The sequence below is a fragment of the Pectinophora gossypiella genome, unplaced genomic scaffold (genome assembly GCF_024362695.1).
Source record: "Pectinophora gossypiella unplaced genomic scaffold, ilPecGoss1.1 Pgos_55, whole genome shotgun sequence".
NCBI classification, from domain to species: domain Eukaryota; kingdom Metazoa; phylum Arthropoda; class Insecta; order Lepidoptera; family Gelechiidae; genus Pectinophora; species Pectinophora gossypiella.
The window spans coordinates 269,733-336,857 of NW_026063265.1; the positions used below are offsets into that span (position 1 = coordinate 269,733).

The following is a 67,125-nucleotide window of genomic DNA, read 5'->3' on the forward strand; positions in this document are numbered from 1 at the left end:
AGCAGGCCACGTATACACCACGTGCGCTCCCCCACCACAAGACAGCGCCGTTGACTGCCGCCACACTTCGGCGAATGTGCGCGACGACGAACGACGACCGACGGCAATGGCGGCGATGCAGAGTATTCGTTAAAAGGAACTTTATCTACAAAAGCCAAATTTTTTTAACTTGATACACCCAAAACTACTAAATATCATGTTCCTAGGTTCAGTGGTTAATATTTTGTATACAAAAAGTTTGGCTTCGTAGTTCCCGTTCCGAATCCGTTCCGTTCCGTTCGAATTTCGGAAAATCCGTTTGTTGAAAAACTCTGCACATCCTAAGAGACCTACGTACCAAGTTTCATGGTTTTATCTTCAAAAATGACGAATACCCATACAAACATTCAACCCGTATTTCACCCCCATACTGGTAAAAATTTCAAAATGCTTGAACAAACGATTTTTTGTTTGTTATTTAGTGCCTAAACACAAAATTTAATATTTTTATCTTGAAAAATGACGAACCTCATAAAAAATTTCAACACCTATTTCATCCCCTCAAAGATCGAATTTTCAAAAACGCTTTAACAAATTGTTTTTTTATTTCTTATCAAGTTCCTAAATATAAAGTTTCGTGGTTTTATCCCCAAAAATGACGAACTCCCATACAAACTTTCAACCCTCATTTCACCCCCTCACTGGTCGAAATTTCAGCAACGCTAGAACAAATGTTTAATTATTTTTTATCAAGTGCTTAAATATAAAGTTTCATGGATTTATATTTTAAAATTAAAATATCCCATACAAACTTTCAACCCCTATTTCAATCTCTTCGTCCCTTCTTTTCGCAATAAAAGGTATCCTATTTTCTTTCTCAGGGTCTAAAGATTGTCTGTGCCAAATTTAATCAAAATCGGTTGAGAGGTTTAAGCGGGAAAGCGTAACAGACAGACAGACAGACAGACAGAGTTACTTTCGCATTTATAATATTAGTAAGGATTATTTTCCCTCGTTAAATAGTAAACAAACTAAGTGTAGGTGTTATAATTTCGTTGACGAACTGATTACCTATCCGTTTCTTTGTCTAAAATGAGTATTACCTTATTACTATGATTGATTACTGGGCTTAAAGTTCGTATAAATGTCTATCGAATTACCTCCTCAAGTTTAAAGCGTAGCTAGTCATGTAGTACTATATTAATTATGTGGTGTAAGTAATTAGATTTTATCTGTATGTAATGTAACAGTCAGTTGAATAAAGAAACTTATACAAATCAGATCAATTAATTGGCGTAATGTGATTCTAGAAAGAGTTTTAATGTTAATAGATAGCTAGCTATAGCTATGTGTAAGTTCCTGTAGGAATGAGATATAACTGTTTAATAAAGACAGTTGCGTCAAAATTTTATCATAAATTCCCTAAATTATGGCGCCTACCTACCCTCTAAGTTAGAAAAGTGATCAAATACTAACTTGAGGTCACTCAATTTAAAAAAAAACATCGAAATCATTCCAGTAGCTATGGCGTCATGCGCTTGTTGACACGATCACGAAATCTAGATTTCCGCGGGAATGAGGTATTTTCCCGCCATAAAAAGTAGCCTGTGTCCGTGCCTAAGATCCTATCTTTAAATTAACCAAGTCTTATAAAATTCCGTTCAGACGTTAAGGCGTGAATGAGGCAAACTTTTAAAACAAACAATTAAAAATCACTAACCTAGTTTTCTGTCTACTGCCTACGCCTTAAGTACGATAGCATAAATATTAATAGGCCATATCCTTTTCTAGATTACTATCTATCAGCTAACTAAATTTCATCAAAATCCGTTGAGCCGTTTAGGCATGATAGACAAAACTCCCAGCAAAATCCATAAAAAAATCACTAACTCAATTCAGTTTTCTGCCTACTTCCTACCCCCTAAGTACGATGACGTGATCAATTTGATCGTACAACCGTTTTTAGATAACCAACTATTACCTTACTAAATTTCATTAAAATCTGTTCAGCCGTTTAGACGTGAAAGAGCAAAAGTCCCAACAAAAACGACTACAAATCACTAAATCAATTTAGTTATCTGCCAACTGCCTACCCCCTAAGAACGATGGCGTGATTATTTATAGCCTATGACCATTTCTAGGTTATCATCTATCACCATACCAAATTTCATCAAAATCCGTTGAGCCGTTTAGGCGTGAAAGAGTAACAGACAGACAGACAGACAGACAGACAGACAGAGTTACTTTCGCATTTATAATATTAGTATGGATTATGTGTTTGTTTGTCAAAGTCTTGTAAGAGCTGGTTGGCCTGGAAGGATCGTAAGTAATAAAATTTATTGAATGTAATTGATTTTAATTGAGTGCGACACACAATGTGCGGGTTCGTTTACCTACACGGTCATCCGCGACCTTTGTCCCAGTCGTACAATATAATCTGACGACTAAAAGGTTTATTTGCGTCTAAACACAATGAGATACATTTACTGTTTCAATAAACAAGACTAATCGAAATTGGAATTTGTATTATGGTTTCACTTTAATAAGCAGTGCTTGAAACTATGCTAGTTGAACCGTTATTCACATATCCACAAATAAAACAATAAAATCGCAATAAATATTCTTTAATTGAACGGTTTTCTTAATATAATAGACGGCTACAATAGAGAAAATATTTCCCAGGAAGTAATTTTCTTTATAGGTAAACGCATTACAGCGAATAGTTAAATCAAGTTACTGTGCGGTATTGTCATGCTTTGTAAGGAAAATACACGTGCACCGTGCCCTCCAGCACCCGGCGCAGTCGACAGTTAATACACTTAAATAATTCAATTGTCGCAATATACCTACCGCCTCAAGATGTGCACCAAATACACTAACTAGACAGATATCTTTAATTTGCTTACGTCTCATCGGTCTTTGGAACGTGTCAGTATTGTTTAAATTGCAAAGGGAAATACAGACTACAAGTGCTAAATGGAAATAGTGGTTTCTGCTACGGTTATTACCCACCTACATGCTGAATTAGAAATGCACGGTTACGCGAATAGATACTACGAATGACGGCTTTTAATGACGGCTGTTCAAGAAAGGCGAATCGAACAGCATAGCCTGAAAGAATAAAATTATCAGTTGAAATAAACCCTACAATTTGCAAAGGAAATTACAGTAGTCACATTTAAAAATAATAATCGAGGAAATTAGTGTCAAGTTGCAGTAAGTTTTCTTTTAACAAAATAGAACATCGCGCTTGTATCCCCGAAGGGGTAGGCAGAGGTGTATAGTAATACACCCACTCCTCGCCAGATTTTGTTTATATTAAGTTTAAGTATGTGGGGAACATTTGTTAAGTTTATACTTGATGGAGAGGTTGAGGGTTGTTTTCTTGACATTTGCTTCGACACAAGGTTATATGAAGTTTTGACGTATGTAATACTCGTAATATAATATGTAGCAACGGAGTGAACCTAATAATATTATCGCAAGTCGGTGGCTGGACCGCGCCGCGCCGCGTACATAAATCTATTTTATCGTACTCGAGCAATAAATTTTATTTCGGGATCTTTAATTCTTTGTTATTGAATGGATTTTAGTGTTTTATTCGAGTAAACAAACAATACACACACGTTTCGGTACTTAGGGCACGTGCGCGTTTCATAAACACATACAGCACTGTGCCCAGGCGTCGCTCGACTTAATAAAAGATTTTATTTGTAGATTGGACTGTGAGTTATTACACCTATTTAACGGCTCGGCTTTTGTCTGCGTTCAGAATTAAAACTTCGATAAAGTTTAGTTGTAGTTAAAGCACAAAGAAATGCCGCTCTTTGCTGTATAATTACGCGTCGAACGTAAATAAACGCACTCGCGCACCGGTGCCTTCGACGCGTGGAATACAGTAGTGATCGATAAAATGTGCAACTGTAAACTTCCTCCTAGATGGGAAATGTAAATTAACTGAAGAATTGCTCTTTTTCATGTGACCGCCTCAATTTAGAAGGCTAATTAAGCGTGCCCACGCTGGGGCAGTAGAGCACCTCGCGTGACGGCTACAGCCGGCCACTCGTTGCGTCAGCGCACCTACCTACACTATCTACACGACCACCACATCACACGTACTTTTAACAGAACATTACGATTTTATGAATATACTTATGAAATATTTTTCTAATCCGCATCTAACTCGTGATAGTCACTTCACATCACCACAAGATTTAAGTTATCCACAAATCAAATGCTCGCTCTATGAAATGTGTTTATTAAAAGCATTTGTAAAGATATTCTACGAATTTTAATAATTTTCAGCTAGCAAGCGTCTGACGCAAGATGGCGCCGGTACCTGGGACGTTCACTTTTTGTCGAGCCCAAATGACAAGCCGACATATTTAAAAAAATGTACTGCGGTTTTTGTACCAGCCACAGAATTTTTAACTTCAATATTACAAAACGACACCCACTTTTGTTTCCGACGTGTCTGTTTGTAAAGTTTCGTTTAATATGACACAATATAATGTTTGTGTTTTTGTTCACAGGCAAAGCTGCTAGAAAACTCCCACGCATGGCTCGGAGCATCCACGTCCTCTATTGCAGGTCAGTTGAAGTTACATATCCGTAGCTTGTAACAGTTTCTTACACAAAGCTATTCGTGAATTTTAAAGACACATACAATTATAATAAAGCACATTATTTTGACCATTTAAGTTATGCAATAGTTATTTATGTTTTCAGTTAACTTAAGTCACAGTTCACAGTAGAGTACCTAGAAGTGTTTGTGTGTTTTTGTGTAACCTGCATGGCTGTCTGTCACGGTGTAATCCGCACCAATAATGATGCAGTACGTAACATTATTCATATTCCGACACGATAAGTATTGTAATACATAGTTGTCGGTTGTTGTCGCTGCTCCGCGCGGCGGCGGCGGGGCGGCGGCGTGGGAACATTCCGCCACCAGGGAAACTCTGTTCGACCTCCATTACGGGTTGCAGCACCACGTTACGTATACGGCTAAAATATTATTATGAATGGTTTCGTAGAATCGAATGGAATTATAATACTTAGCGTACAAGATATCATCGCATAATTAGCATTCTTGTATTGTTCACTTTTTTATGGTTCAATCCAACCTGTAAATCTTGTTCCACGCTACTTACTCTCAGTGTGTCGATCGACAAACGGCTGGTAACGTTTGTCATAGTATTGCATCATCGTGCGGAGTACTCTGCTAGGCTACTATTGAGAAGTTTTGCTTTTATCTGTCAATCAGACTACCACGGTCATACCCTCAAACTGAAGGCGCCAACGTGGACGCAGAGCCAGCTGCAGAACGCCATCCAAGCCGTCGTTACTCAACGCATGCGATTCACTCAAGCCGCCACACATTACGGAATACCCAAAGGAACACTTTACGACAACATACTGGGGAAATCGAAGCGGATGGCCGTCCTAGATGAGGCGGGGCTGTCGGCCAGTGAGGAGAGGACCGTGCTCGACTTTTGTTGTGAAACTAGTCTATCACCATACAATAGAAGGACTAAAAAATCTCTAGCAGAAGTTTTGGCATTTGTTGAGAAATTACGAAGGAACCGCGACCCTGGGTTCGCTTTCATAGGATTAACCGGCTTCAGGTGGTGGTGGGCATTTTGCAAGAAACACTCAATAGTATCACTATATTACGAAGGCGCAACTAAAGATAAAAATTCTAAAGTGAAAACGGAACACACGACTGATGATGAATCTTAGAATTAAAATTCCTAATATTGGCTGGCTTAGATAAATTAAAACCAGTATACCTAGCCGTGTGGGTGATAAGATAAGCTGTAACATCATAGAGTTCATCGTATACTTAGGATACTTTTATACCAGATATAGTTGTATAATAATTATCTGATTACTAGTGGCTGTGCCTACCTCTATAGATATTGCAGACGTACTTTTTTTTTTAGACCCTCAGACGGCATTAACTACTTGGACGAAGTACAGTCGTATGGTAAAAACCATGTTAAATGGTTTAAACTTGTCTTCAACCCGCAATGGAGCAGCGTGGTGGAGTATGCTGCATATCATATGGGCTTGATTGTTTATAAAAATAAATAGTTAATGCCAGATGAAAAATTTGAAGTAAGTACTAAAATTAAAATTGTATTTCAGAATTATGAAGCTAATTTCTTGAAAACAGAAAAGCCTTCGTCAAATAATCTAATAAGGATTCTTGGGAAACTACTAGATTATATGCCGAAGGCTTTTCTGTTTTCAAGAAATGAGCTTAATAGTTCTGGAATACAATTTTATTTTTAGTGTATACTTCAGTAATTGAATATTTTCTCAGTTCCTTCTATCTTTGCGGAGACGTTTGACGAATAGAATAGATTTAAGTAGGTACAGCTAACTCAACTGGTACGGATAAAACAGTCTCTGCCTATCGTTTTAATCTCTATGTCTGTCATGTCATGAATATCAGGCTAATTGGACGAATTAAGTGAACGTGGTAATGCAACTTGATTTTGACATAGATCACGTAATAAATGGAAATGTATTGAAGGTATACAATACAATAACTTGGAATCCGTGATAGGTAGCCCTGTTCGGAGAACGTGTAACTTACATCTTAGTGTGACAGGTTCGAATCCCGACTCGGGCTGTAAACCACGAACATTGTGAGTTTATCGTAGATAATTGATATCACGTGGTTTCCAAGATTTGTGCCCGTTTAATGGCAATAGGCTCGCCCCGTATTACACAGGAATTACACATAGCGTTGAAAGGAGGGACGGAAGTGATACCTGAAGTTGCATTATTACCATAAAGTAGATGTATTTCATATGTGTTTTAGGTACATAATTATTATAGAAAAACCTCAATAATAAATAAGTTTTATTGATATATACAAAAGTAGATACCGATTTTGTGACACATAGTTATAGCGAAGAACTGTAAAGTTGAAAGTAAAAAGCTAATTTTTTATTGGTGCTTGCGTTAAAGCACCAAAAAAGGGAAAAGTAACCCTCAGGGGGACGAATCAGGACAATACAGATTTCACGCAGAACAAGTCGTGGACAACAGCTAGTCTAGTGTAATTAGCTTTAGGCTTTGACGTGATCTGGTTTAAAGTTCGGTTGAGAGATTAAATGTGTGACATACGGCAGCATGCGGCGTATGACTGAGTAATTGAGTTGCCTGTAAAGTATAACTCTTTTAGCTGCTAGAAGGGGACGCCAGACAACTGGTGTCGCAGGCTCACTGCAAAATGAATGCGGTTAAAATGTCATTCATAATGTCGGTTGTAATCTGTAGGCCTTAACTTATAAGTGCAAAGTTTTGTATGATTCGAGCGACTGGTCAGGCGGATTTATCTACCTGCATACTAGCTTCTGCTGTGTAGATTATGATTTGTTATATTAACGCGATTTTTGTAGACTGTTGTTTCGTTCAGAGCTTTTAAAAATACATGCATCGCATCGTGTCGTAATCGTAATGAAGTGCATAAAGGGAGCAAACAAGTAATTCATTGAGATTCTTTCAAAATGTTTCATAGTCAACCTCATTTCTTCTCTTTTTCACGTAACAATTTCATACAACTAGGAGTGTATTCCTTTAGGAAATATTAATGCTTTAACGGCCTCCTTGGTCCAGTGGTTGAGCGTTAGACTCACGATCCGGAGGTCCCGGGTTCGAATCCCAGTGGGAAAATATCACAAAAATTACTTTGTGATCCCTAGTTTGGTTAGGACATTACAGGCTGATCACCTGATTATACTCGCTCCTTGTTCGAGAAGTTTTAAACAGTGTAGTCTACGTCTTATGCTCCAGCATCGTCACAATTTTCAAAGCTCATATCCAAAGCTAAAAAAAAAAAAGTTAGTTTCCCGCTTCCTGAACGCAGCTGTCAACTAATGTCATTACGGTTTTTGTGCACCGGCGCGTCACTTCGCCTCCGTAAATAAACTAATTGAAAACTAATATTTAATACAAAAACATGATTGATATAGTGCGAAAAATCTGTTACTTACATAATCAAGTGCTTTTTTCTCTAAAAAAGCTAGAAACAGTACCAAAGAAAAAATGTGGATGACGACGAGCGTAAGTTCTTTTTGATAAAACAAAACGTGGATTATACTGGTAAGTCTTAACATTATCCATCTACTAAAACAAGAGAAGATATAATTATGATCAATTCAATTTAATTCCTTTTATTGTCGAAAACAAATTACTTTTTTTTGAGGTTATAATTTTATAATCCTAACATTCGAAGAAGTAACTTAAGTTGGTACTTATTACTAATAAAAGTAACTAGTTTTATTAACAGAAATAATAATAATATTAAAATTGTATCGTGTTCGTGTTATAACAGTGATTTAAAAGTTATACTTTATTCCGATGTTGATGTTGTTTAAATTCGCCTTATATAAGGCAGGCAAAGATCTGAGGACTATACAGTCTTGACTTTAGTAATTTAATATTCGAAAATCACGATCAAAATAGGCCTAAGCCTTGTCTTCAGTCCCTGATTGCCGCGTTCTTATTTTCATCTGTCAAAAAAAAAAAAAAATTTTGTTTCTTTTTGTAATTGTGTTCTTGGCTTATGTTGCGGTTGATAACTTACTATCAGCGAATGAAATGAGCAGTTTTATTATAAAACAAAGAGAACCAGTGAAATATAACCGCAGAATGGCATAGAAAAGTAAATAATTAACTCGGAAATAATTTGACAAGTTCAGATAATTAGATGACAGAAGCACTTCATGTTTACCCTGTTCATCAAGAAGTACCTATGACACAGTAGTACTCAATATCACAGAGGTCATCTACACCATTGGTAGACAAGATACATAACTTATTCAAGATAACACTTAAAACATTTAGAGGATTATAATTGGTTTACTACAAGATAACCATACTTAAAAATGATATTATATATATTATAACAGTACATAATCCCTTCTCACAGTCTCTGTTAAGTGGTGTTAATAATGTTATCTTCTCCGAATGATACTTACAATATAAGATGATGATAATATACCCTAACAATAAAAACAGAAAGAGTGTTAAGAGAGTACAGGCAAAAGATAGCCTTATTATAGTAAGCAATTTCTTCCAAATTACTCTAATCTTATTATAATTCAAGCTTCCAACGTATGGGTGATGATTATTGGTACCTACCTAACCAACAAGAGAACACCACTTGGAGAGTCACCTAGTTAAACACTAGTAGTGAACTGTCTGACTAGAGAATAGACAGACTATTTGTTTCCCTTTAGAGCTATCACAATAGAGGATAGACAATGGACTTGATGTATCAACCCTATTAACATAAAAATCAACCACTAAGACTGTTGCAAAGCGCAAATATACCTATGCCTTATTTTAATACCTAGAGCTATCATTTAGCGGATGGACAGGGGACTTGATGGTACCAACTTAATGTACATAAAAGCTATCACTAGGAAGTTTGCCATTGCTAAGCTCTAATATACCTATTTTACATTTCCATACCTAGAGCTATCACTTAGAGGATAGACAATGGACTTAAAGGCACAATGCACATAAGAGCTACCATTAGGAAGGTCGCCATTGATAAGCGATAATATACCTATTTGTCATTTCCATACCTAGAGCTATCACTTAGAGGATAGACAATAGACTTGAAGGTATCAATGCAATGAACATAAGAGCTACCACTAGGAAGGTCGCCACTGACAAGCGCTAACATACCTATTTCACATTTCCATACTTAGAGCTATCACTTAGAGGATAGACAATGGACTTGATGGTATCAACCTAATTAACAAAAGATCTACCACCAGGAAGGTCGCCATTGCCAAGCGCTAATATACCTATTTATCATTTCCATGCCTAGAGCTATCACTTAGAGGATAGACAATGGACTTGAAGGTATCAACACAATGAATGTAAGAGCTACCACTAAGAAAGTCGCCATTGACAAGCGCTAACATACCTATTTCTCATTTCCATACTTAGAGCTATCACTTAGAGGATAGACAATGGACTTGATGGTATGAACCATATTAACATAAGAGCTACCACGATTATGGTCGGCATTGGCAAGCGCTATATACCTATTTCTCATTTCCATACTTAGAGCTATCACTTAGAGGATAGACAATGGACTTTATGGTATGAACCCTATTAATATAAGAGCTACCACGATTATGGTCGGCATTAGCAAGCGCTATATACCTATTTCTCATTTCCATACCTAGAGCTATCACTTAGAGGATAGACAATGGACTTGATGGTATCAACTCAAATAACATAAAGCTACCACTACAAGTATCGCCTTTTGCTAAACGCTAGTAGATAGCTAGAACATAGACCAACTATTTTTTATACTTTTATTTCCATGTTTGGTTTGTCACTTGAGGAATCGAAGATAAACCATTGAATTGTCGGGGCTTACCTACCCATGTTGAAACTCAAGATTAGACTAATGCTGAGAAACAATAGACTATTATGTCAAATTGATTATTATAAAATAATGAGAGTACAAATTCTGAAGAAATAACCGACAATTCAAAACCTAAAAGCCTCTGTTCTATTAATCAACCTCAACTGTGCTAGAAATCAAAGTATGTAATGTCAGAGATTACTTTCAAAAGAGATAACTGTACACAAGACATGGTTAGAGAATACTGCTATTAAATTCTTTCAACCAACATCATAAAATTCAAATAGCACATAAATAATAATGAATAACATTGCCCGAAGAGTGAGTAAACGAGATAGCAACAGGATCTGTGGAACAGAGACAACAGTATCAGCAGGCAGCCCCACAGCCAACAGCATGAACAGAAAGCCCACAAGGAACAGTATCAGCAGGCCGCCCCACAGCCAGCAATAAAAGCAGTGATGCAACCAGTCATGATCAGCAGTGCTATAACCAGCAGTACCAGCAGCCCTACAGCCAGCAGTAGTAGCAGAGCTACAACCAGATGTATTAGCAGTCTCACAGCCATTAGTATCAACAGTGGCCCAGGCAGCAAGGCCGTTTAAGAATAGTACCTCATGAGGAGGAAGAATTCCCTATAAAGTTATAATGGGAAAATTTGCACAAGCAAATATATTTTTCAAAATTCTGGTAAAATTAATTCCGAATGTCTTATCACTAAAAGTTTTAGCATTATCATTAAGACATGGGATTCAAATCCTGTCTTTGTTAATCAGGAATAACAATACTAATCTCAGTATAAATTGGGGTACCTACCTGATAATATTATAACTTCAATGACCTTCAAGTATTACATTCGAAATTGTAAAATATTGATACCTAGTTCGGTTAGATAGAATAGTTGCCCTTTTTATTATTAACTCATAGGTGAAAAGGAAGGAAAAATAGTTCATTAGTAACATATAACTTACATCACCATTAGCGTTTTCTCTAAATTATGTTGTTGTAGATTTATTATGTTGTTGCTGATCAGCCCAAAACACAGTTTACAATTAATATAAAAATTACAACAATAATGTCCCTCCACTTAATCAATCGGAACCAAACTGCAGTGGAGAAGTAACAATAATATTTTCATGATAAATATATGTTTATCTTATTTTTCGGTTAGTGTTGTAACGTAAATCAGGCAGGTCCCTTCACTAAATAACCTGACATATTAAATCTTCAGGATGGGTACGAGAAGTGAATCCCTGTGCAAACAACAGGATCATGTTAAGTTAGGTTAAAGGAAAAGATGATTTTTACGAACGATGATAATATACCTATACGACCGATAATTAATAAATTAATGTTATCCTTATATGTAACTGCATACCTAAGGGTAAAATATGTTTTATTCATTTATTTATTTTTTCCAGTAAATAATAGGACGTCACTATTACTGTCCTAAAAACAAATTCAATAATTATTACACTAAAGAGATAGCTGCGTAAACAATGTTACGTGTGTTAATGTGTTGTGTGTACGTTGTTCTATCATCTGATTGGTGGGTGAAAGGTTGCATAGAGGAATAGGAAAAAAATCCACAACAAGTTATATTTATTATTACCACATAAAAAAATATACTAAATATTATTACCAAGCCCATACGGTCGATATTAGGTAATACACAATAACTTGGGCTCAGGTAATCTATTTTAATAAAAACAAAATCTTAATTATTACGAAGATAATTATCACACAAGTACATAATGTAAATGCACTTCCCCTCTTTATACTTTCAGCCTCATTTAACAATATCTTATAATAAAGAGGAAAGTTTAGTTCAGTGGTTCTGAATATTTTAATGAAAAAGGTCATTTGAATAAATGTATCGAAATTCTTACTTGCACTTATATTTGTATTTTCTCTAATCAATTTGACATGTTGTCTTAGGATTCATTTAACTACTCAATGTCGACAACAATTGCCAACTTAGCACAGGATGTTACAATCAATCTTGTGTCTGGGTGCCCTCGTCATTACCCGTTCTTCTTTATGTATTTCTTCTTCTTTTATGTATGTAAACAAATAATGTGTAACTTTGATAATTATTGTAGCCCTTGGTATGCCAATGAAAAATGAGTGTTATACTATATGATGAAGTCTCACAGTCCTTTCGACTATAACTATCGTTGTTGTTCAAGAGCTTCGGAAATGTGCTCTATGGTGAGGTCCCTGTGAGGCTCTTATAGCCAATCTTGATGTTGAGCTCATTCAGAAATTTGTTCTTGTGTAGTTCTTTTGTTGTGAAATTGATAGTAATGTGAAATAGGTATTTAATGTACTTGCTCAACTTCAACTTAATTATTTAGAACTATGTATCTATTCTAGTACAGTATAGTATAACCAATTAACCATATATTATATAACATACATAATATCGATTCCATTCTTGAGAACTGGTGAAACTTGTTTAGCGAACAGTTATTATTCTTATTGTTTTTTACATGATAATATCAAAACGTTTGGTGGAACGCCGCGCTGAGTTTATCAGGCGACGGCTGTGCCTCTCACTGCCTTTATTGGGATTAAAGTCATGGGCAGCTTAATTAGCTTTCGTGATAACAATGTACTTTATTCATTAATTAATAATCATATTATTGGTACTCGCTTCAATTTAAATGTTTCATTCCCAACTAAACTTTGAACATCTACACTGTTTAAAACCTCTCGAACAAGGAGCGAGTATAATTATGAGATTAAACGAACTTACCTGTAAGTGAAGTTCTATCTCAATTATACGAAGCTCCTTGTTCGAGAGGACTCCCTCCCTTCAATTTTAATATCCCGCCCTAAAGCTTCCACAGGTGATGGAGTTGTCCATGAAACATGCTTTAAACATAATGACATTAGTTGACAGCTGCGTTCAGGAAGCGGGAAACTAACTTTTTTTTTTTTAGCTTTGGATATGAGCTTTGAAAATTGTGACGATGCTGGAGCATAAGACGTAGACTACACTGTTTAAAACCTCTCGAACAAGGAGCTTCGTATAATTGAGATAGAACTTCACTTACAGGTAAGTTCGTTTAATCTCATAATTATCCGAAAGTAAGATGATACGTGCTTCGGAAGGCACGTTAAGCCGTTGGTCCCGGTTAGTACTTACCGATGTAAGTAAGTAGTCGTCACATGAGTCACGTCAGGGGCCTTTGGCAGCTGAATAGTAACCCCAGGGTTAATGATGTTGGTAATCCACCTCTCAACCCACACAAGAGAAGAAGAATGTTTTTAAGAACATATTAAGCTTAATGTATATACACTACACGTTAACGCTAAATATAAATTTAAATCCGTCCACTTATTGTTGTTACTAGTGCGTATACTCCATGTATATACTCGCCTCGCTTCATAAATATTTGATGTAATTAATGTCTTGGTAATGAATTATAAGAATTATGTGTTTAAATAATTAGTTTTTAATATTACTAATCTATAAATTATGAATGAATAAAAAAATCAATTATAGAATATTAATATAGAAATCTGCAATATTGCAGAGCTACATTAGGAAATAAATGATCAGCCAATAAATAGATTGAAGTGCGATGTGTTTGAGAAATATATTTTTTTATTTTAATACTAGCTTTTGCCCGCGACTTCGTCCGCGTGGCGTGTTATATAAGAGAGAGATCTTTGTGTGTGTGGGAGTGCATATCAAATTTCAAGCATCTAACTTATGCAGTTTAGATTTTTTCATACAATTTTTTTCCCAATAACTCCCATTTTTCAAAATACAGCCAAAAATAAACTTTATATTTACTAAGGTATGCATGCATGCTAGATTGAATCAATTGATTGAATTGTTTTTTTTTAATTGATTGTTCATTGAGTTTTAATTTTAATACACACTTCCTCTCTTCCCTTCAACGTTGCTGTGCCCTACAGGGTCCATGTTTTAGTTCCTATGCCTATGTAACACCCCATTGTACTACATGGAATGCAATAAATAATTTAATTGAATTGAATTGAAAATATCTATCTTACGCGGTTTCGATTTTTTCATACAAATGTTTTTTTCCCACTAACTCCCGTTTCCGTGGGAATTTTGCAATATCCTGTTGCAACTAAGCTTTAAGTTAACTAAGGTACCTGCATGCCAAATTTCAAGCGTCTAACTTAAGCGGTTTAGATTTTTCATACAAAAAGATTTTCCCGCTAATTTCCGTTCCCGTGGGAATTCCGAGAATTCCTTTCTTAGTGCACCTCTACGGTACCTAAGCTATGTCCCTTCCAAATTTCAAATGCCTACGTTTAGCCGTTCAGGCTATGCGTTGATATGTCAGTCACTGAGTCAGTCAGTTTCTCCTTTTATTTAGATTTGATTTTTTCATACAAATGTTTTTTCCCGCTAACTACCGTTCCCGTGGGAATTTTGTAATATCCTGTTGCAACTAAGCTTTAAGTTTACTAAAGTACCTGCATGCCAAATTTCAAACGTCTAACTTGAGTGGTTTAGATTTTTCATACAAAAGGATTTTCCCGCTAATTCCCGTTCCCGTGGGAATTTCGGGAATTCCTTTCTTAGTACACCTCTACGGTATCTAAGGTACCTGCATGCCAAATTTCAAACGTCTAACTTGAGTGGTTTAGATTTTTCATACAAAAGGATTTTCCCGCTAATTCCCGTTCTCGTGGGAATTTCGGGAATTCCTTTCTTAATGCACCTCTACGGTACCTAGGGTACCTGCATGACAAATTTCAAACGTCTAACTTGAGTGGTTTAGATTTTTCATACAAAAGGATTTTCCCGCTAATTCCCGTTCCCGTAGGAATTTCGGAAATTCCTTTCTTAGTACACCTCTACGGTATCTAAGGTATCTGCATGCCAAATTTCAAACGTCTAACTTGAGTGGTTTAGATTTTTCATACAAAAGGATTTTCCCGCTAATTCCCGTTCCCGTAGGATTTTCGGGAATTCCTTTCTTAGTACACCTCTACGGTATCTAAGGTACCTGCATGACAAATTTCAAACATCTAACTTGAATGGTTTAGATTTTTCATACAAAAGGATTTTCTTGCTAATTCCCGTTCTCGTGGGAATTTCGGGAATTCCTTTCTTAGTGCACCTCTACGGTACTTAAGGTATCTGCATGCCAAATTTCAAACGTCTAGCTTGAGTGGTTTAGATTTTTCATACAAAAGGATTTTCCCGCTAATTCCCGTTCCCGTAAGAATTTCGGAAATTCCTTTCTTAGTACACCTCTACGGTATCTAAGGTACCTGCATGCCAAATTTCAAACGTCTAACTTGAGTGGTTTAGATTTTTCATACAAAAGGATTTTCCCGCTAATTCCCGTTCCCGTAAGAATTTCGGAAATTCCTTTCTTAGTACACCTCTACGGTATCTAAGGTACCTGCATGCCAAATTTCAAACGTCTAACTTGAGTGGTTTAGATTTTTCATACAAAAGGATTTTCCCGCTAATTCCCGTTCTCGTGGGAATTTCGGGAATTCCTTTCTTAATGCACCTCTACGGTACCTAAGGTACCTGCATGACAAATTTCAAACGTCTAACTTGAGTGGTTTAGATTTTTCATACAAAAGGATTTTCCCGCTAATTCCCGTTCCCGTAGGAATTTCGGAAATTCCTTTCTTAGTACACCTCTACGGTATCTAAGGTATCTGCATGCCAAATTTCAAACGTCTAACTTGAGTGGTTTAGATTTTTCATACAAAAGGATTTTCCCGCTAATTCCCGTTCCCGTAGGATTTTCGGGAATTCCTTTCTTAGAACACCTCTACGATATCTAAGGTATCTGCATGCCAAATTTCAAACGTCTAACTTGAGTGGTTTAGATTTTTCATACAAAAGGATTTTCCCGCTAATTCCCGTTCTCGTTAGAATTTCGGAAATTCCTTTCTTAGTACACCTCTACGGTATCTAAGGTACCTGCATGCCAAATTTCAAACGTCTAACTTGAGTGGTTTAGATTTTTCATACAAAAGGATTTTCCCGCTAATTCCCGTTCCCGTGGGAATTTCGGGAATTCCTTTCTTAGTACACCTCTACGGTATCTAAGGTACCTGCATGACAAATTTCAAACATCTAACTTGAATGGTTTAGATTTTCCATACAAAAGGATTTTCCCGCTAATTCCCGTTCTCGTGGGAATTTCGGAAATTCCTTTCTTATTGCACCTCTACGGTACCTAAGGTACCTGCATGACAAATTTCAAACGTCTAACTTGAGTGGTTTAGATTTTTCATACAAAAGGATTTTCCCGCTAATTCCCGTTCCCGTAGGAATTTCGGGAATTCCTTTCTTAGTGCACCTCTACGGTATCTAAGGTACCTGCTTGCCAAATTTCAAACGTCTAACTTGAGTGGTTTAGATTTTTCATACAAAAGGATTTCCCTTCACTACTCTGCTCCTATTGATTGTAGCGTGATGAAAAGTATACTATAACCTGTCCAGGAGTGTGAAGAATAATTGTACCAAGTTTCATTAAAATCCGTCCAGTAGTTTTTGTTTCTATAAGGAACATACAGACAGACAGACAGACAGACAGACAGACAGACAGACAGACAGACAGACAGACAAAAATTTAACTGATTGCATTTTTGGCATCAGTATCGACCACTTATCACCCCCTGATAGTTATTTTGAAAAAATATTTAATGTACAGAATTGACCTCTCTACAGATTTATTATAAGTATAGATAAGTACAATTGAATAATGTATAAAGATAGATAAAATAAATGAGATCTAAAAACGATGTGATATTTTTGTTTTGTACTTAGTAAAGGACTTTATTATATAAGACTGGCATTGTGAAACATAAATGTATTTATAAGTCGGAAAATATCTGGAGTCTTGCAGTTACTTAAGAGACTCGAAAAATCCAAGTGTTCGAGTTTCTAAGCTGCTCTGTTCCTACTTAAACTTAGTTTTGTAAATGTGCTTACTGGTGCCATAATGACAGCATTTTGTGATAATATTAGAAAGTGAATGGAGGTTATTGCGTAACAGTAGAGTGTTCATTCGGACATATAGTCTAGGTTATAATAAGGGCTTACCATTAATCCTATTAATTATGTAGTGTTAAATCATACATCATGCATAAATCCACTCTCGTAATCCTTACCGGTGTAGACAGATCCAAAAGGTTATACATAAGTCCATTCGGGATGGCACCTAATCAAAATCTGCCATGTTTGTGCGTTCATGTAATGCTTGTCTATTCTCGAGGCATTCCTTGGGGGTTAAAATGGCCACATCGAAGCAATTCATCTAAGAAAGCAATGTTGCAATTTGACATTTGCGCATATAAAAGTAAGTGCGCAATGCAAACAAAATGTCACATAGCAATATTGCTTTCTTGGATGAATTGCTGCAACGTGGCCGTTTTAGACCCCCTTGTATCATCTTTTTAAGCACTTGAGCACTTGCCTTCTTATTAATCGGCGCTTTTAACATAGAATCCTACCGACGAGCCACGTACGAACTAGAAATATAAACATTCAAGTTTTCCGAGGTGTTCTTACAGCGCCCACTCATTGCTCATTCGTACATGTTTAACACCAAAGCCTGATTTGCACAACACCGCTATGAATGAGAGGTTGTGCCCAGCGGTAGGATCTTACGGGCAACATTAAAATGATTAATACAAATCTGCCGAATTTAATGCAGCATTCTTTAGTTTTACTTAACTTATATTAAAAATATCACTCATTGAAATGAATATATCCTTGACAGAGGGATGTGTCGAGAACTGCAGGCTCACAGTATAGCGCACAGTTATGCATCTCATTTACTTGTAGCGTGCGCAGACGGCTATCAACATTGTAAACACATTAATTAACAGTTTTATTTGTACACAAAGTAATTTCTCTCGAAAGTAGAGCACAATCCGCGCGCTATTACGGCCGCTGATCACGAATGTACAATTTATTTTCTGACACTTTTTGTCACTTTTCACTTCTGCAACTAAAATGATTCATTTATTTATTTATTTATTTGTACACAATGAAACAGACACAAGAAACAAAAAAAAAAAAAGTCAAAAAAATCAAAGTTTTATCGTTAAGTAATACACCTGCGTTAATAGAGATTCATTTATGGCTGCAAATTATCTTTCGGGGAGTGTAGTCCAGCCTTTCTAATGGTGATCATGATCGTGAGTTCATGTATTTATAAATAAGTACGAAACATAACATTGATTGCTGCGTAAATCAATCTGTACTTACATAAGTATAATTAAAGATCCATGAATTAATTATATACGTACATGAAAATAAGTACATTCATATGCCATTTTCTATTCATTTTGAATATTAAATACAAATCAATGTAAAGAACATAATATGACATAGCATCACGATTCACGATTGTATCCCTAAAGGAGTAGGTAGATGTGTATAGTCACTCCTCGCCGGCTATGTTTAAGGGTAAAAGGGCATATAGGCATGATGTTGTTATGTTAAATTTTAGCAATTAGTATTAAGTAAAATGGTAGTAAATAATCCAGTTAAGAGAAGTGAATAATGAACCATTCTTTGAGAACTTTGTCCCAGTAAATACCCGTACTAAATTTGCTCAAAAGATAATACGTAGGTACTTTACAAGTTGTATCTCTACTATGACAGAGTTCTTGAGAGAAAGCAGTAAATTTTAGCAACTATTATAATCGTATGATAATGTAAATTACTACTCTGTAAGACTGGGATACTTTGTAATTAGTAATTATAAATAAAAACACCCGATAATAGGTATTTGTTTTACTAATGACTGTAATAATGAATATTCTTCCTTTTTATATGCAGGTTTTTCCGGCAGGTCAGTATTTAGGTATCTTTGTTGATTTTTTGCATGTGTTCATTTCATTTGTCAAAATTGTTTATTAATAAAAAATATTTTGTGTTTGATCACAATCTCACCTAATGGTAAGTTGTGGCTTAAAGTGATGTACGCTTACCTAATAACTGACTATTCACTAGTTTTGAGGAAGAGTGAATAGGCAGGGAGAAAGCAGTGGGGCGAGGCACTATGCAATCGGCCCAGCAGTGCGTAAACCAGGGCATTGTGATCGGCACACATGCATAGTATGGCTGCCCGGACCTCTCTCCCCTAGCAGCTTCTTCAGACATCATGCTGGAACACGAGTGTCTTCACTTAATTGTCGAAACTATACTACCCTTAATATGTACCTATTAGCACCACCCAGGGGTCACCCTACACGCGAGTGACTTCAACCTAAGCGATTTCTACCCCCAAAAGGTTGAGCCGGTCACATTATTTTAAAGAGCTTTGCTTATCTAATGAAAAATCATCTTCCTCAACCTGCGAAGTTTGTGAGAAGAGGTTAAGATGCGTAGGTACCACTTATCTTATATGAATGTACTCGGATTGCCTTACAAAGGTTGTGTTTATTTAAACAACTAAAAGCCAAAGTAGTGGTATAGAAGGCCCTTAGACGCCCTTTTATCAGAGCCTACGAACAGAGAATCATATTTGATTTATGCTTTCATTCACAACAGCTTAACATCTTAGGATTTTGTGGGTGGGGATGAACTAAATATAATGTTCTAGATAGTATTGCCCGATGGACCTGGCATAACAAAATTTGTTAAAACTCCTCTAAACTAAATGCTTAACATCGCAGTCAATGGGACATTTAAAAATACCCACATTTTGACCCCACAGACAAAGTACATTTTATGACATACGGTAGATACCATTATAGCATAATCAAACGCCAAATTATTCAATTGCATGCATCATCAAATACAATACGATAAAAAATAATATTTTCTAGGAGCTGCGTGGAATCACCTTTCAGTTGATTAAAACGGTCTACCAAAGTCATAGTGGAATTTTACTATATTATTTAACTTGACAATGGCTCCGATTCCTGCAGACACCGCCTAATTTTATTTTAAGTTATATCCGTCATTTTCATATCCGTCGAAAAGGAAAGGGACGGATGATTCACAGCTCTTTATTTTAGGAAGTATGAGTAAATGAATGAATAACCCGGGCGAATCAAAAAGGTACGTCATTGCGGTATGCAATCCGTTTGACGTGCTGTCTACTTAACTGTGTCGGGTTATTGACTGATGTAAAATTTTTAGACGATTGGTTTAGATTTGTGCTTAAAATTGACGTGTGTTCCATAAATTTTATGCTTGTCGATTACCCGTCCCTTTCCTTTTCGGCGGATAAGAAAATGACAGATATAACTTAAAATAAAATTAGATGGTATTTACAGGAATTAGCATCAATGTGTTTTAGAAAGTTATTTGTCCAATTTAATCCAGAATCCGAACAAGCGAATCCAAAAATATATTTCGGGTATCGCACTGTATCAAGCAATAAAATTAACACGTGTCCTTTCTTTTTCCAGCAGACAGCTACCAATACCAGCTTCAGTCCATGTGGCAGAAGTGCTGGAACACCAACCAAGGTCTGGTGCACAACCTGCGGTTCCGGGAGCGCGGGCCCCTCAAGTCCTGGCGACCAGAGACCATGGCCGAAGCAATCTTCTCCGTGCTGAAGGAAGGCTTGTCACTCTCCCAGGCGGCCAGAAAATAAGATATCCCGTACCCGACGTTTGTGCTGTACGCCAACCGCGTCCACAACATGCTGGGTCCCAGCGCGGACGGCGGCGCAGGTACGTTACATTTGAGTACATACCGCCCTGTTCTGTGGTGACTTAAAACACGCAACATAAATCTTCTTCCCTAAACATCGATAAAGTTTAAGCCTAACTTTGTAGAATAGTACCACTTTCAGTCACCACCGAATGCTACATCCGCATTAGTTTACATTTTTCTGGAAAAAATATATTACTCTGCGTTACTAAATAAAATATTTTGAATCGCAAGATTAAACTAAAGATAAACTATCAGAAGAGTACAAGAAATAGGAGTGAGATTGGTGAAGATCAAAATGACATAATTCAGCAAGATGAAAAAGCCAAGATGGCAGCCAACAAAGTGCACTTTAATCTATACTTATAATAAATCTGTAGAGAGGTCAATTCTGTACATTAAATATTTTTTCAAAATAACTATCAGGGGATGATAAGTGGTCGATACTGATGCCAAAAATGCAATCAGTAAAATTTTTGTCTGTCTGTCTGTCTGTCTGTCTGTCTGTCTGTATGTTCCTTATAGAAACAAAAACTACTGGACGGATTTTAATGAAACTTGGTACAATTATTCTTCACACTCTTGGACAGGTTATAGTATACTTTTCATCACGCTACAATCAATAGGAGCAGAGTAGTGAAGGGAAATCCTTTTGTATGAAAAATCTAAACCACTCAAGTTAGACGTTTGAAATTTGGCATGCAGGTACCTTAGATACCGTAGAGGTACACTAAGAAAGGAATTCCCGAAATTCCCACGGGAACGGGAATTAGCGGGAAAATACTTTTGTATGAAAAATGTAAACCACTCAAGTTAGACGTTTGAAATTTGTCATGCAGGTACCTTAGGTACCGAGGAGGTGCATTAAGACAGGAATTCCCGAAATTCCCACGAGAACGGGAATTAGCGGGAAAATCCTTTTGTATGAAAAATCTAAGCCACTCAAGTTAGACGTTTGAAATTTGTCATGCAGGTACCTTAGGTACCGTGGAGGTGCACTAAGAAAGGCATTCCCGAAATTCCCACGGGAACGGGAATTAACGGGAAAATCCTTTTGTATGAAAAATCTAAACCATTCAAGTTACATGTTTGAAATTTGGCTCGCAGGTACCTTAGATACCGTAGAGGTGCACTAAGAAAGGAATTCCCGAAATTCTCATGGGAACGGGAATTAGCGGGAAAATCCTTTTGTATGAAAAATCTAAACCACTCAAGTTAGACGTTTGAAATTTGGCATGCAGGTACTTTAGTAAACTTAAAGCTTAGTTGCAACAGGATATTACAAAATTCCCACGGGAACGGTAGTTAGCGGGAAAAAACATTTGTATGAAAAAAATCAAATCTAAATAAAAGGAGAAACTGACTGACTCAGTGACTGACATATCAACGCACAGCCTGAACGGCTAAACGTAGGCATTTGAAATTTGGAAGGGACATAGCTTAGGTACCGTAGAGGTACACTAAGAAAGGAATTCCCGGAATTCCCACGGGAACGGAAATTAGCGGGAAAATCCTTTTGTATGAAAAATCTAAACCGCTTAAGTTAGACGCTTGAAATTTGGCATGCAGGTACCTTAGTTAACTTAAAGCTTAGTTGCAACAGGTTATTGCAAAATTCCCACGGAAACGGGAGTTAACGGGAAAAAAACATTTGTATGAAAAAATCGAAACCGCGTAAGATAGATGTTTTCAATTCAATTAAATTATTTATTGCATTCCATGTAGTACAATGGGGTGTTACATAGGCATAGGAACTAAAACATGGACCCTGTAGGGCACAGCATAGTTGAAGGGAAGAGAGGAAGTGTGTATTAAAATTAAAACTCAATGAACAATCAATTAAAAAAAAAATCAATTCAATCAATTAATTCAATCTAGCATGCATGCATACCTTAGTAAATATAAAGTTTATTTTTGGCTGTAATATTTTGAAAAATGGGAGTTATTAGGAAAAAAATTGTATGAAAAAATCTAAACTGCATAAGTATGCACTCCCACACACACAAAGATCTCTCTCTTATATAACACGCCACGCGGACGAAGTCGCGGGCAAAAGCTAGTAATAAATAAAATTATCAGAATAATGGACTGAAATCGAAGATAACTATAAGTTCAACAATATTTTCCTACAAAATAGTGGAATTCCGATTCATAAATACGATGAACTTAAATGCGATCGAATTTAAATTAAATATGTCTGACAGACGCTATTACATTGATGAAATTTCAGAGAACTGTAAACAATGCTTTTGTGAAATGCCGTTATGGATGTATAGTTAAAATTAAGTTACATTTAAAACGTTGATATGCGAATGTACATTGTTATGTGCGCATTGTGAAACTTTGCTGAGCGAATTGTCGACTAAAGATTTTTTCAGGTGTGTTTCGTTTGTGTATCCTGGATCTACGATGCAACCGATTTCGACATTGTATCGCTATTTCTCTTCATACTCTATGATTAGTTATATAAAGTAAGAAAAGAAGTTGTGATGTTTCTGTTTCTGGTACCAATTCAATTATGTTGCTATATTTGTAATGTCAAAGAGTAGTATATACCGACACAATCGCAGGTCCACGATGCGAAGAAAATATCCCATTATTATCGACAATATTGACATCCTAACCGTCCGGATATGAGTTTCTAGATAACCTGCAATAATAATGATGCCTGGAAAACCAAACGCTTGATGTTATTTTTCATATTATTGAATCCAAACTATTAATTTGTTTTGTTATTTATAATCCATTATAATTATATATTTACTTAAACAGATACAACGTTTGTACCGCTAATATGAAAACAAAAAGTTAGTTTAACTCTATCCTACCTTATTAAGTGGTGCAATGAACAATTGGACACCTGTTGGTGCTTTTTCATTAATTATCTTTTTTTTTAATGTATGTCAAATCCATTTAAGTCAAAGAACCCATATGGCGTTTGATCGTTTGATTGTTTTCTGCCTATTTATGGTTTGGTTGTTACTGGTCATATCTGATATTATTTTTGTTTTTAAGTTACGGTTATAAACGTTCTTTGTTATGAATTGTAGTGTTTAGGAGTTCATATCTGGAGGGTTCAGATTTAGCTTTGTAATGGTGGAGCTTTATCTGTTCACGTTTGACTATTGGATGGATTCACAGATTTGAGGCCGAAGGGTCGCGGGCGGCCGCAGCGCATCCTGCTGGGCGTGTGGCCTGATGAGCACATCCGCGGCGTCATCCGCGCCGTCGTCTTCCGCGACACGCACGCGCCGCACACCACGCACCACATCAAAGAGGAGGTGCTCCCCGTCTACCCCGCCATTACGGTCAGTATCGCGAAATTGAAATTCTAATCAAAACCTCCCTCAAATAATGCATGATGGTCCCCTTTGGCGCTCACCTCGCATCCTCTCCGCTCGACTATTCCCCAACCCCGTTTAATAACTTTTTTATTTACCACTGCTATTGCGAAAATGCTTTTGCGAATTATATTACCTATTGTAATTGCTGTGCGATTTCGACGCGTTACACTTATGGACCTAATGACCACTCACTTACAGTGAAGTTTAGGATCGCAACAATTCAGATTGACTACGACTTGTAACAGTGACAAATACGAACCGTCGCTTTCATTCGGTGTGACTGTCATATAACGTTACCTATTCTTAACCTGATAGTGCTAAGGGAAGACAGTTGCACCTAGTGAATGCGCAACCTTAGTTTTTAACAGTATTTGCAATTTTAACCCCTTACCTGGTAAATTGCAGACAGATTGTAATTTCCCGGCGTTGCGTGTTTCAGGATGGCATGGGCGTACAAAATGCCTACGGGAATGCCTGTGGAAATGGGCGCGAAGGCGGCGTCTCCCCGAACGCGGCCGCTGCCGCCGCCGTGGCCGCCGTGGCACACGGTTTGCGCCGGCAGATGTGCAATATGGTAGTGGCTGCACAGCGGCCGCCCGACCACCCGGCGCACCTGGGCCTGCCCCCGCTGCCACTGCAGTCGCCGCGGCTCCCCTCGCCGCTCTCCGCCGGGCTCGAGTCGCCGCTCTGCTCGCCACCGCCACCCGGACACGCGCTAGAGCCACCAAAGCCCACCGACCCCTTCCGCCCATTCGCATCACCCCGCCCGGATAGCCGCTACAGCGAGAGAGACGTAGCTGAGCTGTCAGACATGGGCCCTCCCAAGACCCCGGTATCGATCGCCAAAAATGGCAAAGATCTAATGTCGACCCCAGTGCCGGTGAAGATGGAGCCTCCTCCAGTGGAAGCGCGGGCTGAAAACATCTGAAGCGAGGCCGCGGGCGCAGCGCAGTCGCACACGCCAGTGGGCGTCCCGCCGTCGCCGCTGCCCGCCTATCCTTATTTCGTGCCCAACCGCAACTCCGTCGGCTACTTCTAAGCGCTGCATATGCGCAGCCATGAACACACGACAGCCGCGCGGTTGTGCGGTTGCACGGTGAATGATCCGGTGATTCCGAGCCGGCGACTAATTTACCTTTTTAATTTAAATTTATTCATTTCATCGCATGAAACATTATTTAACTAATTATTATATTATAATTTAATGTGGGGTATCGCTGTGCAATATGCTTGTTGATTAATTATGAATTTTGTATTATTATGAAAGAGTACTTTTAGTTATTTTTAAGTTTTTTTGTTAATTAGCGAGGGACACGTAACGTGTAAGTAGTCATGCTACATGTCTCTACCACTGTCGCTTGGTGTTTCATTATTATCTACTCATAAGTATAATAGAATGTCGAACATTACATGTAAGCTTAAACTAACTTTACAACTTAGATCCATCTGTGAACATAGGGAAATCAAAATTAAAAATATTTGGCCCGATTCAAAAGACTGTTCGGTATACCTAATCTTATTCAACAACATACGTGTAAGACAAAATTTATGAATTAGTCTTAGATATAACCATAAATTAAACATAGATGTATCTTTCTTTTATCGTCAAGTGGATGTCAATTTCTCTACTAGCGATTTAGTAACTGTGTGTTGTTGCTTTTTGTAGAGGCGCGCGCGCGCACCGCTGCGATTGACCGGCGGGCGGCTGGCGGGCGCGGCGGGCGCGCGCCGCGTTTCATTGTTCACTGTTCGTGCAGCGATTCACATACGAGTAGACTTAGTGATCGCCAAATGTAATATAGATGTATCATTAGCCAGTAGTGATTGTTCCAAATGTTAGGCTAAATTAGATCGTTTAGGGCTCGACCGATATTACTCGTGTATTAGACAATCAACTTTAATGATCTCCTGTAATATTTTTCAGAGATGTTCTGTTCCGTTTTAAAATTGTATTGCAATAAAACGTCGTCTAATCAAGTAAAAAATCTCAAAATACAGTAGGCGTTTTGAGAAATTTCTGTACTAAAAGTTAAAACCCGTCTACCCATCCATACTAATATTATAAATGCGAAAGTAACTCTGTCTGTCTGTCTGTCTGTCTGTCTGTTACTCTTTCACGCCTAAACGGCTCAACGGATTTTGATGAAATTTGGTATGGTGATAGATGATAACCTAGAAATGGTCATAGGCTATAAATAATCACGCCATCGTTCTTAGGGGGTAGGCAGTTGGCAGATAACTAAATTGATTTAGTGATTTGTAGTCGTTTTTGTTGGGACTTTTGCTCTTTCACGTCTAAACGGCTGAACGGATTTTAATGAAATTTAGTAAGGTAATAGTTGGTTATCTAAAAACGGTTGTACGATCAAATTGATCACGTCATCGTACTTAGGGGGTAGGAAGTAGGCAGAAAACTGAATTGAGTTAGTGATTTTTTTATGGTTTTTGCTGGGAGTTTTGTCTATCATGCCTAAACGGCTCAACGGATTTTGATGAAATTTAGTTAGCTGATAGATAGTAATCTAGAAAAGGATATGGCCTATTAATATTTATGCTATCGTACTTAAGGCGTAGGCAGTAGACAGAAAACTAGGTTAGTGATTTTTAATTGTTTGTTTTAAAAGTTTGCCTCATTCACGCCTTAACGTCTGAACGGAATTTTATAAGACTTGGTTAATTTAAAGATAGGATCTTAGGCACGGACACAGGCTACTTTTTATGGCGGGAAAATACCTCATTCCCGCGGAAATCTAGATTTCGTGATCGTGTCAAGAAGCGCATGACGCCATAGCTACTGGAATGATTTCGATGTTTTTTTTTAAACTGAGTGACCTCAAGTTAGTACTTGATCACTTTTCTAACTTAGAGGGTAGGTAGGCGCCATAATTTAGGGAATTTATGATAAAATTTTGATGCAACTGTCTTTATTAAACAGTTATGTCTCATTCCTACAGGAACCTACACATAGCTATAGCTAGCTATCTATTAACATTAAAACTCTTTCTAGAATCACATTACGCCAATTAATTGATCTGATTTGTATAAGTTTTTTTATTCAACTGACTGTTACATTACATACAGATAAAATCTAATTACTTACACCACATAATTAATATAGTACTACATGACTAGCTACGCTTTAAACTTGAGGAGGTAATTCGATAGACATTTATACGAACTTTAAGCCCAGTAATCAATCATAGTAATAAGGTAATACTCATTTTAGACAAAGAAACGGATAGGTAATCAGTTCGTCAACGAAATTATAACACCTACACTTAGTTTGTTTACTATTTAACGAGGGAAAATAATCCTTACTAATATTATAAATGCGAAAGTAACTCTGTCTGTCTGTTACGCTTTCCCGCTTAAACCACTCAACCGATTTTGATTAAATTTGGCACAGACAATCTTTAGACCCTGAGAAAGAAAATAGGATACCTTTTATTGCGAAAAGAAGGGACGAAGAGATTGAAATAGGGGTTGAAAGTTTGTATGGGATATTTTAATTTTAAAATATAAATCCATGAAACTTTATATTTAAGCACTTGATAAAAAATAATTAAACATTTGTTCTAGCGTTGCTGAAATTTCGACCAGTGAGGGGGTGAAATGAGGGTTGAAAGTTTGTATGGGAGTTCGTCATTTTTGGGGATAAAACCACGAAACTTTATATTTAGGAACTTGATAAGAAATAAAAAAACAATTTGTTAAAGCGTTTTTGAAAATTCGATCTTTGAGGGGATGAAATAGGTGTTGAAATTTTTTATGAGGTTCGTCATTTTTCAAGATAAAAATATTAAATTTTGTGTTTAGGCACTAAATAACAAACAAAAAATCGTTTGTTCAAGCATTTTGAAATTTTTACCAGTATGGGGGTGAAATACGGGTTGAATGTTTGTATGGGTATTCGTCATTTTTGAAGATAAAACCATGAAACTTGGTACGTAGGTCTCTTAGGATGTGCAGAGTTTTTCAACAAACGGATTTTCCGAAATTCGAACGGAACGGAACGGATTCGGAACGGGAACTACGAAGCCAAACTTTTTGTATACAAAATATTAACCACTGAACTTAGGAACATGATATTTAGTAGTTTTGGGTGTATCAAGTTAAAAAAAATTGGCTTTTGTAGATAAAGTTCCTTTTAACGAATACTCTGCATCGCCGCCACTGCCGTCGGTCGTCGTTCGTCGTCGCGCACATTCGCCGAAGTGTGGCGGCAGTCAACGGCGCTGTCTTGTGGTGGGGGAGCGCACGTGGTGTATACGTGGCCTGCTCGCGAGTGTCGAGTCCAAACAATTTCTACATTTTAACAAATAATAACAAAATAGCAAACGTTGTGTACAAAAAAGTTTTAAATTAGGTCATTTTAAAATATTTTTGTACACAACGTGACGCTGACCCCTGTAAGTGTTTTGGACATAAGGGACCGATAAATATTCCTAGGTAATTTCTGCCACTCAATGGAATACATAGGTACTTTATAACGACTGTAAACAGATATTTTTTATTTTTTTTTAAATATACCTACTTACTCTCTTTTAATCACATGCTATACCGTTCCTTTTATATAATCCTTAATATTCAAATTAAAAGTACGCAGACGAAGTCGCGGGTACCAGCTAGTGTAATAATAGTTTTCGAATCTCTTGACCGCACTAGATTGTATTACTAGTGAGGTCGCGAGACATAATATCGATGTCTTGATGTGCTATCGTAAGCTGTTATAATAGAACATCATAAAAATTTAATAATGTAAGAGCTCCCATTTTCAACATACATAGTCTACTATTATCGTCGAAATCATACAATCATTTAGCAGGTAATCTTCTAATAATATGTTTCATAAATAGGTATTATATGTAAAGATGAAACTGATCATCTCTTTCGACTGATCTATCAGGACGCCTAATTTCAATTACGGATAGAGTATCGAACAACACTACCTTAAGGAAGTCCAAACCTTACTTTATACTCCTCCACCAGAATGTACAAGAAAGTCTTAATACATCTTTATGTTTAATACCTAAACTTTCTGAGAACACAACTTCGGCGAGCCCATCTTAGATTTAGATGCACTAAAATCGCCAAGCATAGAATGTACATCTTTCGAGCGTCTGCTAACCTACCTGCTCGTAGCTAGAATACATTTCAATTTAATTAGATTATCTATATAACTATGTATAGCAATGGATCAGATAAAGTCATGCTAATAACGATAGAAACTTCACATGTACTTCGTAAGACATCTATGTCGTGTAACGTGCTCCCCCACCGTGTGCAGGTGGCTTCCAAACTACTACACCACTCTCGATGAGATCCCTAATTATTCAAACAAGAACTTTACCTGAAACTTTTTTTTGACTTCTCAATAGTTTTTCAACTGTCCATACAAATTGAATCCAGCAGGGTGTAGTTTTGTATGGCGAGTAGAAAGATGATGAATAAAGAAAGAGTTTTTAACGAAAGTTTGCGGAGCACCCCTGCCACCTACACACGGCGCCCGCGCCGAGAGCGAGCCGCGCCGATCGGCGGCCCCCTCCGCGCGATACAAACAACTTTGACATCTCTTAAGTGTTGTTAGTGTGAAAGAATAAGTGTATAATGTACAAATTTGTTTTATCTAAACATCTATTGGACAGTTGTAATGTGTCTCATAGTTTCGGCAGGAAATTTTCATTAAATCTTCTTGCTGCAAGGGTATACCATGATTTTAGATATTGTTGGCGGACATTCGTTGGCGATCGTTCTTCATAGTAACATTAGAGTGGGAAGGCGCGGGGGCGGGCGGCGCGGCCGCTGTGGTCACGCGCCGCCCGCCCCGGCGCTCGGCAAGTCTCGTCGCAAAACATGCTAGAAAAGCATGTTTTAAAATAAGTCTCCAAGTGGCCTTGATACTTCACTATTATTTGGAATTTGGATTATCTGATTCGTTCAATGTTTGGATTAGTGTATAAAAAAGACCAAATTAATAAAAAATACATTTGCGATTCAGATCTAATGTTAAAACTGTTTGGCTATCCTTTTGGAAATAAAGTTTAAACTAGGTGAAAAAATTAAAATTAAAAAAGTTATATAATGGCCTATACGTTTCGGATAAATTGCGTAATTTTGGTAAATGTTTAAATACTACGCATATTTTCTATTGTGTAAGTCTAGGCTAATGTGTTCAAAAAGTAATTAAAAATTTAAAATTTTTGAAAAAGTAGAAAGTGCCTTCCAAATTTTTGACCACAGTAAGTGTTGGGATGGGTGCGGCGACGATCTGCTGGTGGCGGGCGGTGGCGGCGGCGGCGGCACCCGGCTGGCGGCGGCCGGCCGCGCAGGCTCGCGGTCGGACCGCGCGTCCGCCCGCACGCGCGCTGCCATCGCCCGCACTGAACGTGCTTAACTATAATAAAGTTAGAATAATAAAAATTCAAAATTATTATATAAAATTAAATACATATGACTATTATTATAGAAAAAAATATACATAAAATTATATATTTGGCCGAAATGGTAATACCCTGATAGGCAAGCGTTATAAGGTTCGGCGTCAAAATTGATTCTATTTTCGTTGTATAACACACCATTACTATAAATTAATTGGAATTCAATGCAGACATCGCAAAGTGCCATTTGTTTGAACTGAAAACGGTTCATTTCTTTTTGTATCACATGTGGATTTTGTAGTTATAATTAAATATTAATTAATTTATTATGATACTGGAAAAAGTATACATTTCGATTACATAAATAAGTACCACGTTATTTTCGTGATAGGTAGTTAAGTAAAATTACTTGTAGTATTATTGTACCTACACCTACAAAGGCGGTTTTGGTTGATAAGTAGACATTTATTTCGTGATGCTGTATTCGTTTTGATCATTACTGGCGACTCGCACATTATTATGACTGCATGACAATTTACTATCGTCATATTGTTCTTTGGAGTGATATGAAATCATGAATGTAGAACAATATTAGATATAATATTACTTTTGAAAAATTAAAGTAGTATCTACTGTAATGTTATTATTATCACAATCGTTTATTTATTTCAATTTAGTAATTATAAAAATATACCGCCGGCGGGCTCAAACTATGTTGTTTGTGTGTAATTAAACAGAATGAATGGAGCAGGGACGTCAATCCTGAAGATAGATAACAAATATATTTTAAAGAATCTCTTCGTGTAAGTATGTTGCGTACGTACAAACGCCATGTGAAAAGACGCGCCTGAAATGAATACTTAGTGTAGAGTATTCCTGAACCACCTTCATGAACCATCTTTAAGATTGACATCGCATTTCTCCCTGTATTGATACCTACCCACCTAGTACCTAAAACGCTGTTCGTCGCTACGATAATGAACCATTTCCTTTATGATATTAAGTGGTTTATTCTTCGTTACATCAACTGACTGTTTAGTTTTAAGTAATACAGCTATCTGGTAGGTATCGTGGATTTTTTTTAAATCTAAATAAGTATTGCTTTCAGTTGTAACAAATGATTTTAAATTGCATATCATTAGCAAAATGAACACACTGAAAGTGTTCTCTGTGACCCGTGCGGTGTACTGTGAATTATATTGATGTGTCATTGTCATATATGATTACCTGATATATTCATTCCCTTCGCGACTTTTAAATAGAAATAGGTACGAAGTAGACTAAATCTTTTTCAATGCATGTATCACATACGTATCTATTTGTAGTACTTATTTTGTTGCAATACTCCAGTACATTGTAGTCAGCGCAAGCGCACCGCAGGGGCTACAGGACACGGAACGAGATCTATCTGTATCAGTAACTTTTCCATTTACCTCGTCTATCGATACAATATAAGTCGCAGCTGTAAAAATCGTTGTAACACTTATGTTATATCAAATTAATGTTGTTAAGATTTATTTTCTTCACTTCTTCACTTCACTTTTTAAAGTTTATGGCTGCATCGTTTAGAAACGATGATTCTGCCAACGTCAAGGTACCGAAGAAAAAAATATAAAAAAAAAAATTAAAAAAACAATTAAAAAAAAATAGTCGGTAGGTACATTTAAATTATATTGAAGACTGTTCGGTGGGAAGTCCAATGATGTAGTCCAGAAGTTCCCTAAAAATAAAGACAACACGATTGTTAATTAACTTCACAGACATATAGGTTAGAAACACACGTAGTATAGGCCCGCCACCATTTTTCGTTCGCAAGTTTTTTTTTTTTTTTTTTTTAGTTTTGGACCAATTATATATACATACTTATACTTATATTACACATGGACTAGCACATACATTAGCATACAATATTTACAATTTAAGATTATTCCGTTTAATAAACGTACAAAGGACATTAATGAAGGGGGTAGAAACTAAAGTTAAGAGAAAGTTGACATTTACAGGTCGGGGAATACAAGGTGGGAGAACATCATACATAGGGACAACTAAATTAGGGCAGGAGAAAAATAGATGATTAAAGATTTATTTTCAATATCCTGTGTTCCTGATTAATTATAATTTTATTGTATACATGTCTTAATTTTCAATTTTTAGTAAGTATCCAGACGTAAATGGAATGGTCCGCGTTTTATTGGAAGTACCTACCTATTTCAATAAAATATACCTACCTATAAGATGGGAACTAAATTATTTTTAACTATTGAAATAGGTAAATAAAAATTGCATTAATTTCATGATAGTATTGTTTCACGATAGATTTACAAATATGTTTTTCGTTACTGCCAAACGGTACCATAGTTTTGAATTTTCGATCAGATTATTCATTATTAGAAAAAAATAATACGCGGTCATAGCCACTGTCTATTATCAAGTACACTTGATTAAAAAATAATCATATTATAATTTACCTTCACAATGTAACAGTTCTAATGATACTTGTAGTCTACCGTATCCAAGTAACATATTGAAATCGTTTAGTGACCGTTCAACAGTAAAATTATAGTAGTTATCTGTCTCAAATTACATTCAATAATGTTAAGTTCGTTAATGTCACAGTGTACCGTTGTCTGAATGAATATATAAAATAGAGAAAAATTTCGTTTCATTTATACCACCTCCCGTATAGGTACCACGAAATAACCTCCTTCTTCTTTGAAGTCGGTTAACAAAGCTGCCACTGCAAAGTCATCGTCAGATAACAGCCTCCATGGTCTAGTGGTTAGAGCATGGGGGTCATGATCTGGAGGTCGGGGACATTGTGGAAATCACTTTGTGAGACTGCCCTTTATTTTACGTAGTAAGGATACTGCAAGCTTGAATCACGGATTGTCCGAAAATGGTAAATAATTCCGGGGTTCGGAGGGCACGTTAAGTATAATAATATAGGAGTCTCAACGCGGCATTCGTACGAGACGATCGTCTGTTTACAACGCGGTGAGAGAATTTATTTTCGAGTAGGTATCGAGCTCGCCGAGCGCCTATTATTCGCGCCGGCCGACCGGTTACTTGCCTATCCGCTTAAGCTAAGGACGAGTTAATGCCGCAGTGAAACAATCTTTTTTATGGAGGATATTGAATCGGAGGAAATTATGGAGGAGGTGATAGAACCCTCGCCGTTACCATCGGAAAGGGCTCCTACCCCAATTCCCCAGATGCGAGGAGCAGTATCTCGAGCTGGTCAAGACCCAGAATGTCTCAATCAAGACAATTTGAGCAATCGGAAATTGGTGGAAGTAGAAATACACACTGAAATAGTGACGCGGGAAAAAAGCCATGAGGAAGGAAATCTGAATTCGGAGAAAGTACCTTGTAAGAGAGAACGTGAGGAAGAGTCACCTGACGATGATGGGTTCACCCTAGTTATGAGCCAAAATAAGAAAAAGATATGGAAAAGACAAGAAGCAGTAGAGGTATACATTTATTGTAAAAACAAAATACCTAAACAATTCGCATTAGCAAAACTGTTGAAAGAAGTTGGAATTATAGGAGTGAATAAAATTAAATACCTGAATCCGTACAAAATTAGAGTAGAAGCAAGAGATGAAGCTGTGGTTTCTCAGATGCTAAATTGTAAGAAATTTGTTGATATGGATTGGAGTATCCAACGTGTCAATGACGTCCATATATCTTATGGCGTCATCAAAGGAGTCGACATGGATCTCCTTGATGAAGATATTAAAAACAATGTCTCGGTAGAAGAACCGGCTTGCTTAGTATCAGCTAAGAGATTACAGAAACGAGCCGAAAATGGCAAGTGGGTGCCCTGTGACGTAGCGCGACTAGGTTTTAAAGGATCCGTTGTACCATCATTCGTGAGAGTTGGTCATTTACAAATTTCTGTTGAACCTTATGTGTTTACGGTAACTCAATGCTCGAGATGCTGGAAGTATGGTCATATTGCTGCGAGATGTCCATCAAGAGAGATTGTTTGCCCTAAATGCCGTGGACCCCATGAAAACTGCATGAAGGAAAATTTCAAATGCGCAAATTGCTCACAGAACCATATGTCTTTAGAGAAACAAAAGTGTCCGGTATATCAAAAGGAAAGACGAATTCGCGAGATCATGTCGGAATTTCGATGTTCCTATGCAAAGGCTCTTAACATGTATGTACCCCCAGAAAGCCCGGTACAACCTGCTAAAAAGGAAAACGAGATTCCGTTAACAACAGCAGCCGAATTTTCGTGGTTTTCGGAAAGAAATCCACATATACAGGACGACTTAAGACCAGCTGAAACTCCTGCAACGAAGAAAGATCACATTGAAAAGAAAACCAATAAACAGAAAAAACAGAAGAACAATACAAAACGAAAAGATAACGAGTGTTGGTGGGATAGTACCGATTCCGAAATAAGGTCAGATTCGACAGTGGAAGGGAAAAAAAAGGAACAGAAATGTGCCCAGAAACAAGAACAAGAACGAGAAGTCACTTTTAGTGAACTGATAGCAAGAATTAAAGAAGTGGTGTTTATGAAGAATTTAAACTTTAAAGATAAAATAAGTCAGATGATTAGATTGTGCATTGAATGGTTAATTCTTGTGGCAGTTGGAAATGTATCTGAGTGGCCGGTCTTAAAAATGTTTCTAGGATATATAAATGGCGCTGTTTAAAAATAGTAATAGGATTAAAATAGGTCAGTGGAATGCACAAAGTGTAAGTCCTAAAATTATACCATTTGAAAATTTACTTTTGCAAGAAAAAATTCATATCGCTGCTATAAGTGAATCTTGGCTCAATCCCAATATTTGCGTAAGGCTGTCTAACTATACTATTTATCGACGGGATCGTAATGACTCCTACGGGGGGGTTGCGTTGGTCGTGCATACATCCATCCAGTCACATATCAGTTCGCTAGTGAATATAGGAAACTCCGGAATTGAAGTGGTACATGTCAAAATTTTAAATTGCGATTTTATTGAAAACATATTTTCTGTTTATTGTCCGCCATCTGTTAGAACGCGTACAGCACATTGGTTTTCTTTGTTTTCGTTAGCTACCAAAAAAACACTCATTCTAGGTGATCTGAACGGTCAAAAAAGAAAAGGAGAACAAATTTTAGACGCGTTAATTGATAGCAATTTTGTTATGTTGAATGATGGTCAAACGACGCGAATTAAGTTCGTGAATGGAATTCTACAGCAATCATCGCCGGATATATCTTTGGTTACATCTGATATCGCTTTGAAATTTACATGGACAGTTACAAACGAAACTTTAGGAAGTGATCATAGATTTATTATACTTTCAACCTATTTACAAAACACTATGCCGTCGATAGTTAAAAGAAATTTCAGAAAAGCCGATTGGACCTCGTATACTGAACTATTACAAAATTTGTTTTCAAATTTTAATTTCTCTCAAACATTACAGTCAGCATATGACGTATTTGTAGAATATATTAATATAGCTGCAGATTTACACATTCCTTTTATTAAAATCTGTCAGAATCCCACCAAAAAGTTTGTTCCTAAGGCTTATTGGACGCCAGCTTTGTCTGAAGCAGTAGCGAAACGTCAATATTCAATATTCAATATTCTTTATTTGCATACTATGATGGTGTACAAGTTGGTCAGTTACATTTGAGTTTCACATCACAGACCCTTTCGGGCACAACAAAAGAAAAAACAAGAGAGAAGGAGGCTTTTAAATGTTTAAATCTGAATCATTAAAATATTCATTAATACTATAGTAGCATTTATTAATTAGGATTTCTTTTAGTTTTTTAATAAATATTGTATCGGCAGTTTCTTCCTTTAAACCGTTTGGCAATTTATTATAAATTTTGATGGCCATAACGTATGGGCTAGAAGAGTGTAGAACCAGTCTAGATTTTGGTATATTTAATCTATTTCTATGACGCAATGTGTATTTTACTGGGAGGTCTTGGCGACGTGTGAAAAGGTTTTGGTATTTGCGAACAAATTTACAAATTTCCAATATATAGACGGAAGGAAGCGTAAGAATTTTATGATACCGGAAGTGCGGTCGACAGCTATCCGTTTGTTTTAGATTTTTTAGGATTCTGATTAGTTTTTTCTGCAGAGTAAATAGAGCAGGTGCTTCGGTACTATTACCCCATAGTATAATCCCATAGGTAAACCATGAGAAAGCATAGGCGTAGTAAAGAGTAAGAGCGCTAGAAAAATTTGTAGATTTTTTAATTTCGTTAAGAGCATATTTAAATTGGGATATTTTATTTGTAATTTTTTGTATATGTTTCTTCCAATTTATATGTTTGTCTATATCCAATCCTAACAGTGTTGATTCATTTACTTCTTGAATTTGGATTCCGTTGTAGCTGAAGTTTATATCCAAAGGCCGTTTTTGTGGTGGGTGAAAGGTCATAAGTTTGGTTTTTGCATAATTTATTTGTAGATTGTGATCGAGCATCCACGTTGAGACTGCTTTTAAAATAGAATTCAATTTATTTGAGAGATTTGAATTGTTTTCACATTGTGTTAAAATTGAAATGTCGTCTGCGAATAAGACACAATGTTCGTTTATTATCTTGGGTAAATCATTAATATATATCAAAAATAATAAACACCCGAGCACACTTCCTTGAGGGATTGACGAGTTAATGGTTATTTTATCTGATTTTACCATTGAAATTAATTTTTCATTTTTACTATAATATTCTATTTCTACATACTGTACTCTATTTTGTAAATATGATGTAAACCATTGGAACGTTATGCCCCTGATCCCAATGCCATAGAGTTTATTAAGTAATATATCGTATTGAACCGTATCGTAAGCTTTTGTCATGTCCAGTAATATCCCTACAGCGTATTTTTTATCATTTAATGTATTTAAGATTTCTTGTACGTATTTGTAAACAGCTAATGTAGTGGATTTATTTTTTCGGAAACCATTTTGGCTCTCATCAAAAATGTTATATTTTTCGCAATAATAATAGACTCTATCATACATGATCTTTTCAAATATTTTAGAAAAAGTTGTTAGAAGTGAAATGGGGCGGTAGTTATTTGGGTCAGTTTTATCATCTTTTTTGTAAATCGGTTTTATAATAGAAATTTTTAGTAATTCTGGGAAGACACCTTCATTAAATGACTGATTTATTAGCATCGTTAGCGGTAGTACAAACTCATCTGAACATGACTTAACCAGTGCTGGGGGCAATTCATCAATTCCATGAGAGTATTTGTTTTTTAATTGTTTTATTGTTTTGTGTACTTCTTTAAAAGTAGTAGGTAGTAAAAAAAATGAATTTTCAGTAGGATCTATTACTACTGGGTGACCACGGGACCCATTATTAGAATTTATTTTATTTTCTCCGATCTTGGCGAAATGATTATTAAAAATGGTAACGATTTGTGTAGGTTCTAAGATTAAATTGTTATTTAGTTTTAATTGAATATTGACTTTTTCCTTCAACGGTTTTTTATTAGTTCTTTCATTTATGATTTGCCACATAGTTTTATTTTTATTTTTTGAATTTTGAATTTTTTTTATGTAATGTAGGCGTTTTGATGTAAGTACTGCTCTTTTCAAGAGTTTTTCATATTTCTGATAATACCGCTTTAGAGTCTCGTTGTTTGATTTTTGAGTAAGTATTTTTAATAAGCGCTTTTCACGACAGGAGATCCGTATACCTACAGTTAGCCAATATTTTTTATATATTTTTTTCAACATTATTCTACTTTTTGGTATACATTCATTTAAGATATTCTTTATAATTTCATTAAATATTTTGTAATTTTTATTAACATTATTATTAGGTTTTAATGTATTCAGCCAATCAATTTTTTGTAATTTTTCTTTAAATTTTGAAACGTTACTTATATTATATTTTCTTTTATATATGTACCATTTATTATTTTTATTTGATAGGGATATTCTTAGATTTATGATAACTCCTTTATGGTCGCAAAAGCCAAAGTCTTCAACTGATGTAGAGATCACATTTTCTTCATAGTTAGTAAATATCAGGTCAATGCATTTCTTAATACGAGTACGGTCTCTTATATGTTGTGTAAAGTTATATTCTGCCATTAAGTTTAGGAGATACTTTGATTCCGATCGGTTCAAAACATTTATATTAAAGTCACCTCCCAAAATTATATTACGTTTTGAATATTTGTTTTTAATGTAATTCAATATAACTTTTAATTGTCTATAGAAAACGTCTTTCTCTCTTCCATTCCAATACAAACAAATTAATAAAATATTATAGATAGGTAATTCCGTAGCGCAGACTTCAACAACAAATTCAATTGATAATTCAGCAATATCTCTCATCTCTATGCCATCAAACTGTTCTTGTAGTAGGATACATATTCCGCCGCCCTCGTGCTCTTTTCTACAGAAAGCTGATGCGATTTTGTAACCAGTAATGTTTATTAGGTCCTTTTTTCCCTGAGATAACCATGATTCCGTTATACAAATCGCTTGAAATTTATGTTCTTCGACAAAAGTTTCTAGTAGGTGCTGTTTATTGTATAAACTTTGGAAGTTTTGGAATAGTATACTAATCTTGTTTTCTTCAATATTATTCACGAAATGTATTATTATTTTTATTTATAGTTTGGCTTGCCATTGTGGGTTTAAAATTTCTGGTATCATTATTTGGTTGCTCTATAAATAGGTTACTGGTATTTTTATTTGTTTCATCTTGGTAAGGCTCGTATTCTTTTCCATTTATGATCAGCTTATTTCCCAAGAAAATCGCATGCTTTCCTTCACGTCTTGCTTGTTGTAGCACAGTTTTTAGCTTTCCTCTTTCCTGTATTTGCTCTTTGTCGAGGTAGTCGGAGATAGAAAGTCCAGATCTCATAAAAAAGTGTCGATTTCTCATAGTGTAGGTCTTCATTCTTTTGCTGATGAGTTCGATAACCAATGGTCTTCGATATCCTCTTTTTCCTAGTCTTACCAAGTCTTCTATATATCCTTCAAGATTCACATTTAATATATCATAAAAAACATTTGTAACACGTTCATAGAGTTCAGTTTCCGTTTCCCATTGTAATTCTTCAAGCCCGTATAAAACAATTTTCTTACTAACATCTTCAACAGGTTTGTATGTGTTGTATGTGTTTCCTGAAGGACTCTTTTCATTATTTTTAAGTACTCTATTTTCGTTATTTAATTCTTGAATTTTTATTTTAAGGGTTTCTATTTCATTTTGGAGTCGTGTTTGTTCCAGTGAAATGTGATCTAAACGCTCGTTTATATCTTTCTTCACGTTATTTATTGATAAGTGAATTTCGTCTTGAATTAACGAAGTAAGATTGGCTCTTATTTGGGTAAGGATATCAAGTTTCTGTGCCTCTAGTTTTCTGTCCAACAGTTCGCTAATTTGTTCAATTGTTATTGTAGGTGTTAATTTTGTAGCATTTGGAGAACAGATTGTATCACCCATTATGCTCAGGCTCTCACTTATTTGGTCTGCAGAATCATCGCTATCTGTATTTATTACTTTTGATCCTCTTCTAAGTGTAACATTGGATACTTCAGCATTTATAGTACACTTATCAAGCAAGGGGGATTGTCTTTGGTGTTTTGGTGATATGGTGTCTTCCCCGCTAAGTATAACATTGGATGTTTCAGCGTTGGTAGAGATAATGGTATTTTTATCCGGCAAGGGGGAATATCCTTGGGGCGTTAAAGGTATGTTATCGTTTCTACGCGGCCGTGGGGTGAGGCGTTGGCAATCGGGACATGTCCATGTTCGTTCCAGATGATGTCTATTGGTGTTAACAAATGATCTCTCTAAATTTACACACAGATAGTGGAAGTGTTGTTTACATTTCGTACAGGCTATATCTTCAGTGACTTTAGTATGCTTTGAGCACGCCGCACAGTTCCTCATTTTTATTGAGTTCTGTAGTGACGCGGTTGATATTCTGGTATGTAATTTTTAAATAAATAAATAAATATATCACCGCCCTCCGTTATCCACTAGTAGAACTAATTTGGTTCTGCTATTTCACGTAAGATGGCGTTGTTTCAATTTTTTTTTTTAGTTCCACTATTCGCCAAGAGATGTCGCTCAGTGGAATGTAAGTGAGGGTATTTTTCTGTTTAAATTTAAAAAAACGTAGCACTGGCGATAACGGTTTAAATATTTTTGTTTGTGATTTTCTTCTTTGTTCATAAGATTTTATTGCTTCCAACTGTATTCCTTTAGGTTTATCACTTTTAGTCACTATAGCATGTTTCTTATTTCTTATAATGACGATAACGGACGAAATTTTGTTTTGTGAATTTCTTCGTTGTTCGTAGGTTTTTATCACTGCCAACAGTAATCCTTTGGTTTTAGCACTTTTTATCACTAAATTGACACTTTGTTATTTAAATTATTCGTTTTTTCTATTTTAATTATAAAAACAATACAGAGCTAAATGCTGACATGAGCACGGTGGCGCCCTCTCTCTAGCACGTCGTCTAGCACTAGCAGCTATGAGACGTAACCCTACCCCGGATAACATAGACGAGTTAAAAAGTAGGATAGGTTCGGCTCAAAAATGTATAAGAAAAGCACGTGCATCAGACAGACAAACATACTGGACATCGCTAGACCAGTCCGTTTCACCTAGTGACATGTGGAAAAGAATGCAGTGGACTAAAAATACCAGAGGACCAAGAACAGCAATACCTAATCACTTAGCTAACGAACTGTTACACAGCCTTACCCCCGATTATGTACTGCCACGTGAACCTTGTTTTACATCTAATGAGTCAGAATTGGGTGTTGCTATTACTAGTTCGGAACTATATCAAAGCCTTAGGACCTGTAAAAATACTTCACCGGGACTAGATGCTATAAGTTATTGTATGTTAAAACACTTACCTAAGAAGGGAAAACAATTTTTGCTGTTTCTATACAATGAATTTTATATAAAAGGATTCGTGCCTCTTCAATGGAGGGAGATAAATATAGTGGCGTTACCTAAACCTGGCAGAGATCTAACTTCTACATCAGCTTTGCGCCCAATATCCATGATGTCATGCTTATGTAAAATTTTTCACAGTATACTTAACAAAAGATTAGAATGGCATTGTGAGAGAAAGAAGATATTTAGCGAAAATAATACAGGTTTCAGAAAAGCTCATTCGACTTACGATAATTTAACAAGTTTGATAACCAGGATATATTTAGGTTTTTCGGAAAAGAAAAATACAATTGCATGCTTCATGGATATTGATAGCGCATATAACAATGTGGATATTTTATTTTTATTAAGGGTTCTAGATGATTTAAAAGTAGGCCCAAATTTATGTCTATACCTGTGGAATTTCCTAAAAGAAAGACATCTCAAAATATTAATAGACCGAAGTTATGTATGCCGATACACTTGTCGAGGATTAGCACAGGGCGATCCTAGCTCACCCCTTCTTTTCAATATCGTAACGATATGCGTGGCGAGACAAATAAGTGATGTTTTTATGTCCCAGTATGCCGATGATTTTGTTTTTTATGCAACTTGTACAAGGTTGGATGAAGCTCGGTCTAAATTACAAAGAGCATTAGATATTTTTTCTGAATTATTAGTGAATATCGGTCTAAGCGTGTCTTCTAATAAAAGCAAGATTTGTATATTCCAAAGGAGTTTCAAACAGGATCAAGTTGACTTACGAATAGATAATAAGAGTTTGAGTGTGGTTGATAACATTAAGTACTTGGGCATGTGGTTGGATCGTAAATTAAATTGGAACAAACATATTAACGAAATTAGATTTAAAGCTCTAAAATTTGTAAATATTCTTAAAGTTTTAACAGGGCCGGGTTGGGGGGTTCATCCAATACACTTAAGAAGATTATTTATAGCTTGTGTTAGAAGTAGATTGGATTATGGCAGTTTTTTATATGACGTTAGCTCTAAAAAACAATTGGATAAATTAGATGTTGTGCAGAATCAATGTATGCGAACTATAGGCGGCTTTATCAAATCAACAGCTGTGCATGTAATGGAATGTGAGCTCGGCATACCCCCTTTGTGTGTGAGGAGGAAGTATCTAGCCGGTAAGTATTGGCTCAAGTGCAAGTCCTTTACAAACCATCATATAATAAACCTGCTTGGTAAGTTGTTGTTAAAGAGTCGAAGTGTCTTCTGGAAAAACAAGGAAACGCCGCTTTTAGTTCACATACATGATTCTTTTAGGGATGAGTTAATATTTTCGAGTAATCAGTTGGAGATGTTTGGTTTTAACACTTGGGTTGGTAACATGAAATTAGCCGAGTCAATTCAAACACAAATTGATTTAATAACAGGGCCAAAACGCCAATACGAGCCTTTAGTATTGGGCGATCTGTGCAACCAGTTCATAAATGAGAAATATAGCAAATATTATAAAATATTTACGGACGGTTCAAAGGATGATAGTGGCGCAGGTGCAGCTTTTTTTGATATCCAAAACAACAATTCCATCAGTTTGAAAATCCCTGCCAGTGTGTCAATTATGCGGGCGGAATTGATAGCAATCGCAGAGGCTCTGGCCTACGTCACTGATGTCCCATGCTCGAAAGTAGTTATTTTGTCCGATTCGAAAAGCGCGCTCCAACATGTTGCTCGATGCGCCTCGTCGATACGAGGGCTACCGATAGCATATGACATTATAGGTACCATGTATGAACTGACTGCACAGAAGAAGAAGGTTGTGTTGCAGTGGATCCCTTCTCATACTGGTATAACTGGAAACGAAAAAGCCGATTATTTGGCAAAGGATGGTACTACGAATGGGGAATTTCTATCTTGTTTACCATATTTTACGGAAGTCTTAAATAGCATCAAAGAACTATGTAAAGAGCAGTGGAAAGTACATTTTGATGAGAGGTCTCTGACTAAGGCAATATGGTACAAGACTATACAACCCAGTTTACCGCATAACCTGTGGTTCGCGGGTACTGGTATGAGTAGGGAATCCATTGTATTAGCCCATCGACTTCGATCCGGACACATTCCGCTAAATAGTTTCGGCTTTTTGATGAGGAAAATAAACTCACCAAAATGTGACATATGTGATCAAGTGGAGGATGCTCTGCATGTGATGGCGGAGTGTGCGCGGGTTGAAGCGGAAAGGCGACAATTTCTAATACGATTCCCGAATATTATTATCGAAGATGTTGGTTTGTATAATAGTATCTTGGCTTTCCCATTGTCGGACAAGGCTAGGGTGCTATATAAATATGTAAAATTGTGTTTACGTAGGCGATAATCTAGGTTAGTCCGATGGGGGTGGCGTGGTCAATGTTTGACAAAACCCTCTTTATTAAATAAAGATTAAAAAAAAAAAAAAATATTAACCACTGAACTTAGGAACATGATATTTAGTAGTTTTGGGTGTATCAAGTTAAAAAAAATTGGCTTTTGTAGATAAAGTTCCTTTTAACGAATACTCTGCATCGCCGCCACTGCCGTCGGTCGTCGTTCGTCGTCGCGCACATTCGCCGAAGTGTGGCGGCAGTCAACGGCGCTGTCTTGTGGTGGGGGAGCGCACGTGGTGTATACGTGGCCTGCTCGCGAGTGTCGAGTCCAAACAATTTCTACATTTTAACATATAATAACAAAATAGCAAACGTTGTGTACAAAAAAGTTTTAAATTAGGTCATTTTAAAATATTTTTGTACACAACGTGACGCTGACCCCTGTAAGTGTCTTGGACATAAGGGACCGATAAATATTCCTAGGTAATTTCTGCCACTCAATGGAATACATAGGTACTGTATAACGACTGTAAACAGATATTTTTTATTTTTTTTTAAATATACCTACTTACTCTCTTTTAATCACATGCTATACCGTTCCTTTTATATAATCCTTAATATTCAAATTAAAAGTACGCAGACGAAGTCGCGGGTACCAGCTAGTATCTCATAAATTAATGTAAAAAGTCCGCATGGCCGAAATCAGAGGCGAACACATTAAAATTGCGTAATGTTTTTGGTTAGGCGCATTATTTTATTTTTCACATTTTTTCCGAGAAAGCCTTTTGTGTCTGGTTTTATATTATCAGTTGATAATTAAGAAGCATAATGACACCTGGTTTCTCAGAATAATGTAGAAAATACAATAATATTAATAATAATTGAACATTAAAAAAAACAATACATTAAATCATGACTTAAATCTATAATTAGTGTTCATTTATTATGAGCACTTCATCCATGCTTAATGCCGGGTGGTCGAACGTATCATTATGCCTCGCCCATCCCAAATAAAAAACGACACTGATGACATGGGCGCAACTACCCAGTGTTCTTCTGCCTTGAATACAAGTGCAATAATAACTGCTTATGGCATCTCTACCTTCAGCAGCAGGGTTATATAAAATGTAAGTTAAATAGACTTTTGAAGTTATATGCCTGGAATTTATTTTGCACCTTGTAACACACCCCCCTTACATAGCAACTATCCTACTCACGGCACCAAATGTAACACACCCCCCCTTCGCAACTATCCTGGTCACGGCACCAAATTGTAACAACCCCCCTTCGCAACTCGTTTAAACACCTGCCTAAATCTATATATCCCTACAATCATCTACTTTGACCTATAAATACGTTTAAAAATACCTGTAAGAGAAATTCACACAGCACAGAAATCATATAAACAGACATATTCAAACGACTATGATAAAGCATAATATAATCCACCTGAAATAAAAGTACACAGACACGAACAAATAAAAATATATCAAATCAAGAAATCCTTAAAATATAACATGCAGCTGTAAAACGAATTCGTAAAATAATCAAAGTAGATTTTAATTGGCCAATTAATAATAATGTGATCGTCTAGTATATTATGGTTAGGACTCTACGTTGTGTTTTTATAATAACTCAGATTCTTTGAATGAAGGTATGTTAAGATCAGGATGAACGTACGAAAGGAGACGTTAAGAATGCCATACATATTATAAATGTCATAAATAAATAGAATACAATATAAAACAATATACAGTAAATGAAATAAAGTTGAATAAATACTTATAAAATATTATATGTAAAATATTTTAATAAATACTTACTATAGATTTATTACAAATCAATAAAGAGACTAAATTAAATTAGATTAATTTGAGAATCTAGAGGAGTACTAGAATAATAATTGTATTTGGTACAATGAGAGACATATAAGTAATAAACTTGAATACGATATAGATTGAAATATTGAAGTTTTGTCAATTGAGATTAAATTGAGAGTGCTATAATAGTATCTAATATAAAAATAAATAATTATAAATATAGTTAGGTTAAGTTAAATAAGGATTTATTTGTTTAGGAATTAGGTTTTATTATTGTGAAAGATCTAGGAACACAGGAAAAGGATTAGAATCCCATACCAACAATATAATGGTATAGGGTGCCGTTTCGAGCCCCGACCACGCTCTTCGGCGAATGAGGCCCTACCATGATTTAGGCCCCTCTCCGAAAAGGATATATTTTGTAAAGAAGAGCCATTCGGCCTTGTTGAAGAGATGAAATATCTCTGAAGTATAAAATAAAGTGTAAGGATTTGGGATGAGCAGCACTCAGCACCAATCAGCTTCATAGCTTACTTTATTCAATTAGTATCATCAAATTTGATGAATGGTCAATCTCATATGCAAAACATGCAATATAATATTCTTAGCTTTGGTAAACAATATCAGCATTTCATCAAATGTTGGTATACACCCAAGGACAAGTTAACTTGTGGTGCGATAATGTCGTGACTACGTCCAGTATTGATATTATAAATGAGTAAGGATGTTAAAACAGGTCATATAAAAGATAATATTCGATGATAGTAACGTAGACAGGCTTTCGTTAGTCCGTCGCAAAGGACTGCAACTCGTCGATAATTTATTTATATAAGTAGTAATAGTATGATGAAGTATGATCGAGCGCTAGGACAACGGCCTGGATAATATCGAGAATATTAATAAATAACGCAGGTATGACCGTATGACAGAGTAGCAATAGAATATTCAAATGATTAAATGTATATAGAATAACATATTCTATTAATAATGTACACAAAAATATTCACTTGTCATTATGCAGAGTGCTCCCGTTCAGGATATTTCAACAAGATAGGTTTGTAAAGTTAAGGAACTTTCAATAGAAGGTTGAGAAGGAAATCATATAAATTATTATCTTCAACATAGTCATAATATAAACGTAATTGATATACTTAATAAAATAATAATCATAAATATTATAATATTCATCTAGTAATATCCAGATTCATTTGTACCTATATGTCAATTTTGGATCGGTTGTTGAAGGGAAATTTAGTGAATAAAAAAAATATAATTAAATATTGATTAAGTACTTAGACGTTTAACCCTTGCAGTGGTATCAAAATTATACCTCAATCACAATAGAAGCAATATAATTTTTAGAGTTGATCTACTGACTTATCCAACCTATACTTGTCACATTCCCAATGATCCTAACCAATCCTAATCTTACACCTAATCTTACTTGAGACCTGAAACCGATGTTTCAGATCGCTTTGTTCCTCTCAGCAACACCGTACGACTCCACCCTCTAGCTACCCGGCTCGTCTTTCTCAACTCCAGCGTCAACCCCTACAGTCTTTTCAACCCCTACAGTCTTTTCAACCCCTACAGTCTTTTCAACCCCTACAGTCTTTCCACTCACTACACTCACAACACACCCGACGGTCACGACCTGCTCCCGCGACGTACGATGGGCAAGCTCTCTCTCAATCCTCACAACGGTCACGACCTGCTCCCGCGACGTTCGAATGGCAAGTCCTCGTCAACCCTCACAACGACCACGACCTGCTCCCGCGACGTCCGAATCGCAAGTCATTTCACAACCCTTACTTCGACCACGACCTGCTCCCGCGACGTCCGATAAGCAAGTCCCTCTCTCCTTGTGTTCTCTCTAACATTCTTCCCACACGTTCTCAAGTTGATTTTTTTCCCATAACCCATAAAACTTTGTATATGTTAAGTGCAAACATTCCTACACTTTGTTGCCAACAATTGAGTCCGTTGTATTTGATTAGAATGCCCGTTGTGCTAGTCACATAGACAAAAGTTACTTCTCTGTTCTCATATCATATTACACAAAACCCGCTTAAATTAATAGCAAACATTTGTATATGTTATCGTCTAATATTTTAATTTATTGGACGTTTTGTTTGTGGCTTTAGTATTTCTTATGAAATGTTTATAAAAACCTTTTCACGTACCTACCCTACAGTATGTGATTCCCATGGTGTAAAGTTCTTCGGAATGCGTATAAAAAAGTAACACACTTAATAAAATAAACATAATATGCTCACACCCTCTTTCCCTATCAGGGTAGCCAGAAGCACTACCTTCACACATCGTACCAGCCTCCCTTTGCTTCTCCGATTCTTACTCCGAATATTATGTTGGTTATTGGGGTTGGTTCCGTCACAACCTTAATAACGAACTGTCATCATTTACAGCTTCCGGGTGCCTGTACATTTCAACATCATATACGCCAGTACGTTTACGATGTTGAATTATATTTGTAAGGGCCAAAGCTGGGTTCCGGCTTCAGCGCTCCATCTTCAGTTGTAGTTGTAGGAGTTGATCGTTAACTCAAAGATTCGTTAAGTAGGTTAAATTGTTTATTACGTGTTTATTAGCGCTCGTGGCTAGTACGTATCGTTTACGTTGAGTGACCGTTTCACACTGACCCACTAATATAATCGACTGCGCATCGCTACCAAAAGCAGGGCGCAACGTTAGCAAATTATGTTCGGTTGAAGACCGTACATGCTCCCAACTTATAAGAGGAAAGAAAAGTAAATTAAAAGGGTGAAACGATATGATTCGTAAAAGATCGTGTAACCAATACAGCACAGTACAAAATTTACAAGTTACTTAAATATCTTAAATATTTCATTGCCTAATTAATGCTAGATCCGTCATCTGCACTGAAGTATCTCCGTAAAGTTTCTTGGGTGCAACAGCTGCGTAGGATGGCTCCCTCTGCTGAAGTTCCATGCTCTGACGGCTCGTCGTAGTCGTAGGTAGATTTATTTGTACTGCGTGCGTTGTCCTTTCCTTCTTGCCATTAATTATTCGACGGCATTTTCTTATAGAATAGTATACTGCAGCAGATATGACTCCTACTAACAACAGGTACAAAACAATGTATTGGTGGACGTCGTGAGTAGTTATCTCGGCGTTTGGTAACTTTTCGTTGTCTTTCTGCTGTTTCAAAAGTTTGTCTATGGTGTCGTGTAGCTTGCTTTGATTAAGGGTGGAGGAGTTGTTGTTTATTCCACTGAAGTCAAAATGCATCTCTTCCGTTAGATGCATGTTCACATCCGAAAGCTGGAGCAGACCAGGATCGACGTTCGTCTGGCTTCCAAAATGGTTGAAGGCGAAAAGAGTCGTATCCTTTTTCTGAATGACACACCCTTCCTCCAAATCCAGTGTTCCAACTCTCTCCGTGTTCGTTGTCATAACATTATTTCCGCATATGACTCTAGCGTGGCAATTTTTGCAACAAAAATAAAGCCATCTGTTTGTTGTATGCAATTTGATCCACTCGTCGGAACATTGAACTGCAGTTGTTATGCAATGCGGATTTGTTTGCTGTCCTAGTATTTTTGCCTCGTACGGCGCCAGTTCACTATGTAGGCTTGAAATCGGATAGTTCGTGTTACAAATGAAGTTTATCTCATTTATTTGTACACATTGATTAACATCATCTTGGCTCATAGATATGTTAGAGTACGAATATTATACTCTGATCCCAAGGTAACAGTGACCTTTGTGGAGGACGCATTGCGCCAGTTATACAATGGCTCACTGTCACGGATTACTTTTATTGGATGTTCTCTGTACGGAGTTCGACACAAGAATCGTACAACTCGTGCGGCTCGCCGTCTTATAAGGGTTGTCCCCACTACCGTACCTTGCACGTGCGTCGTAAACAAGTGCAGGTGTTGTTTGTTTGCTAGCCGCACGTGTTGTTTACAGTTAACATAATATTTAGATTTTCAATATTTCGCTGTCGCGCTATCACGGCCATACTGATACGCAGCTCGTGCTCTGAGCTTGCGTTTATTCTGAAACAAGGGTATCTTTTAGTTCACTGTAGTAGCATATTCAATTTGTAACTAAGTATTTGTGCTGTTAAGTCAGTTGTTGTAAGTCTATATCGGTGCATCGACACGAGCTTACAATTGGCAAATTCAATAATAATCGTTTCATTCTTTAAATTGCATTGTTACGCCCAGTTGTAAGTCTATATCGTTCCATCGATACGATCTCACAAATTAAAAAAATAATAGTTTCCTAGTCCGTTATTTGTTCAAAGATCGGATTAAAAAGCTTGTTCTGGTTGAAAGTTCAGTTGACAAACTCAGCGGCCAAAAATATAGCTTGTTTCAACAACATCACGGTGAAAGGGACGTTTGCCAAACTCAGAGGCTTTAGTTGCTTGGATTAGCAGCAGTTCCAGTCTCAGAAATATTCGATGAACTCAGAGGCTATTTTGTGGCTTGTTTTGACAAGTGACCTTTACAACCATTTTTTTTTTTATTTCTTGTAAACTGCTATCACGGATCATTCTAAATTCAGGTTTGGTATTAATCTGAGATGTTCATGAGCTATTGTAGTATTTTTTTTGGCCAGGACTTTGTATTTCGTATCGATTATTGCCAATAATTTTTACAATTTGATATGGCCCTAAATATTTAGGACCTAGCTTGTTATTAGACCATTGGGTATCTTTACAAAGCACAAAGTCTCCTGGATGAAATAATTTTACTTTAGCACATTTGGAATCGAAACGTTTCTTGCTTTCTGAAGATTGTTCGGTCATTCTGATAATCTATTAAAAGAAATGGCGGCTATCGGCAATCAAGCGCCAGCTTAGTATACAATACGCTGCCACGAAGTCACCACCACACGGCACACACGCGGCACGGCTGCCACTCTCAGAGTGTGCCATGCTGTAACGCCTTCGCCGTTTGTCATTCACTCGTCGTCATTTAGCAGTGGTCACATGAAACAAAATAACTAGGTGTATTATCACATTCACATGACTCTTTCAATCGGTTTATAAAGATTATTTTATTAATGACGGTAGATTACAAATCACGTTGTAATTTAACGAAAGTTCATTTCTTTATTGCTTGGAGTGAGAAAATACAGCTTAAACCACGCAGCGTTAGCGTGTCTGCACCAATTCAAAACATTTTTAGACCAAAATACCAAGATTTGACGATGATGAAAACCGATTTGAAAACGCGTTTTGAATTATGATTGACACGTATTGCGGGAATATGTCTCGTCAATTTTGTTTTAAAATAAAGAGAAATAGTACTTTCCAAGTTAATTTGAAATCAATTTCCTCATTATTAAAAATTAAAATACACCCAGCAATGAAGTCAATAACAATAAAGTTCCAGTATGAAAACGACTCACCGTAACAATAGTATTCAAATGCAGGTAGGCACCATTATCCTCGATCCTGACTCCATCCACGATTATTATCTTATCAGGATAATACGAGTATTTGAAACTTAGTTTCATCCTTTGTGGCCGTCTTTTTCAATATAATGGGTGGGCAGCAGGACGATCCTCTACTTCTGATGTTAGAGTAAGAATATTATACTCTGATCCCAAGGTAACAGTGACCTTTGTGGAGGACGCATTGCGCCAGTTATACAATGGCTCACTGTCACGGATTACTTTTATTGGATGTTCTCTGTACGGAGTTCGACACAAGAATCGTACAACTCGTGCGGCTCGCCGTCTTATAAGGGTTGTCCCCACTACCGTACCTTGCACGTGCGTCGTAAACAAGTGCAGGTGTTGTTTGTTTGCTAGCCGCACGTGTTGTTTACAGTTAACATAATATTTAGATTTTCAATATTTCGCTGTCGCGCTATCAGATATGTATGTATCTTTTCTGAAGTTGGCTGCTATGTGCGTTGACGTAGCTGATCGAGTTCGTGTTTTAGTTGCGACACTACTGGTTCGCATGGCTGTTTGTCGCTTCTTTGACATAAATGATCGATATTATTTATGTATTGTTTTATCCTTGAAGTTCCTTGCCAGAAACTTGTTAAGTTGTAGTAAACTAAGAGAGTCCATTCATCGTGGATGAGTTGCAGGTTTCCTATTTCATCAAAATAAATTGGTTTATTGGCCTTGATTGGTGTAGTTTTCAGTGGTGACGTCATCGGTGTGGCGACAGCGGCAGCACTCGAAGTTGATGTTAATGTAAACAAAGACAACAACAGTATTGTGAAACAGTTCTTCCTCTTGTGGCATTTAGTTGTGCGATCTCTCTTAGTAGGTTGCTCTCCTGGCATATCGTTGCTACTACTCTCTATCGTAGTTTCTGTTATCTCACGTTTCGGAAGAGGTGCCAGCTTAGTTATCGGTCGCTTGAGGACGTTGTTCTGTGTCTTGATGGTAACGACACGAACATAACCGTCAGCTCCAGGGTGTAGGGTAAGTACTCGTGCCATAGCCCATTTCCCAGGAGGCAGATTATCCTCTTTTACAAGAACTAAGTCTCCAACGCAGATATTTTCCTTCGGCTTCAACCATTTGCTCTTAGTTTGCAATTGGTGAAGGTATTCGTTAGACCACCGACGCCAGATATGGTGTTGCATCTGTTCAACCAGCTTCCATTTATTACGGAGATCTATTTTATCTTCAGAGCAGTCCTCTTGAGGCAGCGACATCAGTGGTGTCCCGGTAAGGAAGTGACCCGGCGTCAACGTGTCTAGGTCATCCACATTCTCGGTAAGTGGGCATAGCGGTCTACTGTTCAGGCAGGCTTCAATCTGCGCGAGTAGTGTTGTAAACTGCTCGTAATCCAGCTTTTGTTCTCCCAGGACCCTAGTTAAGTGAAATTTCATAGATTTCACTGCCGCCTCCCATACGCCAGCCGCCGTTGGCCACTGCGGGCATAGGAAGTGCCATTTGATTTGATGGTTATTTATTGCTTTGAAGAATTCAGGCGAGGTCATTGTTTTGTATGCGGTGAATTCTTCTTGTAAAATTCGAGCGGCTCCCTTAAAATTCGTGCCATTATCCGAATACATATGCGTCGGAGTTCCACGCCTCGCGCACAGTCTCTTTAGGGCTGCCAAAAATGCTTGAGAGCTTAGATCTGACACCAATTCGATGTGAACAGCCTTCGTAACTAGGCATATAAATATAGCAATATATCCCTTTGTAGTCTTCACTCCCCGTCCTTTGTTTAATTTGACCTCCACGTGTTCAGTGTAGTCCACGCCGCAGTGGGTGAAGGGTCGAGACGGTGTTACTCTCTCCAATGGTAAGTTTCCCATAATTTGATCTTTCTTCGTTGTTCTGAAGCGATGGCATCTCACGCATAGACGGATAATGCTTTTGGCTGCACGCGTTCCACCCACTATCCAGTAGCGTTGTCTCGTGTACGCTAATGTTAACCGCACGCCACCGTGTAACGTGTGCTTGTGTGCGTGTTCTACAACAAGCTGTGTAAGACGTCCATGATGCGGTAAGATAGCAGGGTGCTTGCTTTCTTCCGGTAGAGTGGTGTTATGCAGTCGTCCTCCCACTCGTAGTATTCCTTTAGCGTCCAGGAATGGAGTTAAATTTAATATTTTGCTTTTTGAAGTTACAGTTCCGTTTTTCTTTAGATATAAAATGTCATCGGCAAAATATTTTTGTTGTGTGGCCAGAATAATGAAGTCATTAGCCTTTTGCAATTCTGTAGTTGACAAACAAATATCAAACTTGTAACTTTTATTTCTAAGCCTTGTTATGAAACGCGATACCCAGGCTAGGCATCGGGTTGCCTGAGTCATTGTGCCGCATCGTTCTAACAGCTGACTTATTGTGTTATCATCGTTTTGTTTCATAACTTGAGCATGACACTCGTAGGTCATGTCCACGTTTGTTATGAACTCCTTGCTTTCAAAGTCGGCCTTACGTCCCGTTTTTAGCCAGCTAGGTCCGTGCCACCACAAATCGAAGTTTATAAGCTGAGATGGCAGTAATCCTCTACTAGCACAGTCGGCAGGGTTGTCCTTTGATTTGACGTACTTCCATTGTGTAGCGGGTATTATCGAGGTTATGATTGCCGTTCGATTAGAGACATATTTTTCCCAGTTCTTATTGCCTCCTTGCAGCCACGCCAACACGACCTGGGAGTCCGTCCAGCAATGAATGGTAAGTTCATTTTCCGATAGTGCAAGCTTGACCTTCTCCATAAGCCGCGCCAGTAGAAGCGCGCCACATAGTTCCAGTCTCGGTAGGGAAGGTTTCTTGTTCAGCGGCGCTACCTTGGTTTTTGACGTAAGCAATGTTGTGACGCATTCTCCTTGTTCGTTAGTTGTTTTGGTGTAAATTACGCAGGCGTAGGCTTTTTCGCTTGCGTCACAAAATCCAACCTAATTCAATGTGCTTACTGGCACTACTTATCCACCTCGGTATTGTTATTTCGCATAAATTTTCCAAATCTGACTGGATTTTTCTCCATTCTTTCGCCGTTTGGTCGGGTATAGGTTCATCCCAGGTAAGTTTATTATTCCACAAGTTTTGGAATAATATTTTAGCACTGACTATGATCGGAGCAAGCCACCCGAGGGGGTCGTATAGCTTGTTTATATCCGATAATAACATCCGTTTAGTTATTTTCCCGTTCCGTGCAGTCAGGCTCCATTTAAAACAGAAGTGGTCGAGTGATGTATTCCAGCCAAGTCCGAGCATTTTTGTTGGTGTATCCTGTTTGAAGTTAAAGACGTTTTGTTGACTTTTCTGCTCCTCGGGGAGATCCTGAAGGACATCTGTATCGTTAGTTGCCCATTTTCTCAGCGTAAATCCGCCCCTGCGTAACAATTCGAAAAGTTGTTTTTGTAATGTTCGCGCGCCTTCTAGTGTATTATGCCCTGTAATCAAGACGTCATCCATATAGAATTGGTGACGTAATGCTTTATTTGCCATAGGAAACTCGTGTCCTTCGTCATCTGCTAGTTGCTTTAGCGTGCGCATAGCAAGGAACGGGGCTGCTTTAGTCCCATACGTTACCGTACACAGTTCCATCTCCTGTAGTACATTGTTAGGAGATGAACGCCAGATGATCTTTTGCAGGGGCCTTTGATCTTCGTGTAAAAATATGGCGCGAAACATCTTCTCGATATCGGCAGTGAGAGCGTATTTATAGCTCCTCCACTTGATAATGAGAGAACACATATCTTTTTGCAAGTTGGGTCCTGTCTCCATGAGATCGTTGAGACTGTAGTTGCTGTCCGTTTTCATAGAGGCGTTAAAAACGACCCGCAGTTTGGTGGTAGTAGCTTCCTCCCGTACGACCCCATGATGAGGTAAGAACGCTTGCAAAGACGTGGTTGATGGTCGCGCAGCAGGTGTCATATGACCCAGTTCTACGTTAAGATATGTTATGATGTAGGAAACATAGATAAATCAAAAGACGTGTGTAGTCCAAGATGGTTGTTTATTGAATTCCCAATTACATTATAATAATATTCACTTAATACTATACTGCTAACTAAGGGTTGGCCTAGTTGCGCCGGAAACGCATATAATACCTACTACATCATCCCCTTTGGAATGAATAAAAAGTTTAATTATTAATTATACTTTTTATGCTAAGGATATTCTAATACATCCATACTAATTCCATATTCCATACTAATATTATAAATGCGAAAGTAACTCTGTCTGTCTGTCTGTCTGTCTGTCTGTCTGTCTGTCTGTCTGTCTGTCTGTTACTCTTTCACGCCTAAACGGCTCAACGGATTTTGATGAAATTTGGTATGGTGATAGATGATAACCTAGAAATGGTCATAGGCTATAAATAATCACGCCATCGTTCTTAGGGGGTAGGCAGTTGGCAGATAACTAAATTGATTTAGTGATTTGTAGTCGTTTTTGTTGGGACTTTTGCTCTTTCACGTCTAAACGGCTGAACGGATTTTAATGAAATTTAGTAAGGTAATAGTTGGTTATCTAAAAACGGTTGTACGAGCAAATTGATCACGTCATCGTACTTAGGGGGTAGGAAGTAGGCAGAAAACTGAATTGAGTTAGTGATTTTTTTATAGTTTTTGCTGGGAGTTTTGTCTATCATGCCTAAACGGCTCAACGGATTTTGATGAAATTTAGTTAGCTGATAGATAGTAATCTAGAAAAGGATATGGCCTATTAATATTTATGCTATCGTACTTAAGGCGTAGGCAGTAGACAGAAAACTAGGTTAGTGATTTTTAATTGTTTGTTTTAAAAGTTTGCCTCATTCACGCCTTAACGTCTGAACGGAATTTTATAAGACTTGATTAATTTAAAGATAGGATCTTAGGCACGGACACAGGCTACTTTTTATGGCGGGAAAATACCTCATTCCCGCGGAAATCTAGATTTCGTGATCGTGTCAAGAAGCGCATGACGCCATAGCTACTGTAATGATTTCGATGTTTTTTTTTTAAACTGAGTGACCTCAAGTTAGTATTTGATCACTTTTCTAACTTAGAGGGTAGGTAGGCGCCATAATTTAGGGAATTTATGATAAAATTTTGATGCAACTGTCTTTATTAAACAGTTATATCTCATTCCTACAGGAACCTACACATAGCTATAGCTAGCTATCTATTAACATTAAAACTCTTTCTAGAATCACATTACGCCAATTAATTGATCTGATTTGTATAAGTTTTTTTATTCAACTGACTGTTACATTACATACAGATAAAATCTAATTACTTACACCACATAATTAATATAGTACTACATGACTAGCTACGCTTTAAACTTGAGGAGGTAATTCGATAGACATTTATACGAACTTTAAGCCCAATCAATCATAGTAATAAAGTAATACTCATTTTAGACAAAGAAACGGATAGGTAATCAGTTCGTCAACGAAATTATAACACCTACACTTAGTTTGTTTACTATTTAACGAGGGAAAATAATCCTTACTAATATTATAAATGCGAAAGTAACTCTGTCTGTCTGTCTGTCTGTTACGCTTTCCCGCTTAAACCTCTCAACCGATTTTGATTAAATTTGGCACAGACAATCTTTAGACCCTGAGAAAGAAAATAGGATACCTTTTATTGCGAAAAGAAGGGACGAAGAGATTGAAATAGGGGTTGAAAGTTTGTATGGGATATTTTAATTTTAAAATATAAATCCATGAAACTTTATATTTAAGCACTTGATAAAAAATAATTAAACATTTGTTCTAGCGTTGCTGAAATTTCGACCAGTGAGGGGGTGAAATGAGGGTTGAAAGTTTGTATGGGAGTTCGTCATTTTTGGGGATAAAACCACGAAACTTTATATTTAGGAACTTGATAAGAAATAAAAAAACAATTTGTTAAAGCGTTTTTGAAAATTCGATCTTTGAGGGGATGAAATAGGTGTTGAAATTTTTTATGAGGTTCGTCATTTTTCAAGATAAAAATATTAAATTTTGTGTTTAGGCACTAAATAACAAACAAAAAATCGTTTGTTCAAGCATTTTGAAATTTTTACCAGTATGGGGGTGAAATACGGGTTGAATGTTTGTATGGGTATTCGTCATTTTTGAAGATAAAACCATGAAACTTGGTACGTAGGTCTCTTAGGATGTGCAGAGTTTTTCCGGATACAAACGGATTTTCCGAAATTCGAACGGAACGGAACGGATTCGGAACGGGAACTACGAAGCCAAACTTTTTGTATACAAAATATTAACCACTGAACCTAGGAACATGATATTTAGTAGTTTTGGGTGTATCAAGTTAAAAAAATTTGGCTTTTGTAGATAAAGTTCCTTTTAACGAATACTCTGCATCGCCGCCACTGCCGTCGGTCGTCGTTCGTCGTCGCGCACATTCGCCGAAGTGTGGCGGCAGTCAACGGCGCTGTCTTGTGGTGGGGGAGCGCACGTGGTGTATACGTGGCCTGCTCGCGAGTGTCGAGTCCAAACAATTTCTACATTTTAACAAATAATAACAAAATAGCAAACGTTGTGTACAAAAAAGTTTTAAATTAGGTCATTTTAAAATATTTTTGTACACAACGTGACGCTGACCCCTGTAAGTGTCTTGGACATAAGGGACCGATAAATATTCCTAGGTAATTTCTGCCACTCAATGGAATACATAGGTACTTTATAACGACTGTAAACAGATATTTTTTATTTTTTTTAAATATACCTACTTACTCTCTTTTAATCACATGCTATACCGTTCCTTTTATATAATCCTTAATATTCAAATTATAAGTACGCAGACGAAGTCGCGGGTACCAGCTAGTCAATCTATACTTATAATAAATCTGTAGAGAGGTCAATTCTGTACATTAAATATTTTTTCAAAATAACTATCAGGGGGTGATAAGTGGTCGATACTGATGCCAAAAATGCAATCAGTAAAATTTTTGTCTGTCTGTCTGTCTGTCTGTCTGTCTGTATGTTCCTTATAGAAACAAAAACTACTAGACGGATTTTAATGAAACTTGGTACAATTATTCTTCACACTCCTGGACAGGTTATAGTATACCTTTCATCACGCTACAATCAATAGGAGCAGAGTAGTGAAGGGAAATTCTTTTGTATGAAAAATCTAAACCACTCAAGTTAGACGTTTGAAATTTGGCACGCAGGTACCTTAGATACCGTAGAGGTACACTAAGAAAGGAATTCCCGAAATTCTCACGGGAACGGGAATGCGGGAAAATCCTTTTGTATGAAAAATCTAAACCACTCAAGTTAGACGTTTGAAATTTGGCATGCAGATACCTTAGGTACCGTAGAGGTGCACTAAGAAAGGAATTCCCGAAATTCCCACGAGAACGGGAATTAGCGGGAAAATCCTTTTGTATGAAAAATCTAAACCACTCAAGTTAGACGTTTGAAATTTGGCATGCAGATACCTTAGGTACCGTAGAGGTGCACTAAGAAAGGAATTCCCGAAATTCTCACGGGAACGGGAATTAGCGGGAAAATCCTTTTGTATGAAAAATCTAAACCACTCAAGTTAGACGTTTGAAATTTGTCATGCAGGTACCTTAGGTACCGTAAAGGTGCATTAAGAAAGGAATTCCCGAAATTCCCACGAGAACGGGAATTAGCGGGAAAATCCTTTTGTATGAAAAACCTAAACCATTCAAGTTAGATGTTTGAAATTTGTCATGCAGGTACCTTAGATACCGTAGAGGTGTACTAAGAAAGGAATTCCCGAAATTCTCACGGGAACGGGAATTAGCGGGAAAATCCTTTTGTATGAAAAATCTAAACCATTCAAGTTAGATGTTTGAAATTTGTCATGCAGGTACCTTTGATACCGTAGAGGTGTACTAAGAAAGGAATTTCAATTCCCACGGGGACGGGAATTAGCGGGAAAATCCTTTTTTATGAAAAATCTAAACCACTCAAGCTAGACGTTTGAAATTTGGCATGCAGGTACCATAGGTACCGTAGAGGTGCACTAATAAAGGAATTCCCAAAATTCTCACGGGAACGGGAATTAGCGGGAAAATCCTTTTGTATGAAAAATCTAAACCACTCAAGCTAGACGTTTGAAATTTGGCATGCAGGTACCATAGGTACCGTAGAGGTGCACTAAGAAAGGAATTCCCGAAATTCCTACGGGAACGGGAATTAGCGGGAAAATCCTTTTGTATGAAAAATCTAAACCACTCAAGTTAGACGTTTGAAATTTGGCATGCAGGTACTTTAGTAAACTTAAAGCTTAGTTGCAACAGGATATTACAAAATTCCCACGGGAACGGTAGTTAGCGGGAAAAAACATTTGTATGAAAAAATCGAAACCGCGTAAGATAGATGTTGTCAATTCAATTCAATTAAATTATTTATTGCATTCCATGTAGTACAATGGGGTGTTACATAGGCATAGGAACTAAAACATGGACCCTGTAGGGCACAGCAACGTTGAAGGGAAGAGAGGAAGTGTGTATTAAAATGAAAACTCAATGAACAATCAATTAAAAAAAAATCAATTCAATCAATTGATTCAATCTAGCATGCATGCATACCTTAGTAAATATAAAGTTTATTTTTGGCTGTATTTTGAAAAATGGGAGTTATTGGGAAAAAAATTGTACTTATGAAAAAATCTAAACTGCATAAGTATGCACTCCCACACACACAAAGATCTCTCTCTTATATAACACGCCACGCGGACGAAGTCGCGGGCAAAAGCTAGTTAAAAATAAACTAATTATTCTAGATTACAGAAAACTAAACTAAAATACTTTAAGCAAAAAATAACTTCGTATTGTTTTTGTGTGTGACATACTCTTTCCCATTTTTCATAACTTTTACATTTGGAGACATGTCTTCTACGACCTCGTATACATACATACATAACCAGCCTATATACGTCCCACTGCTGGGCACAGGCCTCCCCTCAATCAACCGGAGGGGGCGACCTCGTATGGACCAGTGTAAATACTTTGCAACTTACTACCGGTTTGATTTTTTAATAATACCAAGTCATTTTTCGCATACAGCATTGGATTACATCTTTTATCATAAGTTTTCTTTCTTTGTTCTTTACTTACAATTAATTTTTTTCTAGCGTCGCTTTGAGCCTTTTGAAGTCTAAATCTCAGTTCCTTAGGGTAATCGTCATAATTATACAATGGTTCTAATTGCAAACTTATGTTACTCGGCAAGTTACATATTTTTCCAAATACAAGTTCGTAAGGTGTGTACTTTGTCTCAGTATGAACTGTTGTGTTAAACGAAAAACACCAGTATGGTAACCAACTACTCCAGTTTGTAGTATTATTCCTGCACTGAATCCTGAGATATGCACCCAGATTTTTGTGAGTGTTTTCAAGAGAGCCTAGAGTCTCGTGATGATACGCTGTCGAATTTAATTTTTTAACTTTCAACAATGAACAGACTTCAAAAAGAACAGAAGACATAAATTCGGTTCCCTGGTCAGTGAGTATTTCCTGTGGGATACCATAACGTAAAATAAAATTAGTTACAAAACTATTAGCTACTGTAACCGTATCTTTTGTTTGAAGCGGATATGCTTCAGCATATTTACTTAAATCGCATTGAAGCGTTAACACATACTTAAAATTATTTTCATCTATATCTAGTGGGCCCATTATATCTAAGTGTATTTTCTCAAAGGCCGAATTGGCTGTGGTAGTCAAAGTCATTGGTTCCTTGACTTGCCTATTCGTATGTTTCTCAACTTGGCACTGTTTACAGTGTTTTACGAATGTTATAACATCGTTACTCATACCTGGCCAGAAAAAGTTTTTTTTAATGTTATTTAACATTCTGTTGACCCCTGCATGACCGCTAGTGGGTAATATATGAAAATCATTCAAGATTACTCTTATTTCGTCCTTATCCGTTATTTTAGTATTTTCATTATAGAATTTACTTTTCTATTTTTTACTATTAAAAGTTCTGCGATTTTCAACCTATTGCATAAGGCCTCCAAGTCCCTCGCTAACTCCTCTGGGGTTGATAACGATCGGGTACTTAAATAAATCGCTGATTGTGACGTCACATATCCATACTAATATTATAAATGCGAAAGTAACTCTGTCTGTCTGTCTGTCTGTCTGTTACTCTTTCACGCCTAAACGGCTCAACGGATTTTGATGAAATTTGGTATGGTGATAGATGATAACCTAGAAATGGTCATAGGCTATAAATAATCACGCCATCGTTCTTAGGGGGTAGGCAGTTGGCAGATAACTAAATTGATTTAGTGATTTGTAGTCGTTTTTGTTGGGACTTTTGCTCTTTCACGTCTAAACGGCTGAACGGATTTTAATGAAATTTAGTAAGGTAATAGTTGGTTATCTAAAAACGGTTGTACGATCAAATTGATCACGTCATCGTACTTAGGGGGTAGGAAGTAGGCAGAAAACTGAATTGAGTTAGTGATTTTTTTATGGTTTTTGCTGGGAGTTTTGTCTATCATGCCTAAACGGCTCAACGGATTTTGATGAAATTTAGTTAGCTGATAGATAGTAATCTAGAAAAGGATATGGCCTATTAATATTTATGCTATCGTACTTAAGGCGTAGGCAGTAGACAGAAAACTAGGTTAGTGATTTTTAATTGTTTGTTTTAAAAGTTTGCCTCATTCACGCCTTAACGTCTGAACGGAATTTTATAAGACTTGGTTAATTTAAAGATAGGATCTTAGGCACGGACACAGGCTACTTTTTATGGCGGGAAAATACCTCATTCCCGCGGAAATCTAGATTTCGTGATCGTGTCAAGAAGCGCATGACGCCATAGCTACTGGAATGATTTCGATGTTTTTTTTTAAACTGAGTGACCTCAAGTTAGTACTTGATCACTTTTCTAACTTAGAGGGTAGGTAGGCGCCATAATTTAGGGAATTTATGATAAAATTTTGATGCAACTGTCTTTATTAAACAGTTATATCTCATTCCTACAGGAACCTACACATAGCTATAGCTAGCTATCTATTAACATTAAAACTCTTTCTAGAATCACATTACGCCAATTAATTGATCTGATTTGTATAAGTTTTTTTATTCAACTGACTGTTACATTACATACAGATAAAATCTAATTACTTACACCACATAATTAATATAGTACTACATGACTAGCTACGCTTTAAACTTGAGGAGGTAATTCGATAGACATTTATACGAACTTTAAGCCCAGTAATCAATCATAGTAATAAGGTAATACTCATTTTAGACAAAGAAACGGATAGGTAATCAGTTCGTCAACGAAATTATAACACCTACACTAGGGTGGTCCTTAAGTGGCCAAAAAAAATTTTTTTTTGAATTATTTAGTGGACACCCTCCTATTATATTCTATGACAGAAAATATTAACATGGTATTTTTGTCGGATTTTTTATTTAACTTTTAGGGGTCGCTACCGCTCAAGGAAAATCCGGAATAATAACAAATAAAATACTTTCAAAAAAATTTTTTATTGATACCAAAATCAATCTAGAAATTGTTAAAAAAGTCATAAAATGGGGTCAAGTAACTTAAATAATATTACAATTAATAATTAAGTTGACAATAAAGTCGATTTCTTGGTATCGGGAAACTTCTTCCGATAGTCTTTAACCAATAACAACAGGTATTGTTTTTGGTCTTCATTTGTGGTGTGTAACTTATTATACTCCTCCATGAGCGCCACACCTCGCTCTGCGATGTCGTTAACAACACGCATGTTCTGAACTATTGCCTTATTTTTGATATAACTATCGTCGTTATTCCATGTATCCACCTCATTCTTTAGAAAATCGGGCGACATTCCAGTTATGCGAAAAAATCTGTATGTGTTACTTGATACGAAATCTTCAAGGTTTTTGTTGAGAACCACATCACTCTCTAAGGTTATTCGCTTAGGGCAGTACTCTAAACCTTCATTGTTCAGTGCTTTTACCATATTCTTTTTGGTTTGTATGTCTATTTTGTCGTCGAAAAATGCGAAACCTACAAGTTCTTCCGATAAATACCATAACTGGCCTATCATTTTTTTCAATGCAGCTTTTGATATTTTTTCATTGATCCTCTCATACATTTTGAGATCTTTTAAAAGTTGCAGATCATTTCCAGGTGCAGATGCCGCAGAAGGTGCCGTGTACCAATACTTCGCATAAATTCTTACGGTGAATAAGCAAATATCTTTTATACCTTGCAGCTCTTTCTTGGACATTCTGAATTGATCTCTAAATAAGAAAATTTTTAATGAATAAATTGCTTTCGCCATCCAGCGAGCTCTATGTAAACCGGCAGGTGCTCTGAATGTCATTGGTTTTTCAAACGTACCTCCCAAGAATATCACAATCAGCTGCAATAGTTCTTTATAATCATCCCTTGGCTGATATGTCGTTAACTGTTCTTTTGCGAAAGAATTGATGTCATCCGATATGGTTTCACAATCTTTAAACAACGAAGTGTCAGTAGATACAGATTTGAAATGCTCTTGCTTAATATTTGTCCAATTGTTCTTGAATCGCTTAAATATTAGAATATCAGGTCCACTGGACGGGCCCAAACTTAGAAGAACCACGGCTTCTAGCATTATTTCTAAAATATGATGACGGCAAGCCAGCCAGAGTAAATCCTTTTCTAATTTTTGTTCCAAAAGTATGCATGCTCCATTTCTATGCCCAGTGTTCGATGCGGTGGTATCAAAACTCATACACTTTACTTTTTCGCTTAAATCCCATGACATTATTGTTTCAAAAACAGCTGTAGCAATAGCTTCACCTGTTCCGCGGCTAAGCTTGGGAACACCTAGAAGCTGGTCGACACCCTGACCCGAGACTAATATTGGTAATCGGTCTACAACCTCGTGTCCAGTGATATCTTCACACATTTTGCCATCCCAGTGAGCGGTGAGGGGTACTTCTGGCTTAAATTCGGACTTTAAACATTGCGCTATTTTCTCTCTATGTTGTATTCGTTGACGACGAATGGAAGACTTGTTTATGTTGTACTTTTCAGGATCGCATTTAGCACTTTTCAGTGCGGATGTAAGGACGACAGCAGCTTTTCTATCACTTAATTTGGCTACATCGAGACTTACAGCTAAACGCTGATCTATTAGATTTTTCCTGGATCGTTTTGCTGGTGGTGCTCCCGAAGTAGACGGACCTGGTTCTTGTGAAACGACACAAGTCTCATCCTCGCTGCTGCCCATTAAAGACGGTGACGTGGATGAGGATGCTAGAAGACATTTTTCAGTTAATCTTTTCAGTCCTTCCTCTTCTCGCTGTTTTAAGCTTTTTAATCGGTCTGTTCTGCCTTGTTTTTCGAGCACCTTCTTCGCATGTTTTTTTATCTAATTTTCCAATCTTTCCAGATCGATTCTGTCTTTGAGCTAGCAAAAACTTCTTATCTTCCTCGATTTTCATAGTTTCCAAAGCATTAGCATGAGCTATGTCAAAAAGTTCTTCAAGTGTAATCTGCCATGTTTTTTCTTTATCTTGCATTGATTCGGATCGCTTCTTCTTATTTTCCTTATTTTTTTTGAGAGATTGCCATTGATTAAAGTGTTTCAGTATTTTTTCTTTCACGTGCTGTTTTTTCCGAGTAGGTATGCTCGCTTTTTCCCATACAGCCAAGACTTCGAGAGCAGTAAACTCCGCAGAAGCACGGACGGTTTGCTTTCTCTCGATTTTATGGTAGAAAAACAATTGTAATACTTCTTTGGTCGAAGGAAGCTTTGTCTCTAACAAAGCAGGCAAAGTTTGTCCTACTAACCACACGTCCGTTTTACTTCTTGTACATATAGAACCACTTCTAGTCGATGCCATGATGTAATAGCGAAACACTCGTAAACAAGGTGCGCACGGTAACAAGCGCGTCCGTCCCCTCTAGAAGCGATTTCGGCACTGTTTGGCGACGAGTGCGCTAGCCTTGAATGCGATATTGGGAAGGGGGGAGGGGGAGACGGGAAGGATAATGAGTGCATAGTTCTCTTTAAACGTTCATTATATTGTTATCGTGATCGTAGAAGTATTACAATATTATTTAACCTGAGTAGTACTACAGGCGTAAAATGACAAAATATTGATTTTTCAATGTCCAGTAGCGACCCCTAAATACCATTTAAAAAAAAAATAAAAAAATACGGGTTCATTTTTTTGTGTATAAGAACAATATTACAGGGTGTCCGGTTGAAATTTCCAATCTACGATTTTAAGGACCACCCTAACCTACACTTAGTTTGTTTACTATTTAACGAGGGAAAATAATCCTTACTAATATTATAAATGGGTCGTTCTTCTTTTTTATCGACAATAAAAAGACATTTTCTCGATTTATCGGATTTAACATCTTTAAAATTATACCGACAATAAATATTTTAAAACATCATATAAAGATGTGTCTGTAGAGGACTATTTAGTGGTTCTCTTTATCTTGGTAACATACTTTTCTTTGCAGGCGCATTCCAAAAAATATTGTGACAGAGTGGCCCTTTTTATCGGAGACAGCATTTCAATTTACCACTCTGTCACATAATTTTGTGAAAAACGATCAAGCTACGTTAATAACTAATTGACGAACCGATTAGTATTTTGCTTGTATTTTGAGTATAATAAGATAACTATATTTTTGGACAATCAAAACATGAAATAAAATTCTAAAACATAACTTATCAGAAACAGAACGAAGGACAGATCATTGTCGATAAAAAAGAAGAACAACCCAAATGCGAAAGTAACTCTGTCTGTCTGTTACGCTTTCCCGCTTAAACCTCTCAACCGATTTTGATTAAATTTGGCACAGACAATCTTTAGACCCTGAGAAAGAAAATAGGATACCTTTTATTGCGAAAAGAAGGGACGAAGAGATTGAAATAGGGGTTGAAAGTTTGTATGGGATATTTTAATTTTAAAATATAAATCCATGAAACTTTATATTTAAGCACTTGATAAAAAATAATTAAACATTTGTTCTAGCGTTGCTGAAATTTCGACCAGTGAGGGGGTGAAATGAGGGTTGAAAGTTTGTATGGGAGTTCGTCATTTTTGGGGATAAAACCACGAAACTTTATATTTAGGAACTTGATAAGAAATAAAAAAACAATTTGTTAAAGCGTTTTTGAAAATTCGATCTTTGAGGGGATGAAATAGGTGTTGAAATTTTTTATGAGGTTCGTCATTTTTCAAGATAAAAATATTAAATTTTGTGTTTAGGCACTAAATAACAAACAAAAAATCGTTTGTTCAAGCATTTTGAAATTTTTACCAGTATGGGGGTGAAATACGGGTTGAATGTTTGTATGGGTATTCGTCATTTTTGAAGATAAAACCATGAAACTTGGTACGTAGGTCTCTTAGGATGTGCAGAGTTTTTCAACAAACGGATTTTCCGAAATTCGAACGGAACGGAACGGATTCGGAACGGGAACTACGAAGCCAAACTTTTTGTATACAAAATATTAACCACTGAACTTAGGAACATGATATTTAGTAGTTTTGGGTGTATCAAGTTAAAAAAAATTGGCTTTTGTAGATAAAGTTCCTTTTAACGAATACTCTGCATCGCCGCCACTGCCGTCGGTCGTCGTTCGTCGTCGCGCACATTCGCCGAAGTGTGGCGGCAGTCAACGGCGCTGTCTTGTGGTGGGGGAGCGCACGTGGTGTATACGTGGCCTGCTCGCGAGTGTCGAGTCCAAACAATTTCTACATTTTAACAAATAATAACAAAATAGCAAACGTTGTGTACAAAAAAGTTTTAAATTAGGTCATTTTAAAATATTTTTGTACACAACGTGACGCTGACCCCTGTAAGTGTCTTGGACATAAGGGACCGATAAATATTCCTAGGTAATTTCTGCCACTCAATGGAATACATAGGTACTTTATAACGACTGTAAACAGATATTTTTTATTTTT

General features: G+C 36.8%; 1 pseudogene; it reads left to right on the forward strand.

Moving 5' to 3' along the window:
* Positions 1–4,305: 4,305 nt before the first annotated feature.
* On the forward strand, positions 4,306–25,426 carry LOC126381456 (protein bric-a-brac 1-like; annotated as a pseudogene).
* The last annotated feature ends 41,699 nt before the right edge of the window (positions 25,427–67,125 follow it).